General features: G+C 44.0%; 10 non-coding genes and 1 pseudogene across 10 annotated transcripts; all 11 read right to left on the bottom strand.

Annotated features, from left to right (window-relative positions):
• Window positions 1-40,405: 40,405 nt before the first annotated feature.
• LOC135009397 (U1 spliceosomal RNA) lies at window positions 40,406-40,568 on the bottom strand. The gene has a single exon (XR_010208948.1). It is a non-coding gene; the product is annotated as a U1 spliceosomal RNA (small nuclear RNA).
• A 152-nt stretch (window positions 40,569-40,720) lies between these two features.
• On the bottom strand, window positions 40,721-40,884 carry LOC135009400 (U1 spliceosomal RNA). Its single transcript, XR_010208951.1, has one exon. It is a non-coding gene; the product is annotated as a U1 spliceosomal RNA (small nuclear RNA).
• Window positions 40,885-41,555: 671 nt separating this feature from the next.
• Window positions 41,556-41,718, bottom strand: LOC135009392 (U1 spliceosomal RNA). Its single transcript, XR_010208944.1, has one exon. It is a non-coding gene; the product is annotated as a U1 spliceosomal RNA (small nuclear RNA).
• A 152-nt stretch (window positions 41,719-41,870) lies between these two features.
• LOC135009390 (U1 spliceosomal RNA) lies at window positions 41,871-42,034 on the bottom strand. The gene has a single exon (XR_010208942.1). It is a non-coding gene; the product is annotated as a U1 spliceosomal RNA (small nuclear RNA).
• Window positions 42,035-42,704: 670 nt separating this feature from the next.
• On the bottom strand, window positions 42,705-42,867 carry LOC135009393 (U1 spliceosomal RNA). The gene has a single exon (XR_010208945.1). It is a non-coding gene; the product is annotated as a U1 spliceosomal RNA (small nuclear RNA).
• Window positions 42,868-43,019: 152 nt separating this feature from the next.
• Window positions 43,020-43,183, bottom strand: LOC135009391 (U1 spliceosomal RNA). Its single transcript, XR_010208943.1, has one exon. It is a non-coding gene; the product is annotated as a U1 spliceosomal RNA (small nuclear RNA).
• Window positions 43,184-43,854: 671 nt separating this feature from the next.
• Window positions 43,855-44,017, bottom strand: LOC135009395 (U1 spliceosomal RNA). The gene has a single exon (XR_010208947.1). It is a non-coding gene; the product is annotated as a U1 spliceosomal RNA (small nuclear RNA).
• Window positions 44,018-44,169: 152 nt separating this feature from the next.
• Window positions 44,170-44,333, bottom strand: LOC135009399 (U1 spliceosomal RNA). The gene has a single exon (XR_010208950.1). It is a non-coding gene; the product is annotated as a U1 spliceosomal RNA (small nuclear RNA).
• A 673-nt stretch (window positions 44,334-45,006) lies between these two features.
• On the bottom strand, window positions 45,007-45,169 carry LOC135009394 (U1 spliceosomal RNA). Its single transcript, XR_010208946.1, has one exon. It is a non-coding gene; the product is annotated as a U1 spliceosomal RNA (small nuclear RNA).
• A 152-nt stretch (window positions 45,170-45,321) lies between these two features.
• LOC135009398 (U1 spliceosomal RNA) lies at window positions 45,322-45,485 on the bottom strand. The gene has a single exon (XR_010208949.1). It is a non-coding gene; the product is annotated as a U1 spliceosomal RNA (small nuclear RNA).
• Window positions 45,486-46,177: 692 nt separating this feature from the next.
• On the bottom strand, window positions 46,178-46,319 carry LOC135009396 (U1 spliceosomal RNA; annotated as a pseudogene).
• Between the last annotated feature and the right edge of the window lie 17,218 nt (window positions 46,320-63,537).

Raw genomic sequence — 63,537 nt, 5'->3', positions numbered from 1 at the left:
TGGGGCATATATGGCACTGGGGGGGAATATCTGGCACTGGGGGCATATATGGCACTGGGGGGGGGTATCTGGCACTGGGGGCATATATGGCACGGGGGGCATATATGGCACTGGGGGGAATATCTGGCACTGGGGGCATATATGGCACTGGGGGGGAATATCTGGCACTGGGGGCATATGTGTACCTGGCACATGGGGGGGACGACTATATTTGGCACTGGGGCATGTAAGTACCTGGCACCGTGGGGGAATATCTGGCACTGGGGACATATGTGGCACTGGGAGCACAGCCCTAGCAACAAGGACTACCTCCTAGCAACGAGCATGACACCCAGTGCATGAAACATCTGGCAACGAGCATGACACCCAGTGCATGAAACACCTGGCAACGAGCATGACACCCAGTGCATGAAACCCCTGGCAACGAGCATGACACCCTGAGCATGAAAACCGCTGGCACCGTGCATGGAACCAAGAGCATGAAACCCCTGGCAACGAGCATGACACCCAGTGCATGAAACCCCTGACAACGAGCAGGTAATTGAAAAGTAATTAGAAGCCTTACTGTAGGACTTAATGTGTAATGGGCATTACAGTGTGTGGCATAATGTATCACGGACATTGCGGTGTGTGTCATAATGTGTCGCAGGCATTACGGTGTATGGTATACTATATCGCAGGCATTGTGATATGTGGTATAATGTCTCAGGGTCATTGCAGTGTGTGGCATAATGTATCACGGACATTGCGGTGTGTGTCATAATGTGTCAGGCATTACGGTGTGTGGTATACTATATCACGGGCATTGTGGTATGTGGTATAATGTCTCAGGGTCATTGCAGTGTGGCATAATACATAACGGGCATTGCGATGTGTGGCATAGGGTATAACGGGCAGGGCATTGCGGTATGTGTCACAGGCATTACGGTGTATGGTATACTATATCACGGGCATTGTGGTATAATGTCTCAAGGTCAGTGCAGTGTGTGGCATAATGTGTCACAGGCATTGTATGTGCTATAATGTATCGGGCATTGCAGTGTGTGGCATAATGTATCACGGACATTGCGGTGTGTGTCATAATGTGTCACAGACATTGTATGTGCTATAATGTATCAGGGGCATTGCAGTGTGTAGCATAATGTATAACGGGCATTGCGATTCCTGTCATAAAGTGTCACAGGCATTACGGTGTGTGGCATAATGTGTCACAGACATTACGGTGTGTGGCATAATGTGTCGGGGGCATTACAGTGTGTGCATATTGTGTCGTGCATTATTGTGTGCGGCATAATGTCTAAGGGCCATTGCAGTATGTGGCATAATGTATACTGGGCATTACTATAAGGAGGAAAAATGACAAATAATGTAAGGGGCATGAATCAGGATTATTTTTCTTTCCTGTGGTGGCCAACGTATGGGCGTGCAGGTTGCAAAACTGGGGTATAAGGTAGTCTTTTCCTGCAATGCCACGCCCCTTTATGCGAAACCACGCCCACTCCAACAAAACCACGCCCCTTTTTTGACGCGCGCACCTTAGGCGCGCGCATATTTATCCCTTTCTTGCTCCCAATTATGGAGCATGAAGGGGGGGGGGGGGGCGCCAAAGAATTTTTTGGCTTGGGGGAGAAAAATTTCTAGTTACGCCACTGGATTGGACATATCCAGTGTGATGCGGCTGTAGATGATTTTTGCTGTTTCTAACTTCTACATCAATGAATAAGTTTCAAAATAGAATGCATCAAGAGAACGGTGTTGGTAGTATAAAACTACCTACAGCACCTGGTATTCCCAGGTGGTCTCACATCCAAGAACAAACCAGGCCTAAGATCAGGTGATATTGGGCATATACAGTGTGGTGTGGCTGTAGATGAGCTTAGTGGTTTCTGTTAGAGTTCTTCTACTTCTAACTACTCGTACATAAATGAATAAGCGGACGATTTATTAAACCTGGTGAAATGATAATTTGCATGGTGATAAAGTACCAGCCAATCAGCTCCTAATTGCCATGTCACAGGCTGGGTTTGAAAAATGACAGTTAGGAGCTGACTGGCTGGTACTTTATCACCTTGCACTTTATCAGTTCACCAGGCTTAATAGATCTGCCCCAATGTTTCAAAATGGAATGCATCAAGAGAACGGTGTTGGTATTGTAAAAATACACACAGCTCCTGGTATTTCCTGGTGGTCTCCCATCCAAGTACTAAAACCAGGACCAACACTGCTCAGCTTCCATGATCAGGAGAGATTGGGCAAATCCAGTGTGCTGTGGCTGTAGATGAGCTCGTGGTTTCTGTTAGAGCTCTTCTACTTCTAACTTCTGGTACATAAAAGAATATGTGTAAAAATTAAATGTACAGTACCAAGAAAAGGGTGTTGGTAGTTTAAAAACACCTAAAGAATCTGATAATACATGGATGGGAGACTGCTTGGTAGTAACAAAGTCCAATACTGCTTTGCTTCAAAGATCAAATGAGATTGGGCATATCCAGTGTGGTGTGGCTTTAGATAAGCTTTGTGGTTTCTGTTAGAGCTCTTCTACTTCTAACTACTGGTACATTAATGAATATGTATAAGGTTGTAGTTTATCCAATATCCCTTTACTACATTACCTCCCCCCCCCCCTCCCCTCCCCTCCCCTCCCCTCCTTATAGCTTCCTTTGTTCTCTCCTCCTCGTGTGTGCGTTATTTGTTTTCTCATACGTCCTAGAGGATGCTGGGATCACATTAAGAACCATGGGGTATAGACGGGATCCGCAGGAGACATGGGCACTTTAAGACTTTCAAAGGGTGTGAGCTGTCTCCTCCCTCTATGCCCCTCCTCCAGACTCCAGTTTTAGAATTGTGCCCAGTGAGACTGGATGCACTACAGGGGAGCTCTACTGAGTTTCTCTGAAAAGACTTATGTTAGTTTTTCTTATTTTCAGGGAGGCTGCTGGCAACAGTCTCCCTGCTTCGTGGAACTTAGGGGAGAGAAGTATGACCAACTTCTAGTGAGTTCAATGGCTCTGCTTCTGGCTGACAGGACACCATTAGCTCCTGAGGGTGCTGATCGCTGGGTACGCCTAGATGCCCACTCCCGTAGCCTGCCATCACCCCCTTACAGAGCCAGAAGTCAGAAGACAGGCGAGTAGCAGAAGAACAGAAGACTTCTTCTCCAGTGACGGCATTCTGAGGTACCACGCAGCGAGCGGAATGCTGTGCGCCATGCTTCCACACAAACACAGGCACTGCAGGGTGCAGGGCATGTGGGTGGGTGGGGGGGGGCACCCTGGGCAGCATAAATTCCTCACAAAAGGCTGGCAAAAGTGGACATTAGTGCCTGGGCACTGTCCTTACCCCGCCAGCGTAATTAATTATTTGTTTCTGAGCGGGACAGAAGCGTGCCATTACAGCGGCGGGGCTTCTTCCTCACCTCACCAGCACATCTATAGAGCGTTACAAGTCTATCACTATAGAGTTTATTATTTCCCAGACTGTGTACTTTTGGCGCTGGGTTGTGAGCTGAAAAATCCTCTCTGTCCCTCTGACAGATTTACTGTAGGTCTATCCCCGATAAGCCGATGTGTCTGTGGGTACTTGGTACATGTGTGTCAACATGTCGGTGGCTGAATGTTTTTCCCAAGAGGAAACTATATTAGGAATGCAGACATATGATGGTGGCCCTGTTGGCACCACCAATAACTGACTGGGTGAAAGTTTCAATAATATCAGAGTGAGGTTGGATAAATCTGTGTCCCAGACACAGACGTAGAGAATAGATGTGATGTTCATGGCTATGCTTCTTTTCCCTCAGGCCCGCAAAAATGTTACTACACACTGATACTGACTCGGATACTGATTCCTATGTCGACCATAATATTTCCTGATTAGATCCAATATTGGCAAGGAGCATTCAGTACATGATTGTGGATATTAAGGACATATTAACATCACTGAGGACCCTGCTGTTCCTGACAAAGGGGTCTATATGTATGTATATATAGATATATAATGAAAGCTGATGTAACGTTCCTCCATCTCTGTTTGAGAAAGTCTGGGCCAGCTCGACAAGATGGTTTCAAATCCCCAAAAGGTTTCCGATTGTTTATTCATTTCCTGCTGCGGACAGAATAAAGTGGGAGTCACCCCCTGTTCTGCACGGGGCCCTGTCACAAATCCAGCGGATCATATGCAGGAAGCTACATTATTTCTAGTTATGTAACCACGGGTACATTACTTAGACCTGCCATTACATGCGCATGGGTGAGTAGTAGTATTCAAGAATTGGTCGAATACCTTGTCTTCCGATATAGATATCTTGGAGAGATGGGATACTCCTTACGTTGGATCATATCAAGGACACTGCAGCATACTTACGACTGCAAGGGATATAGGACTCTTGAGTTCACGGGCCAATTTCATGGCAGTCTCGGATAGGAGGGCATTGTGGATTCACCAAGGGAATGCTGATGCTGACTCCAAGAAGAAAGGGAGTCTCTTCCCTATGAAGGTGAAGCCTTGTTTGGCAACGGCCTAGTTAATTTGATCTCGGCAGCTCCCGCAGGTAAGTCAACCTTCTTGCCCTATGTTCCCTCTCAACGGATGAAGACGCATCATTGTCTAACGCAGTCATTTTGTCCCAATAGATATGCAAGAAGTTAAGATTCCCCTTTCTTTGCAGGTAGAGGAAGGAGAAGAGGGAAGAGGTCTGTAGCCTCTTCAAGATCGCAGGAGCAGAGATCGTCCTCTGCTTCTGCCAAATCCACTGCATGACGCTGGGGCTCTCTTGCAGGAGCCCACACCAGTGGGGGCACGTCTAAAACACTTCAGTCAGTTCTGGATTAATTTGGACCTGGACTCGTGGGTTTTACAAATAGTGTCACAAGGGTACAAACTGGGGTTTCAAGACGTTCCCCCTCACCGATTGTTCAAATCGGCCTTAGTCAGCAGGGAGAAGGTTTTTATTCAAGCCTCTTCGTGCTCCCGAAGCCGGACGGCTCAGTCAGACCAATCTTAAATCTGAAATCCCTCAATTTCTACCTGAAGAAATTCAATTTCAAGATGGAATCTCTCAGGGTAGGGATCTCCAGTCCGGAGGAAGGAGATTTCATGGTTTTGGTAGACATAAGGATGCCTAATTACATGTTCCTGTTTAGCCACTGCATCAAGCTACCTGAGGTTTGCAATTCAGGATTGTCATTACCAATTTCAGACGTTGCCGTTTGGTCTGTCCACGGCTCCGAGGATTTTCACCAGGGTGATGGTGGAAATGATGGTTCTCCTTCGCAAGCAAGGAGTCACAATTATGCCGTACTTGGATGATCTCCTGATAAAGGCGAGATCCAGGGACCAGTTGGTGCAAAACATCTACTCTCCCTGACAGTTCTTCAACAACATGGTTGGCTCCTAAACTTGCCAAAATCGCAGTTGGTCCCAATGACGCGGTTGTTGTTTCTGGGAGTCATACTGGACACAGAAGAGGCTTTCTTCCAGTGGAAAGGCTATGGAGTTCCAGAGTCTGGTCAAACAAATTCTGAAACCAGCAAGAGTGTTAATCCATCAATGCATTCTGTTGCTGGGGAAGATGGTTGCGGCCTACGAGGCCATTCAGTTTGGCAGGTTCCATGCCAGAGTGTTCCAGTGGGACCTGTTGGACAAGTGGTCCGGATCCCACCTACACATGCACCGGAGGATAATCCAGTCTTCCAAGACCAGAATCTTACTCCATTGGTGGCTGCACAGTTCTCACCTCCTAGAGGGGCGATGGTTCGGGATCCAGGACTGGATCCTAGGGACCAAGGATGCAACCCTCCGAGGCTGGGGAGCAGTCACACAGGGGGAAAACATCCAAGGAAGATGGTCAAGTCAGGAAAGTTTTCTCCACATAAATGTTCTGGAGTTAAGGGCCATTTAATAACTGCAGACACAGTACGCACTGGGACGGGTGCCCAGCATCCTCTACGGACTAAGAGAAAAGGATTTACCGGTAGGTATTAAAATCCTATTTTCTCTAACGTCCTAGAGGATGCTGGGGACTCCGTAAGGACCATGGGGATAGATAGGCTCCGCAGGAGACATGGGTACTTTAAGAAAGACTTTAGTTCTGGGTGTGCACTGGCTCCTCCCTCTATGCCCCTCCTCCAGACCTCAGTTTGATACTGTGCCCAGTGGAGACTGGGTGCTTTTCAGGAGCTCTCCTGAGCTTTCTGACAGAAAGTATTTTGTTAGGTTTTTAATTTTCAGGGAGCACTGCTGGCAACAGACTCCCTCATCGAGGGACTGAGGGGAGAGAAGCAGCCCTACTCTCTGAGTTGCAAGGTCCTGCTTCTTAGGCTACTGGACACCATTAGCTCCAGAGGGATTGGTACGCAGGATCTCACCCTCGCCGTCCGTCCCAGAGCCGCGCCTCCGTCCCCCTTGCAGAGCCGGAAGATAGAAGCCGGGTGAGTATGAGAAGAAAAGAAGACTTCAGAGGCGGCAGAAGACTTCATGATCTTCACTGAAGTAACGCACAGCACTGCAGCTGTGCGCCATTGCTCCCATACACCTCACACACTCCGGTCACTGTAAGGGTGCAGGGCGCAGGGGGGGGGGGGCACCCTGGGCAGCAATATAAACCTCTTTTTGGCAAAAATATAACACATATACAGCGGGGCACTGTATATATGTATGAGCCCCCGCCAATTTTACAGTTTAAGCGGGACAGAAGCCTGCCGCCGAGGGTGCGGGGCTTCTCCCTCAGCACTCACCAGCGCCATTTTTTCTTCACAGCACTGCTGAGAGGAAGCTCCCCGGACTCTCCCCTGCTTATACCACGGTAGACAAGAGAGTTGAAAAGAGGGGGGGGGGGCACATAATTTGGCGCAAATTACATGCTGCAGTACTACTGGGCAAACATTAAGTTACTGTGTATTCCTGGGTTATATAGCGCTGGGGTGTGTGCTGGCATACTCTCTCTCTGTCTCTCCAAAGGGCCTTGTGGGGAAACTGTCTTCAGAAAAAGCATTCCCTGTGTGTGTGGTGTGTCGGTACACATGTGTCGACATGTCTGAGGAAGAAGGCTATATTAGAGAGGAGCAGGAGCAAATGAATGTGGTGTCTCCGCCGACAGCTGATTGGATGGATATGTGGAATGTTTTAAATGCTAGTGTAAACTCATTGCACAAAAGATTAGACAAGGCTGAAGCTTTGGGACAGTCAGGGTCTCAACCCATGCCTGATCCTATGTTGCAGGGACTGTCAGGGTCTCATAAGCGCCCACTATCCCAGATTGTTGACACAGATACAGACACGGATTCTGACTCCAGTGTCGATTACGATGATGCAAAGTTACAGCCAAAATTGGCAAAATCCATTCGATATATGATTATGGCAATAAAAGATGTTTTGCACATCAGAGAGGAACCCCCTGTCCCTGACAAGAGGTTACATATGTACAAGGTGAAAAAGCCTGAGGTAACCTTTGAGGGGGTCACACGAGCTGAACGAGTTATGTGAAAAAGCTTGGGAATCTCCAGATAAAAGACTGCAGATTTCCAAAAGGATTCTTATGGCGTATCCTTTCCCATCAATGGATAGGTTACGATGGGAATCCTCCCCTAGGGTGGACAAAGCATTAACACGCTTATCCAAGAAGGTAGCCCTCCCGTCCCAGTATACGGCTACCCTCAAAGAGTCTGCTGACCGCAAACAGGAGATTACCCTGAAGTCCATTTATACACATTCAGGTACCTTACTCAGACCGGCAATTGCGTCGGCCTGGGTGTGTAGTGCTGTAGCGGCATGGACGGATACCTTATCTGAGGGGATGGATACCCTAGATAAGGATACTATTTTATTGACCCTGGGGCATATAAGAGATGCTGTCCTATATATGTGTGTATGCAAACTACAGGTGGTGCTGCAGGGCTCACACCCTTTTACTTGTCTTGTAGAGCAACTCTGGAGCTGTTTCTGGGTCCAGCTGCTGCAAGAAATCAGCTTGAATGCTTCAGGGGCTGGGGCATGGCCAACATGAGCCCACACTGATGGGGGGTGGGGGTGTATAAAGCGATTTAGGGGTCATCCAAGCGCAACCCCACAAAGGCCGCCATGCCCTGCGTGACCCTTTTCTCTTTTCATATGCAGACGAGGGTTGCAGCCAACTATGCCCACTGCTTGGATGACATCACTATATGCAAATCCATCTGCTGCAGGCCTTCCCCCAGGAATGCTTGCAGTAGTTGTTGCATTTGGTTTGTTGTTTGGGGGTGCTTCAGTATTAGGCAGCCTTCTGCCCTCCCACATTCGTCTGAAAATGTGTTCTCCCTGCAGTTGTTGTTCCCAGATGAGAGTTCCCTTGTGCTTCCTCAGTTGAATCTCCTTAACTTGACAGGGGTGTGCCCGAGCAGCCGCCCTCCACAGCCCTATCCCAACACATACTTATCTTGCATATGAGATCTCTTGATCATGAAGATAGTTCTCACAGGGTGAGGTTCATCCATTACATTTTAAAGTAGGAAGGTACAAATTACATATTCAAATTACATATATGTGCTGGATTCAAATGTTTTCCCCCCTTCCTTTCTCAATTGTGCCCATCAGCAGCTATTCTAATGTTGCTGCCAATGGGTGTGACGCATTCATTTCTTCTGTGGGGTACACTGGACTCCACAAGGATTCACATTGTATATGTACACCAGAGTAGGATCTTGATCTGAGGCACCAACAGGCTCAAAGCTTTTGACTGTTCCCAAGATGCTCAGCGCCCCCTCCTCTATAACCTCGCTTCCATGAACAGGGAGCTCAGTTTGTAGTTGGTGCCTTCAGTAGCAGGCCACTTAACAGGGGGCTGCCTCAGGCAGCCTATTCTTAGCTATTAATTTTGGCAAGAAAAGAAGAACTTTTTTTATAAGAATCTACAAGGGCTGCAGCAGGCTAGGTCTAATAGACCTCTTTACTGCAGCTCCATCACTCCCAGTGGCGCAGTATACTCCCGTGCCCCGGTTGCTGGGTCACTGCAGCGGAGGCTCCGGTTTCTTCCTAAGGTCAGTCACACACACACCGCCCTCCGGGATCACGAGGCCGCTGATGGGGGCGGGCCGTGTGCGCACTGGCGTGGACACTGATTACTGGGCAGCCGCTCCACTAGCCACCAGGGACAGTTAAGGAGCTCAGCTCTGGGGTTTTTTCTCCTATATTAACCCCATTTTGTACTACCCGCAGTGCATTGTGATAGGTAATGGGGCCTGATTCAGGTTGGATCGCAATCCAACTGCAAAAACTGCTAAGAGCATACGCATCCGCCTGCATTTTCTGCGGCACCCCGCAGATAATGCGATCACCTCTGCCAGTGAATCGGTGAAGGGGGGGGGGGAGGGGGGTCAACAACACTCCATTTCCAAGTCGGAGATGGAGCGGTGCGGGGGCACGGTTTCAAAATGGGGTCGGCAACGGAGAAACAGGAGGCGTGGTCAGAGCAGCTGCATGACATCACATGGGCCGGACTCTGCCAGTGGAGCCCCAGCGTCATGAGGTAGATTTTGTAGAGGCCGGGGAGGACTTCTGTTCCTGGGAACTAGCTGTGTTGTGCAGCTTTATTCCTCTGCCCCTACCTCTGGCAAGAAAGGACGCACCTCGCACTTTCTTGTTTCTTTGTGACCGAAAGGACTGCATTTGATAATGCGGAGCTTTCTTATGCTGTGAGGGAACATAAGGTAAAAAATTTGATTTTCCAACTGTAGCTGTGCGTGTTAATGCTTTGTCCATCCTACGGGAGGATTTCCATCGTAACCTATCCATTGATGGAAAAGGATACGCCATAAGAATCCTTTTGGAAATCTGCAGTCTTTTATCTGGAGATTCCCAAGCTTTTTCACATAACTCGTTCAGCTCGTGTGACCCCCTCAAAGGTTACCTCAGGCTTCTTTCCCTTGTACATATGTACCCTCTTGTCAGGGACAGGGGGTTCCTCTGTGATGTGCAAAACATCTTTTATTGCCATAATCATATATCGAATGGATTTTGCCAATTTTGGCTGTAACTTTGCATCATCGTAATCGACACTGGAGTCAGAATCCGTGTCGGTATCTGTGTCAACAATCTGGGATAGTGGGCGCTTATGAGACCCTGACAGTCCCTGCAACATAGGATCAGGCATGGGTTGAGTCCCTGACTGTCCCAAAGCTTCAGCCTTGTCTAATCTTTTGTACAATGAGTTTACACTAGCATTTAAAACATTCCACATATCCATCCAATCAGGTGTCAGCGGAGACACCACATTCATTTGCTCCCGCTCCTCTCTAATATAGCCTTCTTCCTCAGACATGTCGACACACGTGTACCGACACACCACACACACAGGGAATACTTTTTCTGAAGACAGTTTCCCCACAAGGCCCTTTGGAGAGACAGAGAGAGAGTATGCCAGCACACTCCCCAGCGCTATATAACCCAGGAATAACACAGTAACTTAATGTTTGTCCAGTAGCGCTGCTGTATGTAATTTGCGCCAAATTATGTGCCCCCCCCTCTCTTTTCAACCCTCTTCTCTACCGTGGTATAAGCAGGGGAGAGTCCTGGGGAGCTTCCTCTCAGCGGTGCTGTGGAGAAAAAATGGCGCTGGTGAGTGCTGAGGGAGAAGCCCCGCCCCCTCGGCGGCGGGCTTCTGTCCCGCTTAAACTGTAAAATTGGTGGGGGCTCATACATATATACAGTGCCCAGCTGTATATATGTTATATTTTTGCCAAAAAGAGGTTTATATTGCTGCCCAGGGCGCCCCCCCTGCGCCCTGCACCCTTACAGTGACCGGAGTATGTGAGGTGTATGGGAGCAATGGCGCACAGCTGCAGTGCTGTGCGCTACCTCAGTGAAGATCATGAACTCTGTGGAGCCCGTCTATCCCCATGGTCCTTACGGAGTCCCCAGCATCCTCTAGGACGTTAGAGAAACTAGGATTTTAATACCTACCGGTAAATCCTTTTCTCTTAGTCTGTTGAGGATGCTGGGCACCCGTCCCAGTGTGTACTGTGTCTGTAGTTATTAAATGGCCCTTAACTCCAGAACATTTATGTGGAGAAAACTTTCCTGACTTGACCATCTTCCTTGGACGTTTTCCCCCTGTGTGACTGCTCCCCAGCCTCGGAGGGTTGCATCTGTGGTCCCTAGGATCCAGTCCTGGATCCCGAACCATCGCCCCTCTAGGAGGTGAGAACTGTGCAGCCACCAATGGAGTGAGATTCTGGTCTTGGAAGACAGGATTATCCTCCGGTGCATGTGTAGGTGGGATCCGGACCACTTGTCCAACAGGTCCCACTGGAACACTCTGGCATGGAACCTGCCAAACTGAATGGTCTCGTAGGCCACAACCAACTTCCCCAGCAACTGAATGCATTGATGGATTAACACTCTTGCTGGTTTCAGAATTTGTTTGACCAGACTCTGGATCTCCATAGCCTTTCCACTGGAAGAAAACCTCTTCTGTGTCCAGTATGTGTTATGATTCCAGCACTCTGGTCAGAGAAGATCTTATGGCAAGGACCGGAGCACTGGAACGGAATGCTGGGGAAGGGAGCAGGACAGGAAAATAGCCCCTGGCGCCCTAACTCTGTTGTCTCACCCGTGTTGTCAGAAATCTCCTGCGAGACTATGGTTTCTTGAGCCCTTGGCAGCCGCGTTTGAAGGGCGGATTATGTCTGCCCAACTTCGATGCCCCCCGGTCTTAATGAGAGACAAAGGGAAACCCGAGACAGGGTGATAACAAGAGGCCCTGTAACTAAACAACCAGGCCAGGTGCTAAGCAAACTCAAAACTATAATATGTGCGGAGAAACCGCCAGGAAAAAGGACAACCAAAATATCCACTTGTCCAATTCTCCTACCCGGCACCGCCGAGTACCAGAGAGGACTTGTGGAAGCGGAACCCTCCGCAAATGCTCCACACACAAAATATAAAAGGTAAAGCGGCTGAGCCGCAACACACGGCAGAGCCGCAACTCACGAACACCACTGGATATAAAACGGTGATCAGTCAGGACTCCAGGGAACCAAACGACCTCTTGGGATGAGATGACAACTCCCGAATACCGGACTTCTGCGGACTGGAATGACCGGATACAGCAGGACTGGAAAAAGACTCTCAGCAAACAAAGGCAGCATGCAGGAAGCTATTACCGGCATCTGTGAGAAGCCCTGGGAGTGTATTTAACAAGGAGTCCTCCAATCAGCTGCTAAAGGCTGATTAGAATAAATGCCGTGCAGCTGCCTTGCTGCACGGCCAGAGAGCAGGTGAATATCTTAATTTCCTAAAGCCTAGCAACGGGGAACGCGGTCCACCAGTGGCGTCCCCGTTGCTAGGGTCCGTGCGGCTCAGCGCGCCCGGCGTCTAGCGTTGCTAGGGAGCCGGCGGCTGTACGTGCACGGCATCTCTAGTTGCTAGGCGCCGGGCCGCGCAGACCATCAAGCGGACCCCGGCGCCTAACAGTACCCCCCCCCCCTTGAGGAGGGGTCAAGGAACCCCTAAAGCCAGGTTTCTGAGGAAATTCCCGAAAAAATGCCCTCTTGAGCCTCGGGGCATGAAGATCCTTATCCAGGACCCAAGACCTTTCCTCCGGACCATAGCCTTTCCAGTGAACCAGAAAATACAGCCGATCCCGGGACAATTTGGAATCGAGAACCTTCTCTACCAAGAACTCCTGTTGTCCCTGTACATCCACTGGAGATCTACCCTGAGAGATCTTCCGAGGAAATCTACTGGAAGAAACGTATTGTTTCAACAGGGAACAATGAAACGTATTTCCAATCCTGAGAGATCTTGGTAAACGTAACCGAAAGGCAACTGGGTTGACTCTTTTAATAATAAGAAATGGCCCAATAAATTTGGGTCCCAGTCTAGCTGAGGATTGTCGAAGCCCTGATGTTGCGAGTCGACAACCACACCCTATCTCCCACCTTAAAAGTGCAAGGACGTCGGAGCCTGTCAGAAAATTTCTTCTCTCGAAAGGCCGCTTTTCTGAGAGCAAGGTGCACCTTTTTCCAAATGGCTCTGAGATGGGAGGTTAAGGTAAGCGAGGAGACTGAGGAATGATGAAAAAAAGAATTAGCTCTGGGGTGAAAACCAAAAACTGAAAAGAATGGAGACTCTTTAGTGGAGGAATGACAAGAATTATTGTAAGCAAATTCAGCCAACGGAAGAAACTCGGACCAATCATTCTGGAGTTTGGCTGAATACAAGCGCAAATATTGTTTCAATGATTGGTTAACTCGTTCGGTTTGCCCGTTGGATTGTGGGTGGTAACCGGATGTTAACGACAATTTCATCTTCAATGAGGCACAAAAACATTTCCAGAATTGTGCGATGAATTGTGGACCCCGATCAGAAACAATATCAGTAGGCAACCCATGAAGCCTGAATACATGGCGGAGAAACAAAACTGCCAACCCTTGGGCAGAAGGCAATCGGGGAAGAGCAATAAAATGAGCCATTTTACTAAAACGGTCCACTACCACCCATATGACTCGGAATCCGGCTGAAAGGGGAAGGTCAACCACAAAATCCATGGAAATATGAGACCACGGCCTGAGAGGAACATTTAAGGGCATAAGTTGCCCGATGGGCAAGGAACGGGGAACCTTATGCTGTGCACAAACCTGACATGAATAAACAAATTCCTTGACGTCCTTAGAAAGACCAGGCCACCATACTGAGCGAGAGACTAACTCCAATGTCTTAGAGACTCCTGGATGCCCTGAAACTTTGTTATCATGGAATTCCGTTAAAACAGTAACTCTCAAAAACTCAGGGACGTAAAGACGACCAGCAGGAGTAATTCTAGGAGCTTGGTGTTGAAGCTGTTTTAATTGGGTAAATAAATCTTGTGTGAGGCCCGCCCAGATGACCGAAGATGGAAGTATAGGGGTAACAGGATTGTTATTGTGAACCGGAAGAAAGCTATGTGACAGGGCATCAGCCTTAGTATTCTTGGAACCAGGCCTGAAAGTGATTATAAATTTGAAACGCGTAAAAAATAATGCCCAACGTGCCTGCCGGGCATTAAGCCGCTTAGCCGATTCAATCTATTGCAGGTTCTTATGGTCAGTCAATACCGAAATAGTATGTTTTGCTCCCTCCAGCCAATGCCTCCACTCCTCGAAAGCCCATTTAACCGCCAGTAACTCCCGATTACCAACGTCATAGTTGGATTCAGCGGAGGAGAATTTCCTGGACATAAAGGCACAAGGATGTAACTCCAGAGACTCCGGATCCTTTTGAGAAAGGATAGCCCCCACTCCAACCTCCGAGGCATCAACCTCCACCACAAAGGGCAATTCCGGATTAGGATGTCTGAGGACTGGAGCCGAGACAAAGGCTTGTTTCAAGGCCCGAAAGGACAACTCAGCTTCACGCGACCAGTTAGTAGGATCCGCTCCTTTCTTTGTCAGAGCTACAATGGGAGCAACCAGGTCAGAAAAAGAATGAATGAACCTCCTATAATAATTCGCAAACCCTAAAAAACGCTTAATTGCTTTTAAATTGGTGGGTTGCGCCCAACTAAGGATGGCCTGGAGTTTCTTTGGTTCCATGGAAAATTATGTACCCTAAAAAAGATACTTCCGTGACATGAAACTCACACTTCTCCAGCTTGGCATATAAATGATTCTCACATAACTTTTGAAGAACCAGACGCACCTGGGTAACATGTTGTTCCATTGATTTAGAAAAAATCAGGATGTCGTCTAAGTAAACAACCACGAATTTCCCTAGGAAGTCACGGAGCACATCGTTAATGAGGTCTTGAAAAACTGCCGGAGCATTGGACAGGCCGAACGGCATCACCAGGTATTCGTAGTGACCCGACTGAGTACTGAAGGCCGTTTTCCACTCATCTCCAGATTTAATTCGGATGAGGTTGTACGCTCCTCTAAGGTCAATTTTAGAAAAAATCACAGCAGAACGTAACTGATCAAAGAGTACAGAAATCAACGGCAAAGGATAGGTGTTTTTAACTGAGATCTTATTCAGGGCTCTAAAATCAATGCAAGGTCTAAGCGAGCCATCCTTTTTCTCCACAAAGAAGAAGCCTGCACTTAAAGGAGATTTTGATGGTCTAATAAATCCTTTCTCAAGGCTCTCCTTTACATAATCATTCATAGCTGCAGTTTCTGGCCCGGATAATGCATATAATCTTCCCTTTGGCAATGCGGCACCAGGAATTAACTCAATAGCACAATCATAAGGCCGATGGGGAGGCAGAATGTCCGCATTGCCTTTGGAGAAAACATCAGCAAACTCCTGGTATTCCACCGGAATGAGTTCTGGAATGATAGCTGCTACTCTGACTGGAAACGTGATACATTCCTTATCACAAAAAGTACCCCAATGTGAAATCTCCCCCGACCGCCAATCAATGGTGGGATTATGAAAGGCCAGCCAAGGGTGAACCAGAACAACTGGAACTGCTGGGCAATGTGTAAGAAAGAACTCGATTTTCTCGGAATGTAGAGCTCCTACTGTAAGTAGTACAGGGGGTGTACGGAGAGAAATAATCCCATTAGACAGCGGACTCCCATCTAAGCCATGCATGGTGACACACCTACCCAAAGGTAAATGAGGAATGCCTAAGGCCTTAGCCCAAGTTAAATCCATAAAGTTTCCTGCAGCTCCACTGTCAACAAAAGCCGACACCAAAGAACTGAGGCTGCCAAAGGAAACTTTAACTGGGACTAAAAGGGAGTTATTCGAGGAGATAAGCTGCAGACCTAGGTGAACCCCCTCACAATTCACCTGGTCAAAGCGTTTCCCGACTTGTTTGGACAATTACGAGCAAAATGTCCCTTACCCCCACAGTACAGACAAAGACCAGAATTTTGCCTTCTGGCTCTTTCTTCAGGAGACAGCCCGGAGAGACCCATCTGCATGGTCTCCTCTACGTCTTCAGGAATGGAATATACACACGGACTTGACCTTACAGGTGCTCCTTTTTCAGCCCTCCGCTCTCTGAGACGACGATCAATCTTAATAGAAAGCTCCATGAGTTTATCGAGAGTCTCAGGAGCAGGGTACTGAAGGAGACTGTCTTTTATAGACTCTGATAAGCCGAGGCGAAACTGACTGCGCAGGGCTGGGTCATTCCAGCCACAGTCGTTCGACCAACGGCGAAACTCCGTACAATAAACCTCTGCAGGATTTCTACCCTGTCTGAGAGCGCGCAACTGACTTTCAGCGGACGCCTCTCTATCAGGGTCATCATACAAGAGTCCTAAAGACTCAAAAAAAGCGTCAATTGACAACAATGCCGGATCCTCTGCTCTTAAACCAAATGCCCAGGTCTGAGGATCCCCCTGGAGCAAAGAAATAATAAACCCGACCCGCTGAGATTCAGTACCCGAGGAAGTCGGTCTTAAACGAAAATAAAGTTTACAGGATTCTTTAAAATTAAAAAACTCTTTTCTATCACCAGAAAAACGGTCAGGCAAATGCATCTTTGGTTCAGGGACTACCCTTGGGGAAGCTCGCAAAAGATCTTCCTGCGACTTCACCCGAAGAGAAAGATCCTGAACCATCTGAGTAAGTTCTTGAATCTGGCTGACTAAGAGCTGACCAGGATTTGGCCCTAAACCTGTTGGATTCATGAGGCCGATAAACTCTCACAAAACTGAATGAGAAAAAATTAAACCCCGTTTAATTTTAAGTTTTGGTATGGCCGGTAATAATGTTATGATTCCAGCACTCTGGTCAGAGAAGATCTTATGGCAAGGACTGGAGCACTGGAACGGAATGCTGGGGAAGGGAGCAGGACAGGAAAATAGCCCCTGGCGCCCTAACTCTGTTGTCTCACCCATGTTGTCAGAAATCCCCTGCGAGACTATGGTTTCTTGAGCCCTTGGCAGCCGCGTTTGAAGGGCGGATTATGTCTGCCCAACTTCGATGCCCCCCGGTCTTAATGAGAGACAAAGGGAAACCTGAGACAGGGTGATAACAAGAGGCCCTCTAACTAAACAACCAGGCCAGGGGCTAAACAAACTCAAAACTATAATATGTGCGGAGAAACCGCCAGGAAAAAGGACAACCAAAATATCCACTTGTCCAATTCTCCTACCCGGCACCGCCAAGTACCAGAGAGGACTTGTGGAAGCGGAACCCTCCGCAAATGCTCCAAACACAAAATATAAAAGGTAAAGCGGCTGAGCCGCAACACACGGCAGAGCCGCAACTCACGAACACCACTGGATATAAAACGGTGATCAGTCAGGACTCCAGGGAACCAAACGACCTCTTGGGATGAGATGACAACTCCCGAATACCGGACTTCTGCGGACTGGAATGACCGGATACAGCAGGACTGGAAACAGACTCTCAGCAAACAAAGGCAGCATGCAGGAAGCTATTACCGGCGTCTGTGAGAAGCCCTGGGAGTGTATTTAACAAGGAGTCCTCCAATCAGCTGCTAAAGGCTGATTAGAATAAATGCCGTGCAGCTGCCTTGCTGCACGGCCAGAGAGCAGGTGAATATCTTAATTTCCTAAAGCCTAGCAACGGGGAACGCGGTCCGCCAGTGGCGTCCCCGTTGCTAGGGTCCGTGCGGCTCAGCGCGCCCGGCGTCTAGCGTTGCTAGGGAGCCGGCGGCTGTACGTGCACGGCGTCTCTAGTTGCTAGGCGCCGGGCCGCGCAGACCATCAAGCGGACCCCGGCGCCTAACAGTATGACTCCCAAAAACAACAACCGCGTCATTGGGACCAACTGCGATTTTGGCAAGTTTAGGAGCCAACCATGTTGTTGAAGAACTGTCAGGGAGAGTGCAATGTTTTGCACCAACTGGTCCCTGGATCTCGCCTTTATCAGGAGATCATCCAAGTACGGGATAATTGTGACTCCTTGCTTGCGAAGGAGAACCATAATTTCCGCCATCACCCTGGTGAAAATCCTCGGAGCCGTGGACAGACCAAACGGCAATGTCTGAAATTGGTAATGACAATCCTGAATTGCAAACCTTAGGTAGCTTGAGGCAGTGGCTAAATGGGAACATGTAAGTAGGCATCCTTTATGTCTACCAAAACCATGAAATCTCCGTCCTCCGGACTGGAGATCATTGCCCTGAGAAATTCCATCTTGAAATTGAATTTCTTTAGGAAGAAATTGAGGGATTTCAGATTTAAGATTGGTCTGACTGAGCCGTCCGGCTTCGGGACCACGAAGAGGCTTGAATAAAAACCTTCTCCCTGCTGACTAAGGCCAATTTGAACAATCGGTGAGGGGGAACGTCTTGAAACCCCAGTTTGTACCCTTGGGACACTATTTGTAAAACCCACGAGTCCAGGTCCGAATGAATCCAGAACTGACTGAAGAGTTTTAGACGTGCCCCCACTGGTGTGGGCTCCTGCAAGAAAGCCCCAGTGTCATGCAGTGGATTTGGCAGAAGCAGAGGACAATCTCTGGTCCTGCGATCTTGAAGAGGCTACAGACCTCTTCCTTTTCCTTCCTCTACCTGCAAAGAAAGGGGAATCTAAACTTCTTGCATATCTATTGGGCCAAAATGACTGCGGTAGATAATGATGCGTCTTCATCCGTTGACAGGGAACATAGGGCAAGAAGGTTGACTTACCATTGAAATGAGGATGCATCTTGCTGCCTTTCCAATGAAGCAAGTTTAATTTAGTAATAGGTGAAAAACCATCCTTACAAAGGTGTTAATCAGAGACTTGGCTTTGTGGACACTTTTCAGAGAACAAATTTGTTAGCATAAAAATAAAGCCAGAAAATGAAGAGCTGTTTAATCACTCAATTGGATTTTTCTGCCAGCATATTTTTTTTCTCTGCAACCCACTGCTAAATTGTGCTTCCTAGCTGTTTTTATAAAATCACTGAATCAAATCTAACTCTGATTACATCAGAGAAGGCCAGGTACCCTACACCATAACAGGGGGTTTGAAATTTTGACTTGTCTACTTAAAGATCACCAAAATCTGATAACAAGGTCAATTAGGTCCCTGGGTGGGATTGAACCACCAACCTTATGGTTAATAGCCGTACATACTAACTGATTGCGCCACAGAGACACTTTGCAAAAGTTCATACTGACAAAGGCTAATAAGCATTCATCTAAAACGTTTCCTAGAAAAACTTTAAAAAGTCAATAATCTGGAGAGTTTTTGTAAGATGTTTCTTTCATCAACCAACGAAGAAACACATTGGTACTTTCCCATGATGAGTGAGTGCTTCAGGATCTCTTGCACTTACATGTGCAGCAGAGTACTGCAATGGAAGCATGCTGGGCCCATAACCCAGAGGTAGGCAGATTGAAACTATCCTCTGCTATATGCATTTTTTTTTGTTAATTAAAGTAATCCAAAACTGGGATTGATATTTTGTCTCTTTTATTTTTACTTAAAGTACAATAACTTTTACCATTTTAATTTGTTTTAATAGTATATTGACAGTATTGTTTTCTTTCAAAAATCCACTTCATTTTCTTTACCCTATTATTAAAATGGTAATTGACAAAAACAAACTACATTGTCACCAGAAGAGCAATACAAAATGTACAAGTGATATATTAAAATCATCTTTCCAGCTTGAATTTCAATGATGCATTGGGTCAACAATTTTGTGAGAAACATCTTCACCCTTAAATAAAGATTTTCTTAATTCCTTACCTGTGTGCTAATTAGATATCACCTTGTTTTCACATTAAACAGACTTCCACATGAGAAAGCAGCAAGGATGCAGTGGCGTTAATGTTTCCTGGTGTCAACCTGTATTATTTCAGTAGACATTGAAATGAGGATACATCTTGCTGCCTTTCCAATGAAGCAAGTTTAATTTAGTAATAGGTGAAAAACCATCCCTACAAAGGTGTTAATCAGAGACTTGGCTTTGTGGACACTTTTCAGAGAACAAATTTGTTAGCATAAAAATAAAGCCAGAAAATGAAGAGCTGTTTAATCACGCAATTTGATTTTTTTTGCCAGCATATTTCTTTTTCTCTGCAACCCACTGGTAAATTGTGCTTCCTAGATGTTTTTATAAAATCACTGAATCAAATCTAACTCTGATTACATCAGAGAAGGCCAGGTACCCTACACCATAACAGGGGGTATGAAATTTGACTTGTCTACTTAAAGATCACCAAAATCTGATAACAAGGTCAATTACGTTCCTGGGTGGGATTGAACCACCAACCTTTTGGTTAATAGCCGTACACACTAACTGATTGCGCCACAGAGACACTTTGCAAAAGTCCATACTGACAAATGCTAATAAGCATTCATCTAAAACGTTTCCTAGAAAAACTTAAAAAAGTCAATAATCTGGAGAGTTTTTGTAAGATGTTTCTTCTATCAACCAACGAAGAAACACATTGGTACTTTCCCATGATGAGTGAGTGCTTCAGGATCTCTTGCACTTACATGTGCAGCAGAGTACAGCAATGGAAGCATGCTGGGCCCATAACCCAGAGGTAGGCAGATTGAAACTATCCTCTGCTATATGCATTTTTTTGTTTGTTAATTAAAGTAATCCAAAACTGGGATTGATATTTTGGCTCTTTTATTTTTACTTAAAGTACAATAACTTTTACCATTTTAATTTGTTTTAATAGTATATTGACAGTATTGTTTTCTTTCAAAAATCCACTTAATTTTCTTTACCCTATTATTAAAATGGTAATTGACAAAAACAAACTACATTGTCACCAGAAGAGCAATACAAAATGTACAAGTGATATATTAAAATCATCTTTCCAGCTTGAATTTCAATGATGCATTGGGGCAACGATTTTGTGACGAAACATCTTCACCCTTAAATAAAGATTTTCTTAATTCCTTACCTGTGTGCTAATTAGATATCACCTTGTTTTCACATTAAACAGACTTCCACATGAGAAAGCAGCAAGGATGCAGTGGCGTTAATGTTTCCTGGTGTCAACCTGTATTATTTCAGTAGACATTGAAATGAGGATGCATCTTGCTGCCTTTCCAATGAAGCAAGTTTAATTTAGTAATAGGTGAAAAACCATCCTTACAAAGGTGTTAATCAGAGACTTGGCTTTGTGGACACTTTTCAGAGAACAAATTTGTTAGCATAAAAATAAAGCCAGAAAATAAAGAGCTGTTTAATCACTCAATTGGATTTTTCTGCCAGCATATTTTTTTTCTCTGCAAACCACTGCTAAATTGTGCTTCCTAGCTGTTTTTATAAAATCACTGAATCAAATCTAACTCTGATTACATCAGAGAAGGCCAGGTACCCTACACCATAACAGGGGGTTTGAAATTTTGACTTGTCTACTTAAAGATCACCAAAATCTGATAACAAGGTCAATTAGGTCCCTGGGTGGGATTGAACCACCAACCTTCTGGTTAATAGCCGTACACACTAACTGATTGCGCCACAGAGACACTTTGCGAAAGTACATACTGACAAATGCTAATAAGCATTCATCTAAAACGTTTCCTAGAAAAACTTAAAAAAGTCAATAATCTGGAGCGTTTTTGTAAGATGTTTCTTCTATCAACCAACGAAGAAACACATTGGTACTTTCCCATGATGAGTGAGTGCTTCAGGATCTCTTGCACTTACATGTGCAGCAGAGTACAGCAATGGAAGCATGCTGGGCCCATAACCCAGAGGTAGGCAGATTGAAACTATCCTCTGATATATGCATTTTTTTTTTGTTAATTAAAGTAATCCAAAACTGGGATTGATATTTTGGCTCTTTTATTTTTACTTAAAGTACAATAACTTTTACCATTTTAATTTGTTTTAATAGTATATTGACAGTATTGTTTTCTTTCAAAAATCCACTTCATTTTCTTTACCCTATTATTAAAATGGTAATTGACAAAAACAAACTACATTGTCACCAGAAGAGCAATACAAAATGTACAAGTGATATATTAAAATCATCTTTCCAGCTTGAATTTCAATGATGCATTGGGTCAACAAATTTGTGAGAAACATCTTCACCCTTAAATAAAGATTTTCTTAATTCCTTACCTGTGTGCTAATTAGATATCACCTTGTTTTCACATTAAACAGACTTCCACATGAGAAAGCAGCAAGGAAGCAGTGGCGTTAATGTTTCCTGGTGTCAACTTGTTCTATTTCAGTAGACATTGAAATGAGGATGCATCTTGCTGCCTTTCCAATGAAGCAAGTTTAATTTAGTAATAGGTGAAAAACCATCCTTACAAAGGTGTTAATCAGAGACTTGGCTTTGTGGACACTTTTCAGAGAACAAATTTGTTAGCATAAAAATAAAGCCAGAAAATGAAGAGCTGTTTAATCACTCGATTGGATTTTTCTGCCAGCATATTTTTTTTCTCTGCAACCCACTGCTAAATTGTGCTTCCTAGCTGTTTTTTTTATAAAATCACTGAATCAAATCTAACTCTGATTACATCAGAGAAGGCCATGTACCCTACACCATAAGAGGGGGTTTGAAATTTTGACTTGTCAACTTAAAGATCACCAAAATCTGATAACAAGATCAATTACATCCCTGGGTGGGATTGAACCACCAACCTTTTAGTTAATAGCCGTACACACTAACTGATTGCGCCACAGAGACACTTTGCGAAAGTGCATACTGAAAAAGGCTAATAAGCATTCATCTAAAACGTTTCCTAGAAAAACTTTAAAAAGTCAATAATCTGGAGAGTTTTTGTAAGATGTTTCTTCCATCAACCAACGAAGAAACACATTGGTACTTTCCCATGATGAGTGAGTGCTTCAGGATCTCTTGCACTTACATTTGCAGCAGAGTACAGCAATGGAAGCATGCTGGGCTCATAACCCAGAGGTAGGCAGATTGAAACTATCCTCTGCTGTATGCTTTTTTTTTTTAATAAAAGTAATCCAAAACTGGGATTGATTTTTTGGCTCTTTTATTTTTACTTAAAGTACAATAACTTTTACCATTTTAATTTGTTTTAATAGTATATTGACAGTATTGTTTTCTTTCAAAAATCCACTTAATTTTCTTTACCCTATTATTAAAATGGTAATTGACAAAAACAAACTACATTGTCACCAGAAGAGCAATACAAAATGTACAAGTGATATATTAAAATCATCTTTCCAGCTTGAATTTCAATGATGCATTGGGGCAACGATTTTGTGAGAAACATCTTCACCCTTAAATAAAGATTTTCTTAATTCCTTACCTGTTTGCTAATTAGATATCACCTTGTTTTCGCATTAAACAGACTTCCACATGAGAAAGCAGCAAGGATGCAGTGGCGTTAATGTTTCCTGGTGTCAACTTGTATTATTTCAGTAGACATTGAAATGAGGATGCATCTTGCTGCCTTTCCAATGAAGCAAGTTTAATTTAGTAATAGGTGAAAAACCATCCCTACAAAGGTGTTAATCAGAGACTTGGCTTTGTGGACACTTTTCAGAGAAAAAATTTGTTAGCATAAAAATAAAGCCAGAAAATGAAGAGCTGTTTAATCACTCAATTGGATTTTTTTTGCCAGCATATTTTTTTTCTCTGCAACCCACTGCTAAATTGTGCTTCCTAGCTGTTTTTTATAAAATCACTGAATCAAATCTAATTACATCAGAGAAGGCCAGGTACCCTACACAATAAGAGGGGGTTTGAAATTTTGACTTGTCTACTTAAATATCACCAAAATCTGATCACAAGGTCAATTACATTCCTGGGTGGGATTGAACCACCAACCTTTTGGTTAATAGCCTTACACACTAACCAATTGCACCACAGAGACACTTTGCAAAAAGTACATACTGACAAAGGCTAATAAGCATTCATCAAGAACGTTTCCTAGAAAAACTTTAAAAAGTCAATAATCTGGAGAGTTTTTGTAAGATGTTTCTTCCATCAACCAATGAAGAAACACATTGGTACTTACCCATGATGAGTGAGTGCTTCAGGATCTCTTGCACTTACATGTGCAGCAGAGTACTGCAATGGAAGCATGCTGGGCCCATAACCCAGAGATAGGCAGATTGAAACTATCCTTTGCTATATGCATTTTTTTTGTTAATTAAAGTAATCCAAAACTGGGATTGATATTTTTGCTCTTTTATTTTTACTTAAAGTACAATAACTTTTACCATTTTAATTTGTTTTAATAGTATATTGACAGTATTGTTTTCTTTCAAAAATCCACTTCATTTTCTTTACCCTATTATTAAAATGGTAATTGACAAAAACAAACTACATTGTCACCAGAAGAGCAATACAAAATGTACAAGTGATATATTAAAATCATCTTTCCAGCTTGAATTTCAATGATGCATTGGGGCAACGATTTTGTGAGAAACATCTTCACCCTTAAATAAAGATTTTCTTAATTCCTTACCTGTGTGCTAATTAGATATCACCTTGTTTTCACATTAAACAGACTTCCACATGAGAAAGCAGCAAGGATGCAGTGGCGTTAATGTTTCCTGGTGTCAACCTGTATTATTTCAGTAGACATTGAAATGAGGATGCATCTTGCTGCCTTTCCAATGAAGCAAGTTTAATTTAGTAATAGGTGAAAAACCATCCCTACAAAGGTGTTAATCAGAGACTTGGCTTTGTGGACACTTTTCAGAGAACAAATTTGTTAGCATAAAAATAAACCAGAAAATGAAGAGCTGTTTAATCACTCAATTGGATTTTTTTGCCAGCATATTTTTTTTCTCTGCAACCCACTGCTAAATTGTGCTTCCTAGCTGTTTTTTATAAAATCACTGAATCAAATCTAACTCTGATAACATCAGAGAAGGCCAGGTACCCTACACAATAAGAGGGGGTTTGAAATTTTGACTTGTCTACTTAAAGATTACCAAAATCTGAACACAATGTCAAATACGTCCCTGGGTGGGATTGAACCACCAACCTTTTGGTTAATAGCCTTACACACTAACCAATTGCGCCACAGAGACACTTTGCAAAAGTACATACTGACAAAATCTAATAAGCATTCATCTAGAACGTTTCCTAGAAAAACTTTAAAAAGTCAATAATCTGGAGAGTTTTTGTAAGATGTTTCTTCCATCAACCAATGAAGAAACACATTGGTACTTTCCCATGATGAGTGAGTGCTTCAGGATCTTTTGCACTTACATGTGCAGCAGAGTACTGCAATGGAAGCATGCTGGGCCCATAACCCAGAGGTAGGCAGATTGAAACTATCCTTTGCTATATGCGTTTTTTTTGTTAATTAAAGTAATCCAAAACTGGGATTGATATTTTGGCTCTTTTATTTTTACTTAAAGTACAATAACTTTTACCATTTTAATTTGTTTTGATAGTATATTGACAGTATTGTTTTCTTTCAAAAATCCACTTAATTTTCTTTACCCTATTATTAAAATGGTAATTGACAAAAACAAACTACATTGTCACCAGAAGAGCAATACAAAATGTACAAGTGATATATTAAAATCATCTTTCCAGCTTGAATTTCAATGATGCATTGGGGCAACGATTTTGTGAGAAACATCTTCACCCTTAAATAAAGATTTTCTTAATTCCTTACCTGTGTGCTAATTAGATATCACCTTGTTTTCACATTAAACAGACTTCCACATGAGAAAGCAGCAAGGATGCAGTGGCGTTAATGTTTCCTGGTGTCAACCTGTATTATTTCAGTAGACATTGAAATGAGGATGCATCTTGCTGCCTTTCCAATGAAGCAAGTTTAATTTAGTAATAGGTGAAAAACCATCCCTACAAAGGTGTTAATCAGAGACTTGGCTTTGTGGACACTTTTCAGAGAACAAATTTGTTAGCATAAAAATAAACCAGAAAATGAAGAGCTGTTTAATCACTCAATTGGATTTTTTTGCCAGCATATTTTTTTTTCTCTGCAACCCACTGCTAAATTGTGCTTCCTAGCTGTTTTTTTATAAAATCACTGAATCAAATCTAACTCTGATAACATCAGAGAAGGCCAGGTACCCTACACAATAAGAGGGGGTTTGAAATTTTGACTTGTCTACTTAAAGATCACCAAAATCTGAACACAAGGTCAATTACGTCCCTGGGTGGGATTGAACCCCCAACCTTTTGGATAATAGCCTTACACACTAACCAATTGCGCCACAGAGACACTTTGCAAAAGTACATACTGACAAAATCTAATAAGCATTCATCTAGAACGTTTCCTAGAAAAACTTTAAAAAGTCAATAATCTGGAGAGTTTTTGTAAGATGTTTCTTCCATCAACCAATGAAGAAACACATTGGTACTTTCCCATGATGAGTGAGTGCTTCAGGATCTTTTGCACTTACAAGTGCAGCAGAGTACTGCAATGGAAGCATGCTGGGCCCATAACCCAGAGGTAGGCAGATTGAAACTATCCTTTGCTATATGCATTTTTTTTGTTAATTAAAGTAATCCAAAACTGGGATTGATATTTTGGCTCTTTTATTTTTACTTAAAGTACAATAACTTTTACCATTTTAATTTGTTTTGATAGTATATTGACAGTATTGTTTTCTTTCAAAAATCCACTTAATTTTCTTTACCCTATTATTAAAATGGTAAATGACAAAAACAAACTACATTGTCACCAGAAGAGCAATACAAAATGTACAAGTGATATATTAAAATCATCTTTCCAGCTTGAATTTCAATGATGCATTAGGGCAACGATTTTGTGAGAAACATCTTCACCCTTAAATAAAGATTTTCTTAATTCCTTACCTGTGTGATAATTAGATATCACCTTGTTTTCACATTAAACAGACTTCCACATGAGAAAGCAGCAAGGATGCAGTGGCGTTAATGTTTCCTGGTGTCAACTTGTATTATTTCAGTAGACATTGAAATGAGGATGCATCTTGCTGCCTTTCCAATGAAGCAAGTTTAATTTAGTAATAGGTGAAAAACCATCCTTACAAAGGTGTTAATCAGAGACTTGGCTTTGTGAACACTTTTCAGAGAACAAATTTGTTAGCATAAAAATAAAGCCAGAAAATGAAGACCTGTTTAATCACTCAATTGGATTTTTCTGCCAGCATATTTTTTTTCTCTGCAACCCACTGCTAAATTGTGCTTCCTAGCTGTTTTTTATAAAATCACTGAATCAAATCTAACTCTGATTACATCAGAGAAGGCCAGGTACCCTACACAATAAGAGGGGGTTTGAAATTTTGACTTGTCTACTTAAATATCACCAAAATCTGATCACAAGGTCAATTACATTCCTGGGTGGGATTGAACCACCAACCTTTTGTTAATAGCCTTACACACTAACCAATTGCGCCACAGAGACACTTTGCAAAAGTACATACTAACAAAGGCTAATAAGCATTCATCTAGAACGTTTCCTAGAAAAACTTTAAAAAGTCAATATTCTGGAGAGTTTTTGTAAGATGTTTCTTCCATCAACCAACGAAGAAACACATTGGTACTTTCCCATGATGAGTGAGTGCTTCAGGATCTCTTGCACTTACATGTGCAGCAGAGTACTGCAATGGAAGCATGCTGGGCCCATAACCCAGAGGTAGGCAGATTGAAATTATCCTTTGCTATATGCATTTTTTTTGTTAATTAAAGTAATCCAAAACTGGGATTGATATTTTTGCTCTTTTATTTTTACTTAAAGTACAATAACTTTTACCATTTTAATTTGTTTTAATAGTATATTGACAGTATTGTTTTCTTTCAAAAATCCACTTAATTTTCTTTACCCTATTATTAAAATGGTAATTGACAAAAACAAACTACATTGTCACCAGAAGAGCAATACAAAATGTACAAGTGATATATTAAAATCATCTTTCCAGCTTGAATTTCAATGATGCATTGGGGCAACGATTTTGTGAGAAACATCTTCACCCTTAAATAAAGATTTTCTTAATTCCTTACCTGTGTGCTAATTAGATATCACCTTGTTTTCACATTAAACAGACTTCCACATGAGAAAGCAGCAAGGATGCAGTGGCGTTAATGTTTCCTGGTGTCAACCTGTATTATTTCAGTAGACATTGAAATGAGGATGCATCTTGCTGCCTTTCCAATGAAGCAAGTTTAATTTAGTAATAGGTGAAAAACCATCCCTACAAAGGTGTTAATCAGAGACTTGGCTTTGTGGACACTTTTCAGAGAACAAATTTGTTAGCATAAAAATAAACCAGAAAATGAAGAGCTGTTTAATCACTCAATTTGATTTTTTTGCCAGCATATTTTTTTTCTCTGCAACCCACTGCTAAATTGTGCTTCCTAGCTGTTTTTTATAAAACCACTGAATCAAATCTAACTCTGATAACATCAGAGAAGGCCAGGTACCCTACACAATAAGATGGGGTTTGAAATTTTGACTTGTCTACTTAAATATCACCAAAATCTGATCACAAGGTCAATTACGTCGCTGGGTGGGATTGAACCACCAACCTTTTGGTTAATAGCCTTACACACTAACCAATTGCGCCACAGAGACACTTTGCAAAAGTACATACTGACAAAGGCTAATAAGCATTCATCTAGAACGTTTCCTAGAAAAACTTTAAAAAGTCAATAATCTGGAGAGTTTTTGTAAGATGTTTCTTCCATCAACCAATGAAGAAACACATTGGTACTTTCCCATGATGAGTGAGTGCTTCAGGATCTCTTGCACTTACATGTGCAGCAGAGTACTGCAATGGAAGCATGCTGGGCCCATAACCCAGAGGTAGGCAGATTGAAACTATCCTTTGCTATATGCATTTTTTTTGTTAATTTAAGTAATCCAAAACTGGGATTGATATTTTGGCTCTTTTATTTTTACTTAAAGTACAATAACTTTTACCATTTTAATTTGTTTTGATAGTATATTGACAGTATTGTTTTATTTCAAAAATCCACTTAATTTTCTTTACCCTATTATTAAAATGGTAATTGACAAAAACAAACTACATTGTCACCAGAAGAGCAATACAAAATGTACAAGTGATATATTAAAATCATCTTTCCAGCTTGAATTTCAATGATGCATTGGGGCAACGATTTTGTGAGAAACATCTTCACCCTTAAATAAAGATTTTCTTAATTCCTTACCTGTGTGCTAATTAGATATCACCTTGTTTTCACATTAAACAGACTTCCACATGAGAAAGCAGCAAGGATGCAGTGGCGTTAATGTTTCCTGGTGTCAACCTGTATTATTTCAGTAGACATTGAAATGAGGATGCATCTTGCTGCCTTTCCAATGAAGCAAGTTTAATTTAGTAATAGGTGAAAAACCATCCCTACAAAGGTGTTAATCAGAGACTTGGCTTTGTGGACACTTTTCAGAGAACAAATTTGTTAGCATAAAAATAAAGCCAGAAAATGAAGAGCTGTTTAATCACTCAATTGTATTTTTTTGCCAGCATATTTTTTTTATCTGCAACCCACTGCTAAATTGTGCTTCCTAGCTGTTTTTTATAAAATCACTGAATCAAATCTAACTCTGATTACATCAGAGAAGGCCAGGTACCCTACACAATAAGAGGGGGTTTGAAATTTTGACTTGTCTACTTAAAGATTACCAAAATCTGAACACAAGGTCAAATACGTCCCTGGGTGGGATTGAACCACCAACCTTTTGGTTAATAGCCTTACACACTAACCAATTGCGCCACAGAGACACTTTGCAAAAGTACATACTGACAAAATCTAATAAGCATTCATCTAGAACGTTTCCTAGAAAAACTTTAAAAAGTCAATAATCTGGAGAGTTTTTGTAAGATGTTTCTTCCATCAACCAATGAAGAAACACATTGGTACTTTCCCATGATGAGTGAGTGCTTCAGGATCTTTTGCACTTACATGTGCAGCAGAGTACTGCAATGGAAGCATGCTGGGCCCATAACCCAGAGGTAGGCAGATTGAAACTATCCTTTGCTATATGCATTTTTTTTGTTAATTAAAGTAATCCAAAACTGGGATTGATATTTTGGCTCTTTTATTTTTACTTAAAGTACAATAACTTTTACCATTTTAATTTGTTTTGATAGTATATTGACAGTATTGTTTTCTTTCAAAAATCCACTTAATTTTCTTTACCCTATTATTAAAATGGTAATTGACAAAAACAAACTACATTGTCACCAGAAGAGCAATACAAAATGTACAAGTGATATATTAAAATCATCTTTCCAGCTTGAATTTCAATGATGCATTGGGGCAACGATTTTGTGAGAAACATCTTCACCCTTAAATAAAGATTTTCTTAATTCCTTACCTGTGTGCTAATTAGATATCACCTTGTTTTCACATTAAACAGACTTCCACATGAGAAAGCAGCAAGGATGCAGTGGCGTTAATGTTTCCTGGTGTCAACCTGTATTATTTCAGTAGACATTGAAATGAGGATGCATCTTGCTGCCTTTCCAATGAAGCAAGTTTAATTTAGTAATAGGTGAAAAACCATCCCTACAAAGGTGTTAATCAGAGACTTGGCTTTGTGGACACTTTTCAGAGAACAAATTTGTTAGCATAAAAATAAACCAGAAAATGAAGAGCTGTTTAATCACTCAATTGGATTTTTTTGCCAGCATATTTTTTTTTCTCTGCAACCCACTGCTAAATTGTGCTTCCTAGCTGTTTTTTTATAAAATCACTGAATCAAATCTAACTCTGATAACATCAGAGAAGGCCAGGTACCCTACACAATAAGAGGGGGTTTGAAATTTTGACTTGTCTACTTAAAGATCACCAAAATCTGAACACAAGGTCAATTACGTCCCTGGGTGGGATTGAACCCCCAACCTTTTGGTTAATAGCCTTACACACTAACCAATTGCGCCACAGAGACACTTTGCAAAAGTACATACTGACAAAATCTAATAAGCATTCATCTAGAACGTTTCCTAGAAAAACTTTAAAAAGTCAATAATCTGGAGAGTTTTTGTAAGATGTTTCTTCCATCAACCAATGAAGAAACACATTGGTACTTTCCCATGATGAGTGAGTGCTTCAGGATCTTTTGCACTTACATGTGCAGCAGAGTACTGCAATGGAAGCATGCTGGGCCCATAACCCAGAGGTAGGCAGATTGAAACTATCCTTTGCTATATGCATTTTTTTTGTTAATTAAAGTAATCCAAAACTGGGATTGATATTTTGGCTCTTTTATTTTTACTTAAAGTACAATAACTTTTACCATTTTAATTTGTTTTGATAGTATATTGACAGTATTGTTTTCTTTCAAAAATCCACTTAATTTTCTTTACCCTATTATTAAAATGGTAATTGACAAAAACAAACTACATTGTCACCAGAAGAGCAATACAAAATGTACAAGTGATATATTAAAATCATCTTTCCAGCTTGAATTTCAATGATGCATTAGGGCAACGATTTTGTGAGAAACATCTTCACCCTTAAATAAAGATTTTCTTAATTCCTTACCTGTGTGATAATTAGATATCACCTTGTTTTCACATTAAACAGACTTCCACATGAGAAAGCAGCAAGGATGCAGTGGCGTTAATGTTTCCTGGTGTCAACTTGTATTATTTCAGTAGACATTGAAATGAGGATGCATCTTGCTGCCTTTCCAATGAAGCAAGTTTAATTTAGTAATAGGTGAAAAACCATCCTTACAAAGGTGTTAATCAGAGACTTGGCTTTGTGAACACTTTTCAGAGAACAAATTTGTTAGCATAAAAATAAAGCCAGAAAATGAAGACCTGTTTAATCACTCAATTGGATTTTTCTGCCAGCATATTTTTTTTCTCTGCAACCCACTGCTAAATTGTGCTTCCTAGCTGTTTTTTATAAAATCACTGAATCAAATCTAACTCTGATTACATCAGAGAAGGCCAGGTACCCTACACAATAAGAGGGGGTTTGAAATTTTGACTTGTCTACTTAAATATCACCAAAATCTGATCACAAGGTCAATTACATTCCTGGGTGGGATTGAACCACCAACCTTTTGTTAATAGCCTTACACACTAACCAATTGCGCCACAGAGACACTTTGCAAAAGTACATACTAACAAAGGCTAATAAGCATTCATCTAGAACGTTTCCTAGAAAAACTTTAAAAAGTCAATATTCTGGAGAGTTTTTGTAAGATGTTTCTTCCATCAACCAATGAAGAAACACATTGGTACTTTCCCATGATGAGTGAGTGCTTCAGGATCTCTTGCACTTACATGTGCAGCAGAGTACTGCAATGGAAGCATGCTGGGCCCATAACCCAGAGGTAGGCAGATTGAAACTATCCTTTGCTATATGCATTTTTTTTGTTAATTTAAGTAATCCAAAACTGGGATTGATATTTTGGCTCTTTTATTTTTACTTAAAGTACAATAACTTTTACCATTTTAATTTGTTTTAATAGTATATTGACAGTATTGTTTTCTTTCAAAAATCCACTTAATTTTCTTTACCCTATTATTAAAATGGTAATTGACAAAAACAAACTACATTGTCACCAGAAGAGCAATACAAAATGTACAAGTGATATATTAAAATCATCTTTCCAGCTTGAATTTCAATGATGCATTGGGGCAACGATTTTGTGAGAAACATCTTCACCCTTAAATAAAGATTTTCTTAATTCCTTACCTGTGTGCTAATTAGATATCACCTTGTTTTCACATTAAACAGACTTCCACATGAGAAAGCAGCAAGGATGCAGTGGCGTTAATGTTTCCTGGTGTCAACCTGTATTATTTCAGTAGACATTGAAATGAGGATGCATCTTGCTGCCTTTCCAATGAAGCAAGTTTAATTTAGTAATAGGTGAAAAACCATCCCTACAAAGGTGTTAATCAGAGACTTGGCTTTGTGGACACTTTTCAGAGAACAAATTTGTTAGCATAAAAATAAAGCCAGAAAATGAAGAGCTGTTTAATCACTCAATTGTATTTTTTTGCCAGCATATTTTTTTTCTCTGCAACCCACTGCTAAATTGTGCTTCCTAGCTGTTTTTTATAAAATCACTGAATCAAATCTAACTCTGATTACATCAGAGAAGGCCAGGTACCCTACACAATAAGAGGGGGTTTGAAATTTTGACTTGTCTACTTAAAGATTACCAAAATCTGAACACAAGGTCAAATACGTCCCTGGGTGGGATTGAACCACCAACCTTTTGGTTAATAGCCTTACACACTAACCAATTGCGCCACAGAGACACTTTGCAAAAGTACATACTGACAAAATCTAATAAGCATTCATCTAGAACGTTTCCTAGAAAAACTTTAAAAAGTCAATAATCTGGAGAGTTTTTGTAAGATGTTTCTTCCATCAACCAATGAAGAAACACATTGGTACTTTCCCATGATGAGTGAGTGCTTCAGGATCTTTTGCACTTACATGTGCAGCAGAGTACTGCAATGGAAGCATGCTGGGCCCATAACCCAGAGGTAGGCAGATTGAAACTATCCTTTGCTATATGCATTTTTTTTGTTAATTAAAGTAATCCAAAACTGGGATTGATATTTTGGCTCTTTTATTTTTACTTAAAGTACAATAACTTTTACCATTTTAATTTGTTTTGATAGTATATTGACAGTATTGTTTTCTTTCAAAAATCCACTTAATTTTCTTTACCCTATTATTAAAATGGTAATTGACAAAAACAAACTACATTGTCACCAGAAGAGCAATACAAAATGTACAAGTGATATATTAAAATCATCTTTCCAGCTTGAATTTCAATGATGCATTAGGGCAACGATTTTGTGAGAAACATCTTCACCCTTAAATAAAGATTTTCTTAATTCCTTACCTGTGTGATAATTAGATATCACCTTGTTTTCACATTAAACAGACTTCCACATGAGAAAGCAGCAAGGATGCAGTGGCGTTAATGTTTCCTGGTGTCAACTTGTATTATTTCAGTAGACATTGAAATGAGGATGCATCTTGCTGCCTTTCCAATGAAGCAAGTTTAATTTAGTAATAGGTGAAAAACCATCCTTACAAAGGTGTTAATCAGAGACTTGGCTTTGTGAACACTTTTCAGAGAACAAATTTGTTAGCATAAAAATAAAGCCAGAAAATGAAGACCTGTTTAATCACTCAATTGGATTTTTCTGCCAGCATATTTTTTTTCTCTGCAACCCACTGCTAAATTGTGCTTCCTAGCTGTTTTTTATAAAATCACTGAATCAAATCTAACTCTGATTACATCAGAGAAGGCCAGGTACCCTACACAATAAGAGGGGGTTTGAAATTTTGACTTGTCTACTTAAATATCACCAAAATCTGATCACAAGGTCAATTACATTCCTGGGTGGGATTGAACCACCAACCTTTTGTTAATAGCCTTACACACTAACCAATTGCGCCACAGAGACACTTTGCAAAAGAACATACTAACAAAGGCTAATAAGCATTCATCTAGAACGTTTCCTAGAAAAACTTTAAAAAGTCAATATTCTGGAGAGTTTTTGTAAGATGTTTCTTCCATCAACCAACGAAGAAACACATTGGTACTTTCCCATGATGAGTGAGTGCTTCAGGATCTCTTGCACTTACATGTGCAGCAGAGTACTGCAATGGAAGCATGCTGGGCCCATAACCCAGAGGTAGGCAGATTGAAATTATCCTTTGCTATATGCATTTTTTTTTGTTAATTAAAGTAATCCAAAACTGGGATTGATATTTTGGCTCTTTTATTTTTACTTAAAGTACAATAACTTTTACCATTTTAATTTGTTTTAATAGTATATTGACAGTATTGTTTTCTTTCAAAAATCCACTTAATTTTCTTTACCCTATTATTAAAATGGTAATTGACAAAAACAAACTACATTGTCACCAGAAGAGCAATACAAAATGTACAAGTGATATATTAAAATCATCTTTCCAGCTTGAATTTCAATGATGCATTGGGGCAACGATTTTGTGAGAAACATCTTCACCCTTAAATAAAGATTTTCTTAATTCCTTACCTGTGTGCTAATTAGATATCACCTTGTTTTCACATTAAACAGACTTCCACATGAGAAAGCAGCAAGGATGCAGTGGCGTTAATGTTTCCTGGTGTCAACCTGTATTATTTCAGTAGACATTGAAATGAGGATGCATCTTGCTGCCTTTCCAATGAAGCAAGTTTAATTTAGTAATAGGTGAAAAACCATCCCTACAAAGGTGTTAATCAGAGACTTGGCTTTGTGGACACTTTTCAGAGAACAAATTTGTTAGCATAAAAATAAACCAGAAAATGAAGAGCTGTTTAATCACTCAATTGGATTTTTTTGCCAGCATATTTTTTTTCTCTGCAACCCACTGCTAAATTGTGCTTCCTAGCTGTTTTTTATAAAACCACTGAATCAAATCTAACTCTGATAACATCAGAGAAGGCCAGGTACCCTACACAATAAGATGGGGTTTGAAATTTTGACTTGTCTACTTAAATATCACCAAAATCTGATCACAAGGTCAATTACGTCGCTGGGTGGGATTGAACCACCAACCTTTTGGTTAATAACCTTACACACTAACCAATTGCGCCACAGAGACACTTTGCAAAAGTACATACTGACAAAGGCTAATAAGCATTCATCTAGAACGTTTCCTAGAAAAACTTTAAAAAGTCAATAATCTGGAGAGTTTTTGTAAGATGTTTCTTCCATCAACCAATGAAGAAACACATTGGTACTTTCCCATGATGAGTGAGTGCTTCAGGATCTCTTGCACTTACATGTGCAGCAGAGTACTGCAATGGAAGCATGCTGGGCCCATAACCCAGAGGTAGGCAGATTGAAACTATCCTTTGCTATATGCATTTTTTTTGTTAATTAAAGTAATCCAAAACTGGGATTGATATTTTGGCTCTTTTATTTTTACTTAAAGTACAATAACTTTTACCATTTTAATTTGTTTTGATAGTATATTGACAGTATTGTTTTCTTTCAAAAATCCACTTAATTTTCTTTACCCTATTATTAAAATGGTAATTGACAAATACAAACTACATTGTCACCAGAAGAGCAATACAAAATGTACAAGTGATATATTAAAATCATCTTTCCAGCTTGAATTTCAATGATGCATTGGGGCAACGATTTTGTGAGAAACATCTTCACCCTTAAATAAAGATTTTCTTAATTCCTTACCTGTGTGCTAATTAGATATCACCTTGTTTTCACATTAAACAGACTTCCACATGAGAAAGCAGCAAGGATGCAGTGGCGTTAATGTTTCCTGGTGTCAACCTGTATTATTTCAGTAGACATTGAAATGAGGATGCATCTTGCTGCCTTTCCAATGAAGCAAGTTTAATTTAGTAATAGGTGAAAAACCATCCCTACAAAGGTGTTAATCAGAGACTTGGCTTTGTGGACACTTTTCAGAGAACAAATTTGTTAGCATAAAAATAAAGCCAGAAAATGAAGAGCTGTTTAATCACTCAATTGTATTTTTTTGCCAGCATATTTTTTTTATCTGCAACCCACTGCTAAATTGTGCTTCCTAGCTGTTTTTTATAAAATCACTGAATCAAATCTAACTCTGATTACATCAGAGAAGGCCAGGTACCCTACACAATAAGAGGGGGTTTGACATTTTGACTTGTCTACTTAAATATCACCAAAATCTGATCACAAGGTCAATTACATTCCTGGGTGGGATTGAACCACCAACCTTTTGTTAATAGCCTTACACACTAACCAATTGCGCCACAGAGACACTTTGCAAAAGTACATACTAACAAAGGCTAATAAGCATTCATCTAGAACGTTTCCTAGAAAAACTTTAAAAAGTCAATATTCTGGAGAGTTTTTGTAAGATGTTTCTTCCATCAACCAACAAAGAAACACATTGGTACTTTCCCATGATGAGTGAGTGCTTCAGGATCTCTTGCACTTACATGTGCAGCAGAGTACTGCAATGGAAGCATGCTGGGCCCATAACCCAGAGGTAGGCAGATTGAAATTATCCTTTGCTATATGCATTTTTTTTTGTTAATTAAAGTAATCCAAAACTGGGATTGATATTTTTGCTCTTTTATTTTTACTTAAAGTACAATAACTTTTACCATTTTAATTTGTTTTAATAGTATATTGACAGTATTGTTTTCTTTCAAAAATCCACTTAATTTTCTTTACCCTATTATTAAAATGGTAATTGACAAAAACAAACTACATTGTCACCAGAAGAGCAATACAAAATGTACAAGTGATATATTAAAATCATCTTTCCAGCTTGAATTTCAATGATGCATTGGGGCAACGATTTTGTGAGAAACATCTTCACCCTTAAATAAAGATTTTCTTAATTCCTTACCTGTGTGCTAATTAGATATCACCTTGTTTTCACATTAAACAGACTTCCACATGAGAAAGCAGCAAGGATGCAGTGGCGTTAATGTTTCCTGGTGTCAACCTGTATTATTTCAGTAGACATTGAAATGAGGATGCATCTTGCTGCCTTTCCAATGAAGCAAGTTTAATTTAGTAATAGGTGAAAAACCATCCCTACAAAGGTGTTAATCAGAGACTTGGCTTTGTGGACACTTTTCAGAGAACAAATTTGTTAGCATAAAAATAAACCAGAAAATGAAGAGCTGTTTAATCACTCAATTGGATTTTTTTGCCAGCATATTTTTTTTCTCTGCAACCCACTGCTAAATTGTGCTTCCTAGCTGTTTTTTATAAAACCACTGAATCAAATCTAACTCTGATAACATCAGAGAAGGCCAGGTACCCTACACAATAAGATGGGGTTTGAAATTTTGACTTGTCTACTTAAATATCACCAAAATCTGATCACAAGGTCAATTACGTCGCTGGGTGGGATTGAACCACCAACCTTTTGGTTAATAGCCTTACACACTAACCAATTGCGCCACAGAGACACTTTGCAAAAGTACATACTGACAAAGGCTAATAAGCATTCATCTAGAACGTTTCCTAGAAAAACTTTAAAAAGTCAATAATCTGGAGAGTTTTTGTAAGATGTTTCTTCCATCAACCAATGAAGAAACACATTGGTACTTTCCCATGATGAGTGAGTGCTTCAGGATCTCTTGCACTTACATGTGCAGCAGAGTACTGCAATGGAAGCATGCTGGGCCCATAACCCAGAGGTAGGCAGATTGAAACTATCCTTTGCTATATGCATTTTTTTTGTTAATTAAAGTAATCCAAAACTGGGATTGATATTTTGGATCTTTTATTTTTACTTAAAGTACAATAACTTTTACCATTTTAATTTGTTTTGATAGTATATTGACAGTATTGTTTTCTTTCAAAAAACCACTTAATTTTCTTTACCCTATTATTAAAATGGTAATTGACAAAAACAAACTACATTGTCACCAGAAGAGCAATACAAAATGTACAAGTGATATATTAAAATCATCTTTCCAGCTTGAATTTCAATGATGCATTGGGGCAACGATTTTGTGAGAAACATCTTCACCCTTAAATAAAGATTTTCTTAATTCCTTACCTGTGTGCTAATTAGATATCACCTTGTTTTCACATTAAACAGACTTCCACATGAGAAAGCAGCAAGGATGCAGTGGCGTTAATGTTTCCTGGTGTCAACCTGTATTATTTCAGTAGACATTGAAATGAGGATGCATCTTGCTGCCTTTCCAATGAAGCAAGTTTAATTTAGTAATAGGTGAAAAACCATCCTTACAAAGGTGTTAATCAGAGACTTGGCTTTGTGGACACTTTTCAGAGAACAAATTTGTTAGCATAAAAATAAAGCCAGAAAATGAAGAGCTGTTTATTCACTCAATTGGATTTTTCTGCCAGCATATTTTTTTTCTCTGCAACCTACTGCTAAATTGTGCTTCCTAGCTGTTTTTATAAAATCACTGAATCAAATCTAACTCTGATTACATCAGGGAAGGCCAGGTACCCACACCATAACAGGGGGTTTGAAATTTTGACTTGTCTACTTAAATATCACCAAAATCTGATCACAAGGTCAATTACATCCCTGGGTGGGATTGAACCACCAACCTTTTGGTTAATAGCCGAACACACTAACTGATTGCGCCACAGAGACACTTTGCAAAAAGTACATACTGACAAAGGCTAATAAGCATTCATCTAGAACGTTTCCTAGAAAAACTTTAAAAAGTCAATAATCTGGAGAGTTTTTGTAAGATGTTTCTTCCATCAACCAACGAAGAAACACATTGGTACTTTCCCACGATGAGTGAGTGCTTCAGGATCTCTTGCACTTACATGTGCAGCAGAGTACTGCAATGGAAGCATGCTGGGCCGATAACCCAGAGGTAGGCAGATTGAAACTATCCTCTGCTATATGCATTTTTTTTTAATTAAAGTAATCCAAAATTGGGATTGATATTTTGGCTCTTTTATTTTTACTTAAAGTACAATAACTTTTACCATTTTAATTTGTTTAATAGTATATTGACAGTATTGTTTTCTTTCAAAAATCCACTTCATTTTCTTTACCCTATTATTAAAATGGTAATTGACAAAAACAAACTACATTGTCACCAGAAGAGCAATACAAAATGTACAAGTGATATATTAAAATCATCTTTCCAGCTTGAATTTCAATGATGCATTTGGGCAACGATTTTGTGAGAAACATCTTCACCCTTAAATAAAGATTTTCTTAATTCCTTACCTGTGTGCTAATTAGATATCACCTTGTTTTCACATTAAACAGACTTCCACATGAGAAAGCAGCAAGGATGCAGTGGCGTTAATGTTTCCTGGTGTCAACCTGTATTATTTCAGTAGATATTGAAATGACGATGCATCTTGCTGCCTTTCCAATGAAGCAAGTTTAATTTAGTAATAGGTGAAAAACCATCCCTACAAAGGTGTTAATCAGATACTTGGCTTTGTGGACACTTTTCAGAGAACAAATTTGTTAGCATAAAAATAAAGCCAGAAAATGAAGAGCTGTTTAATCACTCAATTGGATTTTTTTGCAAGCATATTTCTTTTTCTCTGCAACCCACTGCTAAATTGTGCTTCCTAGCTGTTTTTTTTTCTAAAATCACTTAATCAAATCTAACTCTGATTACATCAGAGAAGGCAAGGTACCCTACACCACAAGAGGGGGTTTGAAATTTTGACTTGTCTACTTAAAGATCACCAAAATCTGATAACAAGGTAAATTATGTCCCTGGGTGGGATTGAACCACCAACCTTTTGGATAATAACCGAACACGCTAACTGATTGCGCCACAGAGACACTTTGCAAACGTACATTCTGACAAACGCTAATAAGCATTCATCTAGAACGTTTCCTAGAAAAACTTTAAAAAGTCAATAATCTGGAGAGTTTTTGTAAGATGTTTCTTCCATCAATCAACGAAGAACATTCAAGCTGATTTCTTGCAGCAGCTGGGCACTGTAACAGCTCCAGAGCTGCTCTGTAAGGCAACTAAAAGGGTGTGGGCCCTGCAGCACTACCTGTAGTTCGCATTGTGCGTTGGAAGGCACAAAGTAAGCAGACGGGAGAAGTCAGGATAGTGCGCAAGGGCATATAAGGGAGCGGCTCAAGAAAAGAGAAGTGGAAACAGACAGCAAACTAGGCTGGAGAGAGACCTGAGACAAAGAGATCTGAATTATACGAGAGCCGACCAGGGGAAACACAAATTATGCAGTCGAGTTTCCCACATTTGGGGAAATAGCTGGAGCAGCACACACAGAGTGCAATGGGTGAGCCTTGCCCTGGGAGAAGCACCTTCATGATCATAGTATCTCACCTGGCAGGTAAGTAGGAGTTGGGCAAGAGCTGAGGAGGGTCGCTGCTCGGGCACCCCCCTGTCAAGTGAAGGAGATCCAACTGAGGCAGCACAAGAGAACTCTCGAAAGAAGAACAAGGCTAGAGGAAGATCTGAGACACAGAAATCTGGCTTTTACCAGAGCTGACCAGAGGAAAGCACAAACACAGTCCCCCACTACCACAAATAATGCAGTCGAGTTTCCCACATTTGGGGAAATCACAGGGGTCAGCATACCCAGAATGCAATGAATGAACCTCACCCTGGGAGAACAATCTTCATGACCATGGTATCTCCTATGCAAAATAAGTAAGATTTGGGATAGGGCTGGGGAGGGCCGCTGCTCAGGCACATCTCTGTCAAGTAAAGGAGATTCAACTGAGGCAGCACAAGGGAACTCTCATCTGGGGACAACAACTGCTGGGAGAACACATATTTTCAGATGAACATGGGAGGGCAGAAGGATGCCTAATACTGAAGCACCCCCAAACAACAAACCAAATGCAACAACTAGTACAAGCATTCCTGGGGGAAGGCCTGCAGCAGATGGATTTGCATATGGTGATGTCATCCAAGCAGTGGGTCAAAGTTGGCTTCAACCCTCGTCTGCATATGAAAAGAGAAAAGGGGCGTGCAGGGCATGGCGGCCTTTTGCGGCGCTTGGATGACCCCTAGTTCGCATTAAACACCTCCACCCTACTTCGGTGTGGGGCTCATGTTGGCTATGCCCCAGCCCCTGAAGCATTCAAGCTGATTACTTGCAGCAGCTGGGCACTGTAATAGCTCCAGAGCTGCTCTGTAAGGCAAGTAAAAGGGTGTGGGCCCTGCAGCACTACCTGTAGTTCGCATTGTGCGTTGGAAGGCACAAAGTAAGCAGATGGGAGAAGTCAAGATAGTGCGCAAGGGCATAGAAGGGAGCGGCTCAAGAAAAGAGAAGTTGAAACAGACAGCAAACTAGGCTGGAGAGAGACCTGAGACAAAGAGATCTGAATTATACGAGAGCTGACCAGAGGAAACACAAATTATGCAGTCAAGTTTCCCACATTTGGGGAAATCGCAGGAGCAGCACACCCAGAGTGCAATGGGTGAGCCTTGCCCTGGGAGAAGCACCTTCATGATCATAGTATCTCACCTGGCAGGTAAGTAGGAGTTGGGCTTGAGCTGGGGAGGGTCGATGCTCGGGCACCCCCCTGTCAAGTGAAGGAGATCCAACTGAGGCAGCACAAGGGAACTCTCGAAAGAAGAACAAGGCTAGAGGAAGATCTGAGACAAATAAATCTGACTTTTACCAGAGCTGACCAGAGGAAAGCACAAACACAGTCCCCCACTACCACAAATAATGCAGTCGAGTTTCCCACATTTGGGGAAATCATAGGAGTCAGCATACCCAGAATGCAATGAATGAACCTCACCCTGGGAGAACAATCTTCATGACCATGGTATCTCCTATGCAAAATAAGTATGATTTGGGATAGAGCTGGGGAGGGCCGCTGCTCAGGCACATCTCTGTCAAGTAAAGGAGATTCAACTGAGGCAGCACAAGGGAACTCTCATCTGGGGACAACAACTGCTGGGAGAACACATATTTTCAGATGAACATGGGAGGGCAGAAGGCTGCCTAATACTGAAGCACCCCCAAACAACAAACCAAATGCAACAACTAGTACAAGCATTCCTGGGGGAAGGCCTACAGCAGATGGATTTGCATATGGTGATGTCATCCAAGCAGTGGGTCAAAGTTGGCTTCAACCCTCGTCTGCATATGAAAAGAAAAAAGGGATGTGCAGGGCATGGCGTCCTTTTGTGGCGCTTGGATGACCCCTAATTCACATTAAACATCTCCACCCTCCTTCGGTGTGGGTCTCATGTTGGCTATGCCCCAGCCCCTGAAGCATTCAAGATGATTTCTTGCAGCAGCTGGGCACTGTAACAGCTCCAGAGCTGTTCTGTAAAGCATGTAAAAGGGTGTGGGCCCTGCAGCACTACCTGTAGTATGCATTGTGCGTTGGAAGGCACAAGTAAGCAGACGGGAGAGGTCAGGATAGTGCGCAAGGGCATAGAAGGGAGCGGCTCAAGAAAAGAGAAGTGGAAACAGACAGCAAACTAGGCTGGAGAAAGACCTGAGACAAAGAGATCTGAATTATACGAGAGCCGACCAGAGGAAACACAAATTATGCAGTCAAGTTTCCCACATTTGGGGAAATCGCAGGAGCAGCACACCCAGAGTGCAATGGGTGAGCCTTGCCCTGGGAGAAGCACCTTCCTGATCATAGTATCTCACCTGGCAGGTAAGTAGGAGTTGGGCTAGAGCTGGGGAGGGTCGCTGCTCGGGCACCCCCCTGTCAAGTGAAGGAGATCCAACTGAGGCAGCACAAGGGAACTCTCGAAAGAAGAACAAGGCTAGAGGAAGATCTGAGACAAAGAAATTTGACTTTTACCAGAGCTGAGCAGAGGAAAGCACAAACACAGTCCCCCACTACCACAAATAATGCAGTCGAGTTTCCCACATTTGGGGAAATCACAGGGGTCAGCATACCCAGAATGCAATGAATGAACCTCAACCTGGGAGAACAATCTTCATGACCATGGTATCTCCTATGCAAAATAAGTATGATTTGGGATAGGGCTGGGGAGGGCCGCTGCTCAGGCACATCTCTGTCAAGTAAAGGAGATTCAACTGAGGCAGCACAAGGGAACTCTCATCTGGGGACAACAACTGCAGGGAGAACACATATTTTCAGATGAACATGGGAGGGCAGAAGGCTGCCTAATACTGAAGCACCCCCAAACAACAAACCAAATGCAACAACTAGTGCAAGCATTCCTGGGGGAAGGACTGCAGCAGATTGATTTGCATATGGTAATGCCATCCAAGCAGTGGGTCAAAGTTGGCTTCAACCCTCATCTGCATATGAAAAGAGAAAAGGGGTATGCAGGGCATGGCGGCCTTTTGCGGCGCTTGGGTGACCCTTAGTTCGCATTAAACACCCCCACCCTCCTTCGGTGTGGGGCTCATGTTGGCAATGCCCCAGCCCCTGAAGCATTCAAGCTGATTTCTTGCAGCAGCTGGGCACTGTAACAGCTCCAGAGCTGCTCTGTGAGGCAAGTAAAAGGGTGTGGGCCCTGCAGCACTACCTGTAGTTTGCATTGTGTGTTGGAAGGCACAAAGTAAGCAGACGGGAGAAGTCAGGATAGTGCGCAAGGGCATAGAAGGGAGCGGCTCAAGAAAAGAGAAGTGGAAACAGACAGCAAACTAGGCTGGAGAGAGACCTGAGACAAAGAGATCTGAATTATACGAGAGCCGACCAGGGGAAACACAAATTATGCAGTCAAGTTTCCCACATTTGGGGAAATCACAGGGGCAGCACACCCAGAGTGCAATGGGTGAGCCTTGCCCTGGGAGAAGCACCTACATGATCATAGTATCTCACCTGGCAGGTAAGTAGGAGTTGGGCTAGAGCTGCGAAGGGTCGCTGCTCGGGTACCCCCCTGTCAAGTGAAGGAGATCCAACTGAGGCAGCACAAGGGAACTCTCGAAAGAGGAACAAGGCTAGAGGAAGATCTGAGACAAAGAAATCTGATATTTACCAGAGTTGACCAGAAGAAAGCACAAACACAGTCCCCCACTACCACAAATAATGCAGTTGAGTTTCCCACATTTGGGGAAATCACAGGGGTCAGCATACCCAGAATGCAATGAATGAACCTCACCCTGGGAGAACAATCTTCATGACCATGGTATCTCCTATGCAAAATAAGTATGATTTGGGATAGGGCTGGGGAGGGCCGCTGCTCAGGCACATCTCTGTCAAGTAAAGGAGATTCAACTGAGGCAGCACAAGGGAACTCTCATCTGGGGACAACAACTGCTGGGAGAACACATATTTTCAGATGAACATGGGAGGGCAGAAGGCTGCCTAATACTGAAGCACCCCCAAACAACAAACCAAATGCAACAACTAGTGCAAGCATTCCTGGGGGAAGGCCTGCAGCAGATTGATTTGCATATGGTAATGCCATCCAAGCAGTGGGTCAAAGTTGGCTTCAACCCTCGTCTGCATATCAAAAAAGAGAAAAGGGGCGTGCAGGGCATGGCGGCCTTTTGCGGCGCTTGGATGACCCCTAGTTCGCATTAAACACCTCCACCCTCCTTCGGTGTGGGGCTCATGTTGGCTATGCCCCAGCCCCTGAAGCATTCAAGCTGATTTCTTACAGCAGCTGGGCACTGTAACAGCTCCAGAGCTGCTCTGTAAGGCAAGTAAAAGGGTGTGGGTCCTGCAGCACTACCTGTAGTTTGCATTGTGCGTTGGAAGGCACAAAGTAAGCAGACGGGAGAAGTCAGGATAGTGCGCAAGGGCATAGAAGGGAGCGGCTCAAGAAAAGAGAAGTGGAAACAGACAGCAAACTAGGCTGGAGAGAGACCTGAGACAAAGAGATCTGAATTATACGAGAGCCGACCAGGGGAAACACAAATTATGCAGTCAAGTGTCCCACATTTGGGGAAATTGCAGGAGCAGCACACCCAGAGTGCAATGGGTGAGCCTTGCCCTGGGAGAAGCACCTTCATGATCATAGTATCTCACCTGGCAGGTAAGTAGGAGTTGGGCTAGAGCTGGGGAGGGTCGCTGCTCGGGCACCCCCCTGTCAAGTGAAGGAGATCCAACTGAGGCAGCACAAGGGAACTCTTGAAAGAGGAACAAGGCTAGAGGAAGATCTGAGACAAAGAAATCTGACTTTTACCAGAGCTGACCAGAGGAAAGCACAAACACAGTCCCCCTCTACCACAAATAATGCAGTCGAGTTTCCCACATTTGGGGAAATCACAGGGGTCAGCATACCCAGAATGCAATGAATGAACCTCACCCTGGGAGAACAATCTTCATGACCATGGTATCTCCTATGCAAAATAAGTATGATTTGGGATAGGGCTGGGGAGGGCCGCTGCTCAGGCACATCTCTGTCAAGTAAAGGAGATTCAACTGAGGCAGCACAAGGGAACTCTCATCTGGGGACAACAACTGCTGGGAGAACACATATTTTCAGATGAACATGGGAGGGCAGAAGGCTGCCTAATACTGAAGCACCCCCAAACAACAAACCAAATGCAACAACTAGTACAAGCATTCCTGGGGGAAGGCCTGCAGCAGATGGATTTGCATATGGTGATGTCATCCAAGCAGTGGGTCAAAGTTGGCTTCAACCCTCATCTGCATATGAAAAGAGAAAAGGGGCGTGCAGGGCATGGCGGCCTTTTGCGGCGCTTGGATGACCCCTAGTTCGCATTAAACACCTCCACTCTCATTCGGTGTGGGGCTCATGTTGGCTATGCCCCAGCCCCTGAAGCATTCAAGATGATTTCTTGCAGCAGCTGGGCACTGTAACAGCTCCAGAGCTGCTCTGTAAGGCAACTAAAAGGGTGTGGGCCCTGCAGCACTACCTGTAGTTCGCATTGTGCGTTGGAAGGCACAAAGTAAGCAGACGGGAGAAGTCAGGATAGTGCGCAAGGGCATAGAAGGGAGCGGCTCAAGAAAAGAGAAGTGGAAACAGACAGCAAACTAGGCTGGAGAGAGACCTGAGACAAAGAGATCTGAATTATATGAGAGCCGACCAGGGGAAACACAAATTATGCAGTCAAGTTTCCCACATTTGGGGAAATCAAAGGGGCAGCACACCCAGAGTGCAATGGGTGAGCCTTGCCCTGGGAGAAGCACCTACATGATCATAGTATCTCACCTGGCAGGTAAGTAGGAGTTGATGGAATCTCTCAGGGCAGTGATCTCCAGTCCGGAGGACGGAGATTTCATGGTTTTGGTAGACATAAAGGATGCCTACTTACATGTTCCCATTTAGCCACTGCATCAAGCTACCTAAGGTTTGCAATTCAGGATTGTCATTACCAATTTCAGACATTGCCGTTTGGTCTGTCCACGGCTCCGAGGATTTTCACCAGGGTGATGGCGGAAATTATGGTTCTCCTTCGCAAGCAAGGAGTCACAATTATCCCGTACTTGGATGATCTCCTGATAAAGGCGAGATCCAGGGACCAGTTGGTGCAAAACATTGCACTCTCCCTGACAGTTCTTCAACAACATGGTTGGCTCCTAAACTTGCCAAAATCGCAGTTGGTCCCAATGACGCGGTTGTTGTTTTTGGGAGTCATACTGTTAGGCGCCGGGGTCCGCTTGATGGTCTGCGCGGCCCGGCGCCTAGCAACTAGAGACGCCGTGCACGTACAGCCGCCGGCTCCCTAGCAACGCTAGACGCCGGGCGCGCTGAGCCGCACGGACCCTAGCAACGGGGACGCCACTGGCGGACCGCGTTCCCCGTTGCTAGGCTTTAGGAAATTAAGATATTCACCTGCTCTCTGGCCGTGCAGCAAGGCAGCTGCACGGCATTTATTCTAATCAGCCTTTAGCAGCTGATTGGAGGACTCCTTGTTAAATACACTCCCAGGGCTTCTCACAGACGCCGGTAATAGCTTCCTGCATGCTGCCTTTGTTTGCTGAGAGTCTGTTTCCAGTCCTGCTGTATCCGGTCATTCCAGTCCGCAGAAGTCCGGTATTCGGGAGTTGTCATCTCATCCCAAGAGGTCGTTTGGTTCCCTGGAGTCCTGACTGATCACCGTTTTATATCCAGTGGTGTTCGTGAGTTGCGGCTCTGCCGTGTGTTGCGGCTCAGCCGCTTTACCTTTTATATTTTGTGTTTGGAGCATTTGCGGAGGGTTCCGCTTCCACAAGTCCTCTCTGGTACTCCGCGGTGCCGGGTAGGAGAATTGGACAAGTGGATATTTTGGTTGTCCTTTTTCCTGGCGGTTTCTCCGCACATATTATAGTTTTGAGTTTGCTTAGCCCCTGGCCTGGTTGTTTAGTTAGAGGGCCTCTTGTTATCACCCTGTCTCGGGTTTCCCTTTGTCTCTCATTAAGACCGGGGGGCATCGAAGTTGGGCAGACATAATCCGCCCTTCAAACGCGGCTGCCAAGGGCTCAAGAAACCATAGTCTCGCAGGGGATTTCTGACAACACGGGTGAGACAACAGAGTTAGGGCGCCAGGGGCTATTTTCCTGTCCTGCTCCCTTCCCCAGCATTCCGTTCCAGTGCTCCAGTCCTTGCCATAAGATCTTCTCTGACCAGAGTGCTGGAATCATAACATTATTACCGGCCATACCAAAACTTAAAATTAAACGGGGTTTAATTTTTTCTCATTCAGTTTTGTGAGAGTTTATCGGCCTCATGAATCCAACAGGTTTAGGGCCAAATCCTGGTCAGCTCTTAGTCAGCCAGATTCAAGAACTTACTCAGATGGTTCAGGATCTTTCTCTTCGGGTGAAGTCGCAGGAAGATCTTTTGCGAGCTTCCCCAAGGGTAGTCCCTGAACCAAAGATGCATTTGCCTGACCGTTTTTCTGGTGATAGAAAAGAGTTTTTTAATTTTAAAGAATCCTGTAAATTTTATTTTCGTTTAAGACCGACTTCCTCGGGTACTGAATCTCAGCGGGTCGGGTTTATTATTTCTTTGCTCCAGGGGGATCCTCAGACCTGGGCATTTGGTTTAAGAGCAGAGGATCCGGCATTGTTGTCAGTTGACGCTTTTTTTGAGTCTTTAGGGCTCTTGTATGATGACCCTGATAGAGAGGCGTCCGCTGAAAGTCAGTTGCGCGCTCTCAGACAGGGTAGAAATCCTGCAGAGGTTTATTGTACGGAGTTTCGCCGTTGGTCGAACGACTGTGGCTGGAATGACCCAGCCCTGCGCAGTCAGTTTCGCCTCGGCTTATCAGAGTCTATAAAAGACAGTCTCCTTCAGTACCCCGCTCCTGAGACTCTCGATAAACTCATGGAGCTTTCTATTAAGATTGATCGTCGTCTCAGAGAGCGGAGGGCTGAAAAAGGAGCACCTGTAAGGTCAAGTCCGTGTGTATATTCCATTCCTGAAGACGTAGAGGAGACCATGCAGATGGGTCTCTCCCGGCTGTCTCCTGAAGAAAGAGCCAGAAGGCAAAATTCTGGTCTTTGTCTGTACTGTGGGGGTAAGGGACATTTTGCTCGTAATTGTCCGAACAAGTCGGGAAACGCTTTGACCAGGTGAATTGTGAGGGGGTTCACCTAGGTCTGCAGCTTATCTCCTCGAATAACTCCCTTTTAGTCCCAGTTAAAGTTTCCTTTGGCAGCCTCAGTTCTTCGGTGTCGGCTTTTGTTGACAGTGGAGCTGCAGGAAACTTTATGGATTTAACTTGGGCTAAGGCCTTAGGCATTCCTCAGTTACCTTTGGGTAGGTGTGTCACCATGCATGGCTTAGATGGGAGTCCGCTGTCTAATGGGATTATTTCTCTCCGTACACCCCCTGTACTACTTACAGTAGGAGCTCTACATTCCGAGAAAATCGAGTTCTTTCTTACACATTGCCCAGCAGTTCCAGTTGTTCTGGGTCACCCTTGGCTGGCCTTTCATAATCCCACCATTGATTGGCGGTCGGGGGAGATTTCACATTGGGGTACTTTTTGTGATAAGGAATGTATCACGTTTCCAGTCAGAGTAGCAGCTATCATTCCAGAACTCATTCCGGTGGAATACCAGGAGTTTGCTGATGTTTTCTCCAAAGGCAATGCGGACATTCTGCCTCCCCATCGGCCTTATGATTGTGCTATTGAGTTAATTCCTGGTGCCGCATTGCCAAAGGGAAGATTATATGCATTATCCGGGCCAGAAACTGCGGCTATGAATGATTATGTAAAGGAGAGCCTTGAGAAAGGATTTATTAGACCATCAAAATCTCCTTTAAGTGCAGGCTTCTTCTTTGTGGAGAAAAAGGATGGCTCGCTTAGACCTTGCATTGATTTTAGAGCCCTGAATAAGATCTCAGTTAAAAACACCTATCCTTTGCCGTTGATTTCTGTACTCTTTGATCAGTTACGTTCTGCTGTGATTTTTTCTAAAATTGACCTTAGAGGAGCGTACAACCTCATCTGAATTAAATCTGGAGATGAGTGGAAAACGGCCTTCAGTACTCAGTCGGGTCACTACGAATACCTGGTGATGCCGTTCGGCCTGTCCAATGCTCCGGCAGTTTTTCAAGACCTCATTAACGATGTGCTCCGTGACTTCCTAGGGAAATTCGTGGTCGTTTACTTAGACGACATCCTGATTTTTTCTAAATCAATGGAACAACATGTTACCCAGGTGCGTCTGGTTCTTCAAAAGTTATGTGAGAATCATTTATATGCCAAGCTGGAGAAGTGTGAGTTTCATGTCACGGAAGTATCTTTTTTAGGGTACATAATTTCCCCTCAGGGATTTTCCATGGAACCAAAGAAACTCCAGGCCATCCTTAGTTGGGCGCAACCCACCAATTTAAAAGCAATTAAGCGTTTTTTAGGGTTTGCGAATTATTATAGGAGGTTCATTCATTCTTTTTCTGACCTGGTTGCTCCCATTGTAGCTCTGACAAAGAAAGGAGCGAATCCTACCAACTGGTCGCGTGAAGCTGAGTTGTCCTTCCGGGCCTTGAAACAAGCCTTTGTCTCGGCTCCAGTCCTCAGACATCCTAATCCGGAATTGCCCTTTGTGGTGGAGGTTGATGCCTCGGAGGTTGGAGTGGGGGCTATCCTTTCTCAAAAGGATCCGGAGTCTCTGGAGTTACATCCTTGTGCCTTTATGTCAAGGAAATTCTCCTCCGCTGAATCCAACTATGACGTTGGTAATCGGGAGTTACTGGCGGTAAAATGGGCTTTCGAGGAGTGGAGGCATTGGCTGGAGGGAGCAAAACATACTATTTCGGTATTGACTGACCATAAGAACCTGCAATACATTGAATCGGCTAAGCGGCTTAATGCCCGGCAGGCACGTTGGGCATTATTTTTTACGCGTTTCAAATTTATAATCACTTTCAGGCCTGGTTCCAAGAATACTAAGGCTGATGCCCTGTCACATAGCTTTCTTCCGGTTCACAATAACAATCCTGTTACCCCCATACTTCCATCTTCGGTCATCTGGGCGGGCCTCACACAAGATTTATTTACCCAGTTAAAACAGCTTCAACACCAAGCTCCTAGAATTACTCCTGCTGGTCGTCTTTACGTCCCTGAGTTTTTGAGAGTTACTGTTTTAACGGAATTCCATGATAACAAAGTTTCAGGGCATCCAGGAGTCTCTAAGACATTGGAGTTAGTCTCTCGCTCAGTATGGTGGCCTGGTCTTTCTAAAGACGTCAAGGAATTTGTTTATTCATGTCAGGTTTGTGCACAGCATAAGGTTCCCCGTTCCTTGCCCATCGGGCAACTTATGCCCTTAAATGTTCCTCTCAGGCCGTGGTCTCATATTTCCATGGATTTTGTGGTTGACCTTCCCCTTTCAGCCGGATTCTGAGTCATATGGGTGGTAGTGGACCGTTTTAGTAAAATGGCTCATTTTATTGCTCTTCCCTGATTGCCTTCTGCCCAAGGGTTGGCAGTTTTGTTTCTCCGCCATGTATTCAGGCTTCATGGGTTGCCTACTGATATTGTTTCTGATTGGGGTCCACAATTCATCGCACAATTCTGGAAATGTTTTTGTGCCTCATTGAAGATGAAATTGTCGTTAACATCCGGTTACCACCCACAATCCAACGGGCAAACCGAACGAGTTAACCAATCATTGAAACAATATTTGCGCTTGTATTCAGCCAAACTCCAGAATGATTGGTCCGAGTTTCTTCCGTTGGCTGAATTTGCTTACAATAATTCTTGTCATTCCTCCACTAAAGAGTCTCCATTCTTTTCAGTTTTTGGTTTTCACCCCAGAGCTAATTCTTTTTTTCATCATTCCTCAGTCTCCTCGCTTACCTTAACCTCCCATCTCAGAGCCATTTGGAAAAAGGTGCACCTTGCTCTCAGAAAAGCGGCCTTTCCAGAGAAGAAATTTTCTGACAGGCTCCGACGTCCTTGCACTTTTAAGGTGGGAGATAGGGTGTGGTTGTCGACTCGCAACATCAGGCTTCGACAATCCTCGGCTAGACTGGGACCCAAATTTATTGGGCCATTTCTTATTATTAAAAGAGTCAACCCAGTTGCCTTTCGGTTACGTTTACCAAGATCTCTCAGGATTGGAAATACGTTTCATTGTTCCCTGTTGAAACAATATGTTTCTTCCAGTAGATTTCCTCGGAAGATCTCTCAGGGTAGATCTCCAGTGGATGTACAGGGACAACAGGAGTTCTTGGTAGAGAAGGTTCTCGAATCCAAATTGTCCCGGGATCGGCTGTATTTTCTGGTTCACTGGAAAGGCTATGGTCCGGAGGAAAGGTCTTGGGTCCTGGATAAGGATCTTCATGCCCCGAGGCTCAAGAGGGCATTTTTTCGGGAATTTCCTCAGAAACCTGGCTTTAGGGGTTCCTTGACCCCTCCTCAAGGGAGGGGTACTGTTAGGCGCCGGGGTCCGCTTGATGGTCTGCGCGGCCCGGCCCCTAGCAACTAGAGATGCCGTGCACGTACAGCCGCCGGCTCCCTAGCAATGCTAGACGCCGGGCGCGCTGAGCCGCACGGACCCTAGCAACGGGGACGCCACTGGCGGACCGCGTTCCCCGTTGCTAGGCTTTAGGAAATTAAGATATTCACCTGCTCTCTGGCCGTGCAGCAAGGCAGCTGCACAGCATTTATTCTAATCAGCCATTAGCAGCTGATTGGAGGACTCCTTGTTAAATACACTCCCAGGGCTTCTCACAGATGCCGGTAATAGCTTCCTGCATGCTGCCTTTGTTTGCTGAGAGTCTGTTTCCAGTCCTGCTGTATCCGGTCATTCCAGTCCGCAGAAGTCCGGTATTCGGGAGTTGTCATCTCATCCCAAGAGGTCGTTTGGTTCCCTGGAGTCCTGACTGATCACCGTTTTATATCCAGTGGTGTTCGTGAGTTGCGGCTCTGCCGTGTGTTGCGGCTCAGCCGCTTTACCTTTTATATTTATTTTGTGTTTGGAGCATTTGCGGAGGGTTCCGCTTCCACAAGTCCTCTCTGGTACTCGGCGGTGCCGGGTAGGAGAATTGGACAAGTGGATATTTTGGTTGTCCTTTTTCCTGGCGGTTTCTCCGCACATATTATAGTTTTGAGTTTGCTTAGCCCCTGGCCTGGTTGTTTAGTTAGAGGGCCTCTTGTTATCACCCTGTCTCGGGTTTCCCTTTGTCTCTCATTAAGACCGGGGGGCATCGAAGTTGGGCAGACATAATCCGCCCTTCAAACGCGGCTGCCAAGGGCTCAAGAAACCATAGTCTCGCAGGGGATTTCTGACAACACGGGTGAGACAACAGAGTTAGGGCGCCAGGGGCTATTTTCCTGTCCTGCTCCCTTCCCCAGCATTCCGTTCCAGTGCTCCGGTCCTTGCCATAAGATCTTCTCTGACCAGAGTGCTGGAATCATAACACATACTGGACACAGAAGAGGTTTTCTTCCAGTGGAAAGGCTATGGAGATCCAGAGTCTGGTCAAACAAATTCTGAAACCAGCAAGAGTGTTAATCCATCAATGCATTCAGTTGCTGGGGAAGATGGTTGTGGCCTACGAGGCCATTCAGTTTGGCAGGTTCCATGCCAGAGTGTTCCAGTGGGACCTGTTGGACAAGTGGTCCGGATCCCACCTACACATGCACCGGAGGATAATCCTGTCTTCCAAGACCAGAATCTCACTCCATTGGTGGCTGCACAGTTCTCACCTCCTAGAGGGGCGATGGTTCGGGATCCAGGACTGGATCCTAGGGACCACAGATGCAACCCTCCGAGGCTGGGGAGCAGTCACACAGGGGGAAAACGTCCAAGGAAGATGGTCAAGTCAGGAAAGTTGTCTCCACATAAATGTTCTGGAGTTAAGGGCCATTTAATAACTGCAGACACAGTACACACTGGGACGGGTGCCCAGCATCCTCAACAGACTAAGAGAAAAGGATTTACCGGTAGGTATTAAAATCCTAGTTTCTCTAACGTCCTAGAGGATGCTGGGGACTCCGTAAGGACCATGGGGATAGACGGGCTCCACAGAGTTCATGATCTTCACTGAGGTAGCGCACAGCACTGCAGCTGTGCGCCATTGCTCCCATACACCTCACATACTCCGGTCACTGTAAGGGTGCAGGGCGCAGGGGGGGCGCCCTGGGCAGCAATATAAACCTCTTTTTGGCAAAAATATAACATATATACAGCTGGGCACTGTATATATGTATGAGCCCCCACCAATTTTACAGTTTAAGCGGGACAGAAGCCCGCCGCCGAGGGGGCGGGGCTTCTCCCTCAGCACTCACCAGCGCCATTTTTTCTCAACAGCACCGCTGAGAGGAAGCTCCCCGGACTCTCCCCTGCTTATACCACGGTAGAGAAGAGGGTTGAAAAGAGAGGGGGGGCACATAATTCGGCGCAAATTACATACAGCAGTGCTACTGGACAAACATTAAGTTACTGTGTTATTCCTGGGTTATATAGCGCTGGGGAGTGTGCTGGCATACTCTCTCTCTGTCTCTCCAAAGGGCCTTGTGGGGAAACTGTCTTCAGAAAAAGTATTCCCTGTGTGTGTGGTGTGTCGGTACACGTGTGTCGACATGTCTGAGGAAGAAGGCTATATTAGAGAGGAGCGGGAGCAAATTAATGTGGTGTCTCCGCTGACACCTGATTGGATGGATATGTGGAATGTTTTAAATGCTAGTGTAAACTCATTGTACAAAAGATTAGACAAGGCTGAAGCTTTGGGACAGTCAGGGACTCAACCAATGCCTGATCCTATGTTGCAGGGACTGTCAGGGTCTCATAAGCGCCCACTATCCCAGATTGTTGAAACACATACCGACACGGATTCTGACTCCAGTGTCGATTACGATGATGCAAAGTTACAGCCAAAATTGGCAAAATCCATTTGATATATGATTATGGCAATAAAAGATGTTTTGCACATCACAGAGGAACAAGAGGGTACATATGTACAAGGGAAAGAAGCCTGAGGTAACCTTTGAGGGGGTCACACGAGCTAAACGAGTTATGTGAAAAAGCTTGGGAATCTCCAGATAAAAGACTGCAGATTTCCAAAAGGATTCTTATGGCGTATCCTTTTCCATCAACGGATAGGTTACGATGGAAATCCTCCCGTAGGATGGACAAAGCATTAACACGCACAGCTACAGTTGGAAAATCAAATTTTTTACCTTATGTTCCCTCACAGCATAAGAAAGCTCCGCATTATCAAATGCAGTCCTTTCGGTCACAAAGAAACAAGAAAGTGCGAGGTGCGTCCTTTCTTGCCAGAGGTAGGGGCAGAGGAATAAAGCTGCACAACACAGCTAGTTCCCAGGAACAGAAGTCCTCCCCGGCCTCTACAAAATCTACCTCATGACGCTGGGGCTCCACTGGCAGAGTCCGGCCCATGTGATGTCATGCAGCTGCTCTGACCACGCCTCCTGTTTCTCCGTTGCCGACCCCATTTTGAAACCGTGCCCCCGCACCGCTCCATCTCCGACTTGGAAATGGAGTGTTGTTGACCCCCCTCCCCCCCCCCCCTTCACCGATTCACAGGCAGAGGTGATCGCATTATCTGCGGGGTGCCGCAGAAAATGCAGGCGGATGCGTATGCTCTTAGCAGTTTTTGCAGTTGGATTGCGATCCAACCTGAATCAGGCCCCATTACCTATCACAATGCACTGCGGGTAGTACAAAATGGGGTTAATATAGGAGAAAAAAACCCCAGAGCTGTGTTCCTTAACTGTCCCTGGTGGCTAGTGGAGCGGCTGCCCAGTAATCAGTGTCCACGCCAGTGCGCACACGGCCCGCCCCCATCAGCGGCCTCGTGATCCCGGAGGGCGGTGTGTGTGTGACTGACCTTAGGAAGAAACCGGAGCCTCCGCTGCAGTGACCCAGCAACCGGGGCACGGGAGTATACTGCGCCACTGGGAGTGATGGAGCTGCAGTAAAGAGGTCTATTAGACCTAGCCTGCTGCAGCCCTTGTAGATTCTTATAAAAAAAGTTCTTCTTTTCTTGCCAAAATTAATAGCTAAGAATAGGCTGCCTGAGGCAGCCCCCTGTTAAGTGGCCTGCTACTGAAGGCACCAACTACAAACTGAGCTCCCTGTTCATGGAAGCGAGGTTATAGAGGAGGGGGCGCTGAGCATCTTGGGAACAGTCAAAAGCTTTGAGCCTGTTGGTGCCTCAGATCAAGATCCTACTCTGGTGTACATATACAATGTGAATCCTTGTGGAATCCAGTGTACCCCACAGAAGAAATGAATGCGTCACACCCATTGGCAGCAACATTAGAATAGCTGCTGATGGGCACAATTGAGAAAGGAAGGGGGGAAAACATTTGAATCCAGCACATATATGTAACTTGAATATGTAATTTGTACCTTCCTACTTTAAAATGTAATGGATGAACCTCACCCTGTGAGAGCTATCTTCATGATCAAGAGATCTCATATGCAAGATAAGTATGTGTTGGGATAGGGCTGTGGAGGGCGGCTGCTCGGGCACACCCCTGTCAAGTTAAGGAGATTCAACTGAGGAAGCACAAGGGAACTCTCATCTGGGAACAACAACTGCAGGGAGAACACATTTTCAGACGAATGTGGGAGGGCAGAAGGCTGCCTAATACTGAAGCACCCCCAAACAACAAACCAAATGCAACAACTACTGCAAGCATTCCTGGGGGAAGGCCTGCAGCAGATGGATTTGCATATAGTGATGTCATCCAAGCAGTGGGCATAGTTGGCGTCAACCCTCGTCTGCATATGAAAAGAGAAAAGGGTCACGCAGGGCATGGCGGCCTTTGTGTGGTTGCGCTTGGATGACCCCTAAATTGCTTTATACACCCCCACCCCCCATCAGTGTGGGCTCATGTTGGCCATGCCCCAGCCCCTGAAGCATTCAAGCTGATTTCTTGCAGCAGCTGGACCCAGAAACAGCTCCAGAGTTGCTCTACAAGACAAGTAAAAGTGTGTGAGCCCTGCAGCACCACCTGTAGTTTGCATACACACATATATAGGACAGCATCTCTTATATGCCCCAGGGTCAATAAAATAGTATCCTTATCTAGGGTATCCATCCCCTCAGATAAGGTATCCGTCCATGCCGCTACAGCACTACACACCCAGGCCGACGCAATTGCCGGTCTGAGTAAGGTACCTGAATGTGTATAAATGGACTTCAGGGTAATCTCCTGTTTGCGGTCAGCAGACTCTTTGAGGGTAGCCGTATACTGGGACGGGAGGGCTACCTTCTTGGATAAGCGTGTTAATGCTTTGTCCACCCTAGGGGAGGATTCCCATCGTAACCAATCCATTGATGGGAAAGGATACGCCATAAGAATCCTTTTGGAAATCTGCAGTCTTTTATCTGGAGATTCCCAAGCTTTTTCACATAACTCGTTCAGCTCGTGTGACCCCCTCAAAGGTTACCTCAGGCTTTTTCACCTTGTACATATGTACCCTCTTGTCAGGGACAGGGGGTTCCTTTCTGATGTGCAAAACATCTTTTATTGCCATAATCATATATCGAATGGATTTTGCCAATTTTGGCTGTAACTTTGCATCATCGTAATCGACACTGGAGTCAGAATCCGTGTCTGTATCTGTGTCAACAATCTGGGATAGTGGGCGCTTATGAGACCCTGACAGTCCCTGCAACATAGGATCAGGCATGGGTTGAGACCCTGACTGTCCCAAAGCTTCAGCCTTGTCTAATATTTTGTGCAATGAGTTTACACTAGCATTTAAAACATTCCACATATCCATCCAATCAGCTGTCGGCGGAGACACCACATTCATTTGCTCCCGCTCCTCTCTAATATAGCCTTCTTCCTCAGACATGTCGACACACGTGTACCGACACACTTCACACACAGGGAATGCTTTTTCTGAAGACAGTTTCCCCACAAGGCCCTTTGGAGAGACAGAGAGAGAGTATGCCAGCACACCCCCCAGCGCTATATAACCCAGGAATAAAACAGTAACTTAATGTTTGCCCAGTAGTGCTGCTGTATGTAATTTGCGAATTATGTGCCCCCCCCCCCCCCCTCTTTTCAACCCTCTTGTCTAACGTGGTATAAGCAGGGTAGAGTCCAGGGAGCTTCCTCTCAGCGGTGCTGTGGAGAAAAAATGGCGCTGGTGAGTGCTGAGGGAGAAGCCCCGCCCCCTCGGAGGCGGGCTTCTGTCCCGCTTAAACTGTAAAATTGGTGGGGGCTTATGTTATATTTTTGCGAAAGAGGTTTATATTGCTGCCCAGGGCGCCCCCCCTGCGCCCTGCACCCTTACAGTGACCGGAGTATGTGAGGTGTATGGGAGCAAAGGCGCACAGCTGCAGTGCTGTGCGTTACCTCAGTGAAGATCATGAAGTCTTCTGCCGCCTCTGAAGTCTTCTTTTCTTCTCATACTCACCCGGCTTCTATCTTCCGGCTCTGCGAGGGGGACGGCGGCGCGGCTCTGGGACGGACGGCGAGGGTGAGATCCTGCTTACCAATCCCACTGGAGCTAATGGTGTCCAGTAGCCTAAGAAGCAGGACCTTGCAACTCAGAGAGTAGGGCTGCTTCTCTCCCCTCAGTCCCTCGATGAGGGAGTCTGTTGCCAGCAGTGCTCCCTGAAAATTAAAAACCTAACAAAATACTTTCTGTCAGAAAGCTCAGGAGAGCTCCTGAAAAGCACCCAGTCTCCACTGGGTACAGTATCAAACTGAGGTCTGGAGGAGGGGCATAGAGGGAGGAGCCAGTGCACACCCAGAACTAAAGTCTTTCTTAAAGTGCCCATGTCTCCTGCGGAGCCCGTCTATCCCCATGGTCCTTACGGAGTCCCCAGCATCCTCTAGGACGTTAGAGAAAATAGGATTTTAATACCTACCGGTAAATCCTTTTCTCTTAGTCCGTAGAGGATGCTGGGCACCCGTCCCAGTGCGTACTGTGTCTGCAGTTATTAAATGGCCCTTAACTCCAGAACATTTATGTGGAGATGAAAACATCCAAGGAAGACTTGACCATCTTCCTTGGATGTTTTCCCCCTGTGTGACTGCTCTCCAGCCTCAGAGGGTTGCATCCGTGGTCCCTAGGATCCCGTCCTGGATCCCGAACCATCGCCCCTCTAGGTGGTGAGAACTGTGCAGCCACCAATGGAGTGAGATTCTGGTCTTGGAAGACAGGATTATCCTCCGGTGCATGTGTAGGTGGGATCCGGACCACTTGTCCAACAGGTCCCACTGGAACACTCTGGCATGGAACCTGCCAAACTGAATGGCCTCGTAGGCCGCAACCATCTTCCCCAGCAACTGAATGCATTGATGGATTAACACTCTTGCTGGTTTCAGAATTTGTTTGACCAGACTCTGGATCTCCAGAGCCTTTCCACTAGAAGAAAACCTCTTCTGTGTCCAGTATCACTCCCAAAAACAACAACCGCGTCATTGGGACCAACTGCGATTTTGGCAAGTTTAGGAGCCAACCATGTTGTTGAAGAACTGTCAGGGAGAGTAGATGTTTTGCACCAACTGGTCCCTGGATCTCGCCTTTATCAGGAGATCATCCAAGTACGGGATAATTGTGACTCCTTGCTTGCGAAGGAGAACCATCATTTCCGCCATCACCCTGGTGAAAATCCTCGGAGCCGTGGACAGACCAAACGGCAACGTCTGAAATTGGTAATGACAATCCTGAATTGCAAACCTCAGGTAGCTTGATGCAGTGGCTAAATGGGAACATATAAGTAGGCATCCTTTATGTCTACCAAAACCATGAAATCTCCTTTATCCCCCGGACTGGAGATCACTACCCTGAGAGATTCCATCTTGAAATTGAATTTCTTTAGGTAGAAATTAAGGGATTTCAGATTTAAGATTGGTCTGACTGAGCCGTCCGGCTTCGGGACCACGAAGAGGCTTGAATAAAAACCTTCTCCCTGCTGACTAAGGCTGATTTGAACAATCGGTGAGGGGGAACGTCTTGAAACCCCCGTTTGTACCCTTGGGACACTATTTGTAAAGCCCACGAGTCCAGGTCCCAATGAATCCAGAACTGACTGAAGAGTTTTAGACGTGCCCCCCACTGGTGCGGGCTCCTGCAAGAGAGCCCCAGCGTCATGCAGTGGATTTGGCAAAAGCAGAGGACGATCTCTGCTCCTGCGATCTTGAAGAGGCTACAGACCTCTTCCCTCTTTTCCTTCCTCTACCTGCAAAGAAAGGGGAATCTTAACTTCTTGCATATCTATTGGGCCGAAATGACTGTGTCAGATAATGATGCGTCTTCATCCGTTGAGAGGGAACATAGGGCAAGAAGGATGACTTACCTGCGGGAGCTGCCGAGATCAAATTAACTAGGCCGTCGCCAAACAAGGCTTCACCTTCATAGGGAAGAGACTCCCTTTCTTCTTGGAGTCAGCATCAGCATTCCCTTGGTGAATCCACAATGCCCTCCTATCCGAGACTGCCATGAAATTGGCCCGTGAGCACTTGTGCCCGGTGTAGGATTTTTAAATATGTGTAGTTTACTGTATGCAAAGGTTTAAAACCTTTTAGGAACTGAGATCTAAGGTGTATTACATGTAGTTTAAAAAAAACAAAAAAGGTTTATTTTATGGCAGTAGTATGATGCTCACACCTGTTAAACTGGGTACACACAGAATGCCCTACACAGGGGGTGAAATGAGCGCCCCCCCCCCCCCACCCCCCGTACGCTCAGCACACATCACGCTGTGCTGAGCGGGGGCAGAGATGTGTGCTGAGCAGTTCGCTCAGCACACATCTCTCCCCAAAATCGGGCCGTGAATACGGACCTTTAAACTGGATCCACACTTAGATTATCTGTCCAATTTTTTTTTTCTAGTTGAAACAAAATTATGCTAATATGTGGCAGCAAATGAGAATTGACCATTTGCTCACAAACACTGGAGGTAGCCCTCCCGTCCCAGGATACGGCTACCCTCAAAGAGTGTGCTGACCGCAAACAGGAGATTTATCTGAGGGTGTGGGCCCTGCAGCACCACCTGTAGTTTGCATACACACATATATAGGACAGCATCTCTTATATGCCCCAGGGTCAATAAAATAGTATCCTTGTCTAGGCTATCCATCCCCTCAGATAAGGTATTTGTCCATGCCGCTACAGCACTACACACCCAGGCCGACGCAATTGCCGGTCTGAGTAAGGTACCTGAATGTGTATAAATGGACTTCAGGGTAATCTCCTGTTTGCGGTCAGCACACTCTTTGAGGGTAGCCGTATCCTGGGACGGGAGGGCTACCTTCTTGGATAAGCGTGTTAATGCTTTGTCCACCCTAGGGGAGGATTCCCATCGTAACCTATCCGTTGATGGGAAAGGATACGCCATAAGAATCCTTTTGGAAATCTGCAGTCTTTTATCTGGAGATTCCCAAGCTTTTTCACATAACTCGTTCAGCTCGTGTGAGGGGGGAAAGGTTACCTCAGGCTTCTTTCCCTTGTACATATGTACCCTCTTGTCAGCGACAGGGGGTTCCTCTGTGATGTGCAAAACATCTTTTATTGCCATAATCATAAATCGAATGGATTTTGCCAATTTTGGCTGTAACTTTGCATCATCGTAATCGACACTGGAGTCAGAATCCGTGTCGGTATCTGTGTCAACAATCTGGGATAGTGGGCGCTTATGAGACCCTGACAGTCCCTGCAACATAGGATCAGGCATGGGTTGAAACCCTGACTGTCCCAAAGCTTCTGCCTTGTCTAATCTTTTGTGCAATGAGTTTACACTAGCATTTAAAACATTCCACATATCCATCCAATCAGCTGTCGGCGGAGACACCACATTCATTTGCTCCCGCTCCTCTCTAATATAGCCTTCTTCCTCAGACATGTCGACACACGTGTACCGACACACTTCACACACAGGGAATGCTTTTTCTGAAGACAGTTTCCCCACAAGGCCCTTTGGAGAGACAGAGAGAGAGTATGCCAGCACACCCCCCAGCGCTATATAACCCAGGAATAAAACAGTAACTTAATGTTTGCCCAGTAGTGCTGCTGTATGTAATTTGCGAATTATGTGCCCCCCCCCCCCCCTCTTTTCAACCCTCTTGTCTAACGTGGTATAAGCAGGGTAGAGTCCGGGGAGCTTCCTCTCAGCGGTGCTGTGGAGAAAAAATGGCGCTGGTGAGTGCTGAGGGAGAAGCCCCGCCCCCTCGGAGGCGGGCTTCTGTCCCGCTTAAACTGTAAAATTGGTGGGGGCTTATACATATATAAAGTGCCCAGCTGTATATATGTTATATTTTTGCGAAAGAGGTTTATATTGCTGCCCAGGGCGCCCCCCCTGCGCCCTGCACCCTTACAGTGACCGGAGTATGTGAGGTGTATGGGAGCAAAGGCGCACAGCTGCAGTGCTGTGCGTTACCTCAGTGAAGATCATGAAGTCTTCTGCCGCCTCTGAAGTCTTCTTTTCTTCTCATACTCACCCGGCTTCTATCTTCCGGCTCTGCGAGGGGGACGGCGGCGCGGCTCTGGGACGGACGGCGAGGGTGAGATCCTGCGTACCAATCCCACTGGAGCTAATGGTGTCCAGTAGCCTAAGAAGCAGGACCTTGCAACTCAGAGAGTAGGGCTGCTTCTCTCCCCTCAGTCCCTCGATGAGGGAGTCTGTTGCCAGCAGTGCTCCCTGAAAATTAAAAACCTAACAAAATACTTTCTGTCAGAAAGCTCAGGAGAGCTCCTGAAAAGCACCCAGTCTCCACTGGGTACAGTATCAAACTGAGGTCTGGAGGAGGGGCATAGAGGGAGGAGCCAGTGCACACCCAGAACTAAAGTCTTTCTTAAAGTGCCCATGTCTCCTGCGGAGCCCGTCTATCCCCATGGTCCTTACGGAGTCCCCAGCATCCTCTAGGACGTTAGAGAAAATAGGATTTTAATACCTACCGGTAAATCCTTTTCTCTTAGTCCGTAGAGGATGCTGGGCACCCGTCCCAGTGCGTACTGTGTCTGCAGTTATTAAATGGCCCTTAACTCCAGAACATTTATGTGGAGATGAAAACATCCAAGGAAGACTTGACCATCTTCCTTGGATGTTTTCCCCCTGTGTGACTGCTCTCCAGCCTCAGAGGGTTGCATCCGTGGTCCCTAGGATCCCGTCCTGGATCCCGAACCATCGCCCCTCTAGGTGGTGAGAACTGTGCAGCCACCAATGGAGTGAGATTCTGGTCTTGGAAGACAGGATTATCCTCCGGTGCATGTGTAGGTGGGATCCGGACCACTTGTCCAACAGGTCCCACTGGAACACTCTGGCATGGAACCTGCCAAACTGAATGGCCTCGTAGGCCGCAACCATCTTCCCCAGCAACTGAATGCATTGATGGATTAACACTCTTGCTGGTTTCAGAATTTGTTTGACCAGACTCTGGATCTCCAGAGCCTTTCCACTAGAAGAAAACCTCTTCTGTGTCCAGTATCACTCCCAAAAACAACAACCGCGTCATTGGGACCAACTGCGATTTTGGCAAGTTTAGGAGCCAACCATGTTGTTGAAGAACTGTCAGGGAGAGTAGATGTTTTGCACCAACTGGTCCCTGGATCTCGCCTTTATCAGGAGATCATCCAAGTACGGGATAATTGTGACTCCTTGCTTGCGAAGGAGAACCATCATTTCCGCCATCACCCTGGTGAAAATCCTCGGAGCCGTGGACAGACCAAACGGCAACGTCTGAAATTGGTAATGACAATCCTGAATTGCAAACCTCAGGTAGCTTGATGCAGTGGCTAAATGGGAACATATAAGTAGGCATCCTTTATGTCTACCAAAACCATGAAATCTCCTTTATCCCCCGGACTGGAGATCACTACCCTGAGAGATTCCATCTTGAAATTGAATTTCTTTAGGTAGAAATTAAGGGATTTCAGATTTAAGATTGGTCTGACTGAGCCGTCCGGCTTCGGGACCACGAAGAGGCTTGAATAAAAACCTTCTCCCTGCTGACTAAGGCTGATTTGAACAATCGGTGAGGGGGAACGTCTTGAAACCCCCGTTTGTACCCTTGGGA

This window comes from Pseudophryne corroboree, unplaced genomic scaffold, assembly GCF_028390025.1.
Source record: "Pseudophryne corroboree isolate aPseCor3 unplaced genomic scaffold, aPseCor3.hap2 scaffold_2253, whole genome shotgun sequence".
Lineage (NCBI taxonomy): Eukaryota > Metazoa > Chordata > Amphibia > Anura > Myobatrachidae > Pseudophryne > Pseudophryne corroboree.
The sequence above is the reverse complement of the archived record's forward strand: the minus strand, read 5'-3'. Positions and strand labels throughout refer to the sequence as shown.